The 71740-nt window shown below is 48.9% G+C and overlaps 4 protein-coding genes across 6 annotated transcripts in view; 1 reads left to right on the plus strand and 3 right to left on the minus strand.

Moving 5' to 3' along the window:
• Positions 1–681: 681 nt before the first annotated feature.
• PPIL2 (peptidylprolyl isomerase like 2) lies at positions 682–29696 on the minus strand. Its single transcript, XM_075568543.1, has 20 exons — positions 29525–29696; positions 28142–28191; positions 27391–27436; positions 25644–25706; positions 20455–20506; positions 17055–17106; positions 16216–16307; positions 13576–13665; positions 9002–9077; positions 7498–7658; positions 7187–7262; positions 6978–7087; positions 6178–6267; positions 5623–5656; positions 5145–5262; positions 4900–4956; positions 4125–4197; positions 3635–3697; positions 3162–3304; positions 682–1726 (listed from the first exon to the last, which is right to left on the minus strand). Exons 1-20 carry the CDS (start codon positions 29554–29556, stop codon positions 1636–1638), a joined length of 1569 nt encoding a protein of 522 aa, XP_075424658.1. The 5' UTR covers positions 29557–29696; the 3' UTR covers positions 682–1635.
• A 696-nt stretch (positions 29697–30392) lies between these two features.
• On the minus strand, positions 30393–55158 carry HIRA (histone cell cycle regulator). Of its 3 annotated transcripts, none has more exons than XM_075568539.1 (25): positions 54950–55158; positions 54096–54158; positions 53465–53575; positions 52697–52787; positions 51721–51815; positions 51483–51578; positions 50838–50998; positions 50331–50498; positions 49231–49344; positions 48672–48742; positions 47033–47138; positions 46247–46462; positions 44693–44778; positions 44347–44514; positions 43139–43297; positions 41973–42171; positions 40738–40842; positions 40168–40316; positions 37922–38083; positions 36801–36859; positions 36486–36591; positions 35291–35413; positions 34984–35147; positions 32281–32369; positions 30393–31246 (listed from the first exon to the last, which is right to left on the minus strand). In XM_075568539.1, the coding sequence occupies exons 1-25, from the start codon at positions 54984–54986 to the stop codon at positions 31130–31132; spliced, it is 3015 nt and encodes a 1004-aa protein (XP_075424654.1). In that variant the 5' UTR covers positions 54987–55158; the 3' UTR covers positions 30393–31129. The 3 variants fall into 3 exon arrangements, with proteins under 3 accessions (XP_075424654.1, XP_075424653.1, XP_075424652.1); XM_075568538.1 differs by having other exon boundaries at positions 40738–40836; positions 44347–44541; XM_075568537.1 differs by having other exon boundaries at positions 44347–44541.
• A 7096-nt stretch (positions 55159–62254) lies between these two features.
• MRPL40 (mitochondrial ribosomal protein L40) lies at positions 62255–67226 on the plus strand. Its single transcript, XM_075568549.1, has 4 exons — positions 62255–62408; positions 63510–63584; positions 64366–64521; positions 66674–67226. Exons 1-4 carry the CDS (start codon positions 62347–62349, stop codon positions 66981–66983), a joined length of 603 nt encoding a protein of 200 aa, XP_075424664.1. The 5' UTR covers positions 62255–62346; the 3' UTR covers positions 66984–67226.
• A 621-nt stretch (positions 67227–67847) lies between these two features.
• Positions 67848–71740, minus strand: part of C13H22orf39 (chromosome 13 C22orf39 homolog) — a 4918-nt gene continuing 1025 nt past the window's right edge. Inside the window, exons 2-3 of the mRNA XM_075568550.1 lie at positions 70452–70619; positions 67848–69404 (exon numbers count right to left, since the gene is read on the minus strand). Coding sequence (XP_075424665.1) covers positions 69276–69404; positions 70452–70619 — 297 coding nt within the window. The 3' untranslated portion in view covers positions 67848–69275. The remainder of the gene's footprint in view (positions 69405–70451; positions 70620–71740) is intronic.

Raw genomic sequence — 71740 nt, forward strand, 5'->3', positions numbered from 1 at the left:
TCAGCAGATCCCGTGACAAAGTGGATGTGGCCACGAAACGCGTAGACACCGCTGTGCCGAAGTTGGACTTTGGAGTCCTCAATGAGTCCCACTCCTCCGAGTAAGGATGAAACTGTTACAAGGAACGTCGCTCTCACCAGGGGGAAGACGCCGGGCGGAGCGGGACGTCGGAGACCCCCCCCGGATGCGAGATTACGTGCGACTATACCCGACAGGAGGACGGAGAGAAGACGAGGGCTGCGACAGACTGTTTACCGATAAGCTCATTTCTTTCATTCTTCTTGTATTTTACAAATAGTACATTTATACTCACCGTGCTTCAGCGTAAAAAAACATAAAATAGGCCAAGAAATGGAGATTGAAACGTCAGATTTTAGCAAGTTCCATATATAAATATGAACCGGATATTTTAACCAACCAGTTTAGTGCCGACAAGGACAGTTAAACGCTGTAAGGACATGTCGGCTCTTTGGATCCATATAGCGTATGTGTATATATATATATACGGTTAACTTATAAATAAATAGCAATGTGTGTATGTGGATCCCATAAGGAACGGCAGCTTCAGATCGCGTGTGCAGGAAAACTAGGGGCAAGAGGGAGGGTGATCTTATTTCAAACCCATGTCAATGGAACCCATTCTCAAACTCCAGGAGACAGATGAGGGCATAGAGCAGGACATGAGGTACACAGGTGTACTTTATTTATAAAAAAGTAAACAGAACTATATACACACACCTTAATTCAGCCTCTGCAATCGTGCGCAGAAACATCCAAGGCCTTAAAATCAGGATGCACTACAGTCTGACGAGCTGTAGCCGTCATTGTAAATGGTGGGTTAACCCCTTCCCTGCTCACAGCGTTGCAGGTTCCTCTGGTAGGAAAAAGAGGCTTTCAATCCTTCCAACCGGGATTTAAATACTTCACCGAGCTTGTGCTCCTATACATAAAAACATGGCATTGGGACTCATCGCTGGTGACCCAAATCATGCCACGTAAAGGGGCATAAATCCAGAGGAAAAAAGCGAATAACTTGTTCTCCTACAAACCCAGAGTAAAGGGACCGGAGGCTGAAAAAATCACCAAACCGCTCTCGGCGGCAACATGGGGGAACCGCTGCTATAGTAAATAGGTTTGCAGATATCCCGGTGTGTCTGGCGCCCCACGGTTCCATGGCGAAGCTTGGCTCCCCTAATCCCCAAAGAACCCCTAAATCCACCGTTTGGAAACAAGTTTTGTCATTAGGACCAGCCGCTTAAAGCTGAGTCCCTCACACATCCTGTGACCCGCCACCAGCTGCTGCTTTAGTAATACACCCATTTTATTTGGAAGCCTCTAGAGCGTTGTGTTCAGTTCCTTATAAAGTCCTGAGACCGCAGAGCCCCTGCAGACACGAGCCGAAGGGGCCTGAGCAGGAGGGGCCAACTCCAGTCCTCAAGGGCCACCAACAGGTCAGGTTATCAGGATATCCCTGCTTCAGCACAGGGGGCTCAATCAAAGACTGCAACACGTGCTGAAGCAGGGATATCCTGACCTAGACGGATATGTTTTCTGTCCATCGCGAGTCACTTGGTGAAGTCCAGTGATCTTTCCAGCAGGGGGCGTGTTACAGAGAAGGAGCAGATGGGTCAGTCCCTACCAGGAGCTGAAGTCTCTGAAGCCGCGGGTGACCCTTTCCTTCTTACTAGTGGACGGGCCACTGTCGTCGTCTTCTGTCGAACGTTTCCTACGGGACAGAGAAACCGAGCAAACTCAGCAATCCTGTGCCTGAGTCGGTCACCATTTCCCCAACTCAAATCCCATCATGAAATTGTGTTTTGTCGCAAGTTGTGACGAGAACTTTTAAAAGTGGTCATTTCCTCCCCCAAGCAGAATAATTCCTCAGTGTGACGCCCTTTAAATCAAATATGTGTAATATTCCTGTGGTTTTATTTTTTAAAGAAGGCCCAAAAGCCTGCAGTAGAGTATTCACATGGCAACTCCTGCTATTTAATCTCACTCACTTCCTCCCCTCCCCACCCAGCAGCACAGAGCAGATTTCCATGCAGACTTCAAAAGGGGATTATCAGTGAAGCCATCTTATCCCGAGACCCTACCATGAGGGTCTTTGGAGTTCAGTAATGTCACAGAGTGGGAGGGGGGATGGCCGGCATTGGGAATAAGATGATAAAAATTAAATTCAGCGAGCAGGGAGAAAAAGAAATAAAAATCCAGGTGAAAACATACTGTATTGTACTAAGTGGTGCCGAAATCTGTAAGGAAAGAGAGGATGGCTTTCTCTAGGGGTAAATAATAATAAAAAAAAAACCTTTTTTGCGTCACAAGCTTGCATTAAAAGTTACCACTACCTGCAACGCGCCTGCACTTCGCCGAGGCGCGGGCGTCTCAGAACGCTGCACTACGCCATGTAACGGTTAAACGCCGGCACAGTAAGTGTGCAATTCTACATGGTAATCGCACACGGGAATGGGGGGGGGGGGTGTCTGCATTCAAAATAAATGGATTCTTTAAAAAAAAAAGTGCAAGTCCCCTAAACACGATGCTATTTTACTCAATGTAACGGATTCGGGTCAAATTCTCTCTGACAAACAGGAATATAACGGCCCAAAGAGGTAACAACTCCTGTAGTGCTCAACAGACCTGTGTGGAATAGCCACTAAAGAGCAATGGGATACCGAACCCACGGACCCCGAATGCGTTATAAGAAATCGCCTTTCATGACTCCACGTGGCAGCCTATATACCAGGCGATTACCTACCCTCACCCCTCCACGTGGCAGCCTATATACCAGGCGATTATCTGCCGTCACCCCTCCACTTTATTAAATTGTATTATACTTTGTCCTTCTCGTATCACGTGGCAGCCTATAACCAGGGTTACTCCCACCACCCTCCCTCCCTCACGTGGCACCTATAACGAGGGTCTCTCCCACTCACGTGGCAACCTATAACCAGGGTCTCTCCCACTCACGTGGCAACCTATAACCAGGGCCTCTCCCACCGCCCTACTCACGTGGCAGCCTATAACCAGGGCCTCTCCCACTTCCCTCCCTCCAGCACACTCCCGTGGCAGCCTATAACCAGGGTCTCTCCCACCGCCCTACTCACGTGGCAGCCTATAACCAGGGTCTCCTCCCACCGCCCTCCCTCTGGCACACTCACGTGGCAGCCATGTTGATGTACTTTCCGATACCCGGTCGGTATGTTTTGGGCTCTTGGCTCTGCTCCTTTTTCGGCAGCACGGCTTTCGCCGCCTTCTGCTCCTCTTCCTCCGCTTTCCGAGCCTTCTCTCGCTCCGCGGCCACCTGGGGGGATGAGCGGACAAGAGCGATGTGAGGGGCGAGCCGGAACACATCCAGCACCGGGAGGGTTCTGCAGAGAACGTCGGGCTTCCAGCTCTAGAACCTCGTCCTGCAGCAAGCAGCATTATACTGCCAGAAAGTACGCTGTGAAGGGGCGGCCCGTGGGATAAAAGCACCGGCCTGTACACCAGAAACCCCCACCCAAGCTCTGCTCAGCCTAGGGCAGCTCGAATGGGAGATAGAGCGTAAGCTCTTTGGGGCAGATTCACTGGGGATGATGTATGAAACGGCGCCATTGCAGAGAAGACATGCCGCTGTGGGGGCAGAACTCACCAGCGCGTCCGCCTCCTCGTACGGATCCACAAACACGGTGCTGCTCTCTATCCGGATCTCCTCCTACAAGAGGGAAAGTGCGGCGGGTGAGAGCTGCAGGCGGCACAGGGCGGGTCACACCTGTGTGGGGATAGGGATATCGGGGGGGGGGGGGGGGGGGAGCTGCAGGCGGCACAGGGCGGGTCACACCTGTGTGGGGATAGGGATATCGGGGGGGGGGGGGGAGCTGCAGGCGGCACAGGGCAGGTCACACCTGTGTGGGGATAGGGATATCGGGGGGGGGGGGGGAGCTGCAGGCGGCACAGGGCGGGTCACACCTGTGTGGGGATAGGGATATCGGGGGGGGAGCTGCAGGCGGCACAGGGCGGGTCACACCTGTGTGGGGATAGGGATATCGGGGGGGGGGGGGGGGAGCTGCAGGCGGCACAGGGCGGGTCACACCTGTGTGGGGATAGGGATATCGGGGGGGGGGCTGGTTCTAATCCTGTACCTTAGGGCGGTCTGTCTTGTGGTCAGTGTCTACATTCTCCATGGCAGTCAGAGTCTCAAATCCCCCAACCACTCTGCAAGGGAGAGAGGGAGAGGGAATGAGAGGGGGGGGGAATGAGAGGGGGGGGGGAGAGGGAATGAGAGGGGGGAAGAGAGGGAATGAGAGGGGGGGAGAGAGGGGATTGTGAGGGGGACGGAGATACCCGGAGTGAGGGAGAGAGAGGGGATTGTGAGGGGGACAGAGATACCGGGAGAGGGGATTGTGAGGGGGACGGAGATACCCGGAGTGAGGGAGAGAGAGGGGATTGTGAGGGGGATGGAGATACCCGGAGTGAGGGAGAGAGAGGGGATTTTGAGGGGGACGGAGATACCCGGAGTGAGGGAGAGAGGGGATTGTGAGGGGGATGGAGATACCCGGAGTGAGGGAGAGAGAGGGGATTGTGAGGGGGACGGAGATACCCGGAGTGAGGGAGAGAGAAGGGATTGTGAGGGGGACAGAGATACCGGGAGAGGGGATTGTGAGGGGGACGGAGATACCCGGAGTGAGGGAGAGAGAGGGGATTGTGAGGGGGACAGAGATACCGGGAGAGGGGATTGTGAGGGGGACGGAGATACCTGGAGAGGGGATTGTGAGGGGGACGGAGATACCTGGAGAGGGGATTGTGAGGGGGACGGAGATAAATCGGGAGAAAACCCATAACAGAACAGAGGAGGAGAAAACCCGCTAAGTGCTGAAAGACAGCGACTCCCCTTTCACATCTCCCGCTGGCACTTACCTCCCAAACACTGTGTGTTTCTGGTCAAGATAGGTACAAGAGCGGAAGGTGATGAAGCTGTGGGAAGAACAGAGAACCCGATCACATTTAACCCTCGCTCTGCTGGAAGGGCAGGCGACATGCATCTGTATTAGAAGGGACTCTCTCTGGCAGAGGATGGGGTGAGCGAGAGCAGCCAGGCCTCCAGTGGTGCCGTGCGTGTCAGACATCCCCCATGGCTCTGCAGGTTCTGACCGATCACTTACAACTGGGATTTGTTGGTGTTGGGCCCGGTGTTGGCCATGCTGAGAACTCCGCGCCCCGTGTGCGACAAGTTGGGCTTAATCTCGTCTTTAAAGGGCTTCCCCCAGCACGACTCCCCCCCTGGGAGGAGGAAGAGGGGTTATTTAGCGACAGGGAGAGGGGTACGGCAAACAGAGCCAGCAGAGGATTTAACCACAACTTCATTTTATAGAGCAGGGGTCTCCAAACTCAGTCCTCAAGGGCCGCCAAACAGGCCAGCTTCTATGGATATCCCTGCTTCAGCACATGTGGTGCAGTCTTTGACTGAGCCACCTGTGCTGAAACAGGGATAGCCATAAAAGCCGTCTTGTTGGCGGCCCTTGAGGACTGAGTTTGGAGACCCCGTTATAGAGTATGAAACCGCCATGTATAACGCTGAATAAATTGTCCCGACGGTTAATGAATAAAGCAGCAGTCAGAGGGTTAAGGGGCGCGCCCTACCTGTCCCAGTGCCTGTGGGGTCTCCTCCCTGGATCTGTCAAGAAAACAGCAAGAGAATCACAGTCAATACCCTGAGCCTACAGCATCATAACCCACCTCTGCGGGAGCAGCCTGCAGCGCACCCAACACAGGCAGCGAGGAGCGCGTGCGGCCGACACACGTACTGATCGCCTTTGTGGAACGTCAACCCCACCCACTGGAATGTTAATGAGCCAAGAGGACACAAAGAAATTTGTATTCACAGCTGCATTGAATCTCAACCACCCCAGTGTACATCTGCATTGCCCCAAAGGCGGACAGCCTTTGGTGCAGCCAAAGGGGTTAACGCTTCTCTATTTCAAATCTGGAACTCACAAACCCTTTATCCCCTGCACCCAATTTTCCAACTCTATCAGCCCATGAAATGTCTGTGAACTGACGGTATAACCCTGTACTTTTAATGTAACCATGTATTTTCTATAACTCCGTGCCCAGGACGCACGTGAAAACGAGAGGTAACTCTCCCGGTATTACTTCCTGGTGACACTTTTATTAAAGCAATGCCCGGACGCTCACCACAAAGTTACGGATGGAGCGGTGGAAAATGGTGCCGTCGTAGTAATTCTTCTTGCAGAGCTTGACGAAATTCTCACAGGTCTTCGGCGTCTGCAAGGTAGGGTTAAATCGGGTCATTGTGCGTCAGCGCCGAGAAGCTTACACTCTATTGCCATGTTTCTATGCGCGTCTCATTTATTCCTACCCGGTCGCCTGGAGACCGTAACAAAGCATAACACGGAGGCGCCAAGGGGCTTGCAATCTAAACGGGGGTAGTGGCCAATGTCAAAAACACTTCCTACGGGGCGGTGCCGCATGGGGTCCAGGTGTGTGTGTGTATGGCCGCCGGGGGGGGGGGGGGTGCTGGAGAATACAGATCAGGGTCTCTGTTCCAATGCTGCATCTCTCCCCCCTCCCTGCAGGTCAGATAAAATGGGTCACAACTTCTTTAAATATTTAACACTTTCTGGCTTCTCTCCCCCCGCACGCCACCCCCTCAGATAGATGCTGGCAGGACACACCCTGTGCTCTGTTGCCACGGTAACGGCAGAAAACCCAGGGAGCGGATAAGGTGTTGCTATGGCAGCAACGCAGCCAGGGACAGCTGCAGGTAAAGCATCATCTCTCCTACACGGTCCCTCCACCCCTTCTATCACATGGGGGGGACGGGGGGGGAGAGAAAAGGGTGTTTAAAACCTTCAGGGGTTTAACGGTCTCCCCGTGTATTTTATTTATCTTTAACCCTGTGGCTGCCAAAGGGGACGGCGACGCGTAGAAACCCGAACACCGGAGATACGAGGGGCGGTCAGCGCGCTGCTCACCTTGTCACAGTACAGCTCCAGGTTGATATCTCCCTTGTTGGTGTGTAACCGGACGTATCCCTTCTTCTTCTTCACGTACTGATAACGCACAACGTCCTCTGCAATGGCCGCTGCGAGAGGAGGAAGAAGGTACTTAGTGAGCCGCCAGTGGAGGTCGGGATGCAGACCGAGCCTCGTTCCGCAAGGGTGACAACGATAACAGGTCTTACCGGCCTCGTGAGTGGTCTCAGGGGTCATGGCGGTGGAGGTGAAGGACGCGCTCACCGTCCCCGTGGAATAATGCGCCTGAGAAGAAACAAAAGCACAGCGCTCATGTCAGACCGGACGCGACCGCCACGCACACGCCAGAGACGGTGATGAGAGCGCCCGTCACCACTCGCGTTTTGCATTTCCAAAATAAAATCAAAAAGGTTACATACACGTCCATGAAAAAAAACTACACTGTTCTTGGGAGGCAGCGCAGAATCCCCGAGGGGCGGGATACGGAGAGAGCGTCGCGCACGCATCAGCGCACACTCACCGCATTCAGTTTATCCGTTGGCTTTTTCTCGGGCCCTCTCATGGTCGCTGCCAGCATCTCGTCGCCTTTAAACTCCTTGTACAGCTCGGTCAGCGTCTCCCGCGTCTCCATGTTGGCGTTTTTCAGGTGGTAAGATGGGTCCTTCCGTGCTCTCTCCTCATCTGAAGCGTTATAGTGGCGTGAGCACAACAAAAGGGTCACAGACTTTCACAGGTTTATTTTCTGATGCAGGTTGCGATAACTTTCAGTGGAACAACATTAGCGTTCTTCAAACGTGAAATTATAGTGTGTGGAGCTTTGCAAACCTCACAGGTCTCTTCTACAACTGTACTGTGTACGAAGAAACCTGTATATATTAAGCTTAACCCTTTGGCTGCCCCACGGTGTAGCCACCACGTCATGGGGTCCGGATCTCCTGAGGTAGTGGCTACTTCCGTGGCTTCCTGCTCCTGTGGCTCACCAACACCCTTTAGCCGGCAGAGGAGTAGAAGAGAACAACTCCATCTTCCATTTATCAGTGACGTCACGGTCACATGATCAGTGTACAGCGGGCCCTCCGCCAATCAAAAGGCGTAATGTTGGTCCGCTACAAAAGGTATCGCAACTTACACGGAGTATGCAGTGTATGGGATAGAAATATATCGGCTTATTGCCGGTGGATGCAGGATAACGCCGGTCGCTCTCTACGATCATTTACACGTTCACCATCTTTCGTTTCAGACGGGATTTCTTTGATCCATATTTTGACCACACCATAAAAAGCTGCAGCCACCGCCCAAAAGGGGTACCCCAACTTAACACCCCCCGCCCCCCCCTGGCGCTTCTCACTCACAAGGCCACGTTGTTTTATATGTAACAGCAGAAGAAAAGAAAAAAAAACAGAGAACTATCCTGGGAACTTGGAAAAAAAAGAGTGCACAAGCCTAAAAAGAAATTATTTAGGAACAAACAAGGCGAGGTGTCGCCCCACCAACGCGTTTCAGGCAAGAAGCACTTTCTCAAGTATCCCTGATACACAGCCAGGAGCGAAGGATCGTTGGAGCTGCGTCAGGATGCTGCAGTTCCGTGCGAGTCCTTTATTCATTCATTTACTGGGAATTTATTTACACGCTGCCTATTTTGGATTGAACGTTATGTTATACCTTTACATCTGTGCAAAGTGTTTTCTACCATCATACCCTACGTCTAGATCATATTCATTAAGGGTCCTGTTTTGGAACTTGTTTTCATATCTCTTGTGTCTTCGCAGCTCTCAGCACCACACAATTTGTTAAATTTTGCACATGGTTTTATATCCTGGTAAATCCGCGGATCACCCGCTAGCGGACGCCACAGGAAGGGGTCTCCTCCCCGCCACGGTGAGTCTGGACCCCTAGTTCTGTCAGCGATGGGGGGTTAATGGTGTTTATTGTAGGTGTGAGAGCGTGCAACTCTATCCTGGCTGCCACGCCAAGCGGGAGAGGGTTTTTTTCGGGACGCGAGAACGATGGAGGTGTGAACTCACCTGGATCGGTAACCTTCATGTTGTTTTTCACGTGGTAGAAATTGGAGACATCGAACTTGTCCAGGTGGGTGGGGTCCTGGGGGACAGAGAGGCAGGTTACCGGGTGGAGAAAAGGACAGGTTTTAACATCCCTTTACACAACACCGTTTCTGTGCCACGCTGACACCGCCCGGGGGATCGAAATAGAAATATAGCCGTGAAATAACAATAGCGATGTAAGATAGGAAAGAAACGAGGAATATGGGCAAATCCGGGTCGCAGAATATTTGTAAATCGATCAGTGAACAGAATGGCCGATAAATCAAACTCCACGAGTCCCAAGGATTCAGTAATATTTATACTAAACAAATTTATGGCGAGTACGAGACAAACATCCTCAACCGTGCAGCAAATAAAAATCCTGTGTGTGAGCACATTCATGTCTCAGCCAGGTCTGCCACCCTGCCCTTCCCCATTATCTCTGAGCTTCCACTGCAGCGAGGGATTCTGGGTAATGGCATGCAAATGAGCACAGTGTCACCTTTAGCTTCAAATCCATTTCAACATGGAGCCCTATAAGCTTATATGCATGCCATTTCCCAGAATCCCTGGCTGCAGGGGAATCACTGTATGCGGAGATAATGGGGAAGGGCAGGGTTGCAGACGTGTGAATGTGCTCACACTATTTAAAATAATGTATTATAGCAGAGGAGTGGCTCAGTGAGTAAAGCCACTGACTGGCACTGAGTTTGGAGCAGGGGAGCCTGGTTCAATTCCCGGTGTCGGCTCCTTGTGACCTTGGGTAAGTCACTTTATCGCCCTGTGCCTCAGGCACCAAAAACATAGATTGTAAGCTCCATGGGGCAGGGACTTGTGCCTGCAAAATGTCTCTGTAAAGCGCTGTGTAAAAACTAGCAGCTCTATACAAGAACATGCTATAATTTATTTATTATAGTGAACAAACTGCTACTTTTCTCCCAAACGGGTCTTCAGCTGACCCAGAACATCGCCACATTAAAATGAAATGTTTTGTAGCATTCTTATCAGGGCTGGCAGTGTGTTTTGGAATGCAAGTTACGCTTTCTTTATTACTGGTCTTGTCTCGGGAAGACGTCTGTGGAATATTCTCTGGAACCAGCACCTGGAGCTGCGATTATCACATCACTGGCAGAGCGATGACTGCCGACGTGATATCCGTGACCACGACCCAATAGTTACAGCTCGGAACCGAGAAGGGTCCTGCCCTGTACCAGACACGCACCTCTGTTGGGGAACGACATGCTGCTAGGAGCCCTGGGACGTGGAAATGGCCACCAGACACAGCAATGAGGATATAATAAGTAAGGGATGAGTGACGTTACTCCATATAGGTATATAATGGAGAGATCACTACTGATGCTTCTACATCGTACACAGGTTCCCCCTGACCATCCTCTGAAAACGTCACACAGCGTTTAAGCTGCAGATAAAACATTATTCAGGGGTGTGCAAAGTCGTGAGCTGCAGCCCCAGCGGATGTAAGGGTGCTACCCCCGGTACGAGTTCCCTGGCCCCACAGCCCTCTCCAGCCCCGGCTGCAGGCCTCTCCTCTGCAGCTGAGGATTTATGAGGGGCTGTAAAAAGAGCTGACATTTATGGCTTAAAGGAGGAGGGAGGGAGGGGGGGAGCTGCAGGCGCTGGGAGGGAGGGATGGGAGGAGAGGGGGAGGGCCCCTGTCTGTGTCGCATTGTTGGCAGGTACCCAGCAGGGATGTGACACTGGCTGCTCCTCTCCATGCCTACAGCTCGGTCACTGTGCAGATTAGGGACCCCGGAATTAATGGGACAGAGTAATTGCAGCTGCCGACCCTACTCCCAGGTAACACAATCCGTCCTGCTGCCGTTTACGTGGATTCGGTGGCAGCAGCCATGAGAACAATCAGACGCTCTGCGGGATTTGTGTTAGTTTAACCACCGTGCTTGCCAGAAGTCTCAGGCCGCGTCCATGGTGATCGCGACCGCGCGCAGGAGTACGCGTGCGGGGGTGATCAAATTGACCTGCCTCTATGAGGCCATCTTTAGAGCGTGCGACCAGAGGCACCTGCGCTCGCGATGCACGAGGAAACAAAAAATATATGTTTTCCCGTGCGACGGCCGGGTCCAATGAGGGCGAACCAGCTCCGTGATGTCACGGCCACGCCCCCCTCATCGTGTCCAACTACAGGGCACACATCGCTCCAGCGAAGCCCCTCGCACGGCCGCACGCACCCTCCACGGACGCGGCCTTAAGATTGAATATCTCCTAAAAGTTGGAGCAGTGGGAGGATGGAAGTGCAGAGCGATACAGTACTCTGCACCATCATACAATGTTCCTGTTCAGGTGCAGGAAGCGCGGTTTAAATGCACAGAGAAAATACACTGCTCGTTTAATGCAAACTACAATGATGGCAGGACATCCCTCCCAGAGGCGTGAGAAACAGAGAGCGGACGGCCTTTCAAGGCCCAGAATTATTAAGGATACACGCAGACTGAAAGTTATATGTTAACAATGAAATAATAACTTTATTTCATATAGCACCTTTCTCCCAATGGGACACACAGCGCGTCACAATGACAGCATAGCGCTCGGTACGCAGCACATAGGAATGTTACAGGCACGGTACCTGCCCGTAGAGCTTACAATCTATGTTGTTGGTGCCTGAGGCACAGGGAGATAAAGTGACTTGCCCAAGGTCACAAGGATCAGACACTGGGAATTGAACTTGTTTCCTGATTCAAACTCAGCGTCGCTGTTATCAGTGTCTCTACTCGCCGAGCCTTCTCTCTCGCCTTGTGTTATAAATCCTATCATAACATCAATATCCCGATGTGTTCTGTTCTATAACAAATAAATGTATTCCTTTCTCCCACTCCTCACTGAGGTCTGGGCGCATCGATGCTTACAGTGTGGAAAGATTGGAACCGCTTTAGCACTGAAGCGGTTACAGTCTCTGCTGCAAAGCAATGTGTATATGGGAATATAGGTAGCCAGCTTGTGGACACCAGATCTGCAGCACAGAACGGAGGCCACAATACAGAATATTTTCTAACAGTGACAAGTGGCGTGTTTTGCAGCAGGAGAGGTCGTATTCAGTCCGCAGGGGACAGCCACAGGCCCAATTCCAGCTGAGCCTCAACGGTCACTAACACAACTCGTTTAGGGTGTATACAATACATAACCAAGCATGTTGTCAAAACAAATTTAAGACTATAATCTCACGTATTTAAAAAAAACAGAATAGCGAGATGGGTGGTGACCCTCGTGGGATCGCAGAGGCACAAAGCTCCAACATCCCCAACAGATTGGCAATCTTCAGTTACCTTTATTACCAATATAAAGAGCTCAAATCAATAAAAAGTGCTGTGCAGACGGGAATGAATGAGCAGAAGAGACACTTATTCACCTAGTAATTGTAATCTAATTCTAATCTAATAATCAATATGTCCATGAGAGAATGAGACATGCAATAAAGCAGGGGTGGGCAATAAAGCAGGGGTGGGCAATAAAGCAGGGGTGGGCAATAAAGCAGGGGTGGGCAATAAAGCAGGGGTGGGCAATAAAGCAGGGGTGGGCAATAAAGCAGGGGTGGGCAATAAAGCAGGGGTGGGCAATAAAGCAGGGGTGGGCAATAAAGCAGGGGTGGGCAATAAAGCAGGGGTGGGCAATAAAGCAGGGGTGGGCAATAAAGCAGGGGTGGGCAATAAAGCAGGGGTGGGCAATAAAGCAGGGGTGGGCAATAAAGCAGGGGTGGGCAATAAAGCAGGGGTGGGCAATAAAGCAGGGGTGGGCAGCTCCAGTCCTCAAGGTACACCAACCGCTCAGGATATCCCTGCTTTAGCACAGGTATCCCAATCAGTGGCTCAGTCAAAGACTGAGCCACCTTTGCTGAAGCAGGGATATCTCTAAATACCTGGCCTGTTGGTGGCCTTTGAAGACTGGCGTTGCCCACCCCTGCCACACAGTGTTGTAATAGGTGACTAAATAGCAATCTATGATTACGTTAATGGCTACTAGGTTTGCAACCCTAAAAAAGGGATTGCCGGGCCTGTTGTGTATTACCAATACAATGAATGCAGCCCGTTAGATCTAGATGGAAATCACACTACACACCGTATACACAGAATAACTAGCACTCTAACCCAGCATATTATTGAGTGTAAAAATATAGGAACACACACACACACACACACACACACACACACACACAAATAAGGAAACCTAGCATGCATTAGCATCATTATTCATAGATTGCTATTTAATCACCTGTTCACTGAATTGCACGGGTGGCCAACTCCAGTCCTCAAGGGCCACCAACAAGCCAGGTATTAGGGATATCCCTGCTTCAGCACAGGTGGCTCAATCTGTGGCTCAGTCAAAGACTGAGCGACCTGTGCTGAAGAAAGGATATCCTGAAAACCTGACCTGTTGGCGGCCCTTGAGGACTGGAGTTGGCCGCCCTTGCTTCAGAAATCTCTTCTTACATTTTTTTATTTGTAAAATCAGATGCTCCGTTCATTAGATGTTAGAATAAGCAGCCCCCCTGCCCCCCCCCCCCCCCCCCTCACCCAAAGCCCTACCTGCAGAGTTATGAGGTCCTGGCGGGTGAAAGGTTCGTCCGTTAGAAGGTCCTTGTAGCTCTTTGGTTTTATATTCAACTGTTCAATAGCCTGGAAGGAAATACAATACACGCTATAACCGAAATACAAATCTTAAAACGCGATTTACCTCTTAAACGGAAATCGCCGAGGCCCGCGGATTCCAGGTATATGCAGACAGAGGATTCGAGATGTGGGCTTTAAACAAACTGCTGCTTCCCTGATCTTACAAAAACCTGCGCTGCCCGAGGGGGCTGACACTGCATGGCAACGAAAGGCCTTAGGCCTGGGACCCGCTGCGCCCGGTGGCGAGGGCGGCCACACGCGAGTTCCCCACCAGCAGGGGAATCCTCCCGAGCCGGTCCCCCCTGGCTGCACAGCTTACTACACGCTGTGGCGCGTCAGCCGCTATGGGATACAAGAGAATGGTGATCCCTAGCGTTGACGCGTCACGTGGTGTGGCTGTGAGCCAATGAGGAGGGGTGGCTTTGGGAGGAGGAGAGGCTTCGGGGATCGGGGAGGAGTGTGGGGGGAAAGCAGCGTGAGTGCGTGTCTGTGTGTGTGTATGTGTGTGCCTGAGTGCGTGAGTGCCTGCCTCTGTGTGTGTGTATGTGTATGTGTATGAGTGCCTGCGTGCGTGTGAGAGAGTGCCTGCGTGTGTATGTGTGTGAGTGCGTGAGTGCCTGCCTCTGTCTGTCTGTCTGTCTGTGTGTGTGTGCCAGCCCGAGGAGGGAGGGATGGGGGGGGGGGGGGGGAAGAGTAGCGGGTCCCTCCACTCAAGCCCCGCCCCCCCTCCCACTCAAACCTCCCACTCCCGCCCACTTCCCACTCCCTACAGACCGCATATCGCGGTCTGTGTCTGTCAGCGCCCCGCCTATCTGCAGTGCGGGAGCGCTGACGGAGGGAGCGGGGCCTTAGCCTTATGGTACAGTCGCAAGCGGCCATTCTCGGCTGTAGAACGGTCAGAACGGCTGCTGTACAGTTACACGGACAACACCAACAATGGTATTTGGGACCAAGGCTAAAAAAATGTAAAAGCTTCCAGTGACTGAGCTCCAGATCAGAACTAACACCACCCTAGCCCGTTACTAGTTTTAAATATTTGGGTTTATAGTGTGACTCCCATTTAACATTTGGGACGCACATTGATACCCCGACATCCAAATCCTATGCCAACTAGGTGTACTTTATAGGAACAAATCCTCCCTAAGTCTGCTGGTCAGAAAGCGTATCGCACAGCAGATGCTAATGCTAATTAGACTATGGAGACATAGTATATGGCTCGGCACCCCAAACCCACCTTAGCAAACTTGACACCCTCTACAATGCAATATGCCGTTTTGTTCTCCAATGCAACTACAACACACATCACTGCGAAATGCTCAAAGAACTAGATTGGGCATCACTAGAGTCTAGGCGCAAAGTTCACCTTTCCTGTCTTCAAATTCTTTATGGGCAAGCTACCCATCTACCTGAACAAGCTCCTCACCCCTACCACACGCAGCACTTATCACCTGAGATCAGACTCCAAAAGACTGTTCATGGTCCCAAGGCTCAACAAAGTATCCGGCCGCTCCTCCTCCTCTTACCGTGCACCCCAAAACTGGAACAACCTACCAGAGACTCTCACAGCCGCCACCAGTTTAAGTTCTTTCAAATCTAAGGCTGTCTCACATTTTAATCTGGTCTGTAACTGTTTCATACGCCTATAATATAAATTATCTGTAACCGTGCATGCAATGTCTTGTATATAATGTATACCCTGCTCACTTAAAGCTGCAGTTCAGTTTTTTTTTTTTTACATTTATTTTTTTTACTTGAATAGTTTCATGTGGGCAATCTCTAATTACCTAAAGAACAGTATAGCTGCATGTCAATTCGTTCTCCATGTATTGATAGGTCGAAATTTGGTGACATATTAAAAGCTGGGATTTGTTTATAATCTGCTTGACTGGCAGTGGAAGCTCATGAATATTCATGAGCACTCCTGCACTGACAAGTGCTAGAGGGAGGGCAGGGCTTACAAAGGGGTGTGCCAGGGCTTGTGACAGGACATGAAGGGGCAGTGCCTTAGCAAATGGCTGTTAAAATAGAATACAAGAAAATTGGTCTTTCAAAGTTGTTTTTTTAAAAACAGAAAATGCTAAAAGTATTTTTTCTTACTACAGAACTGATTTATTAAAAAAAAAACACACATGCAGGATATTGACTGAACTGCAGCTTTAATGTAACCATGTATTTGAAAACGAGAGGTAACTCTCAATGTATTACTTCCTGGTAACACATTAAAAAAAAATCTAGAATTATTATCCCCAAGTGGTTAAATATGGTGTGCCACATTATTGTGACGTTTTTGTGTATGGTATGGCCACGTTATTGTGACGTTTTTGTGTATGGTATGGCCACGTTATTGTGACGTTTTTGTGTATGGTATGGCCACGTTATTGTTTATGGTATGGCCACGTTATTATGCACTTTTATTTTTAACTAAACCGATTTTGTAAGTCTGAATATTTTTATTGCGCCAGCCAAGTACACAGCTTGTTACCGACGTTACAACACAAGGAATATAATAATGCAGCGTGTACGTGGCAGTCCGTGGGCTGGGACACGCGTTCTTACCTCGTGCGAGAAGACGTTCCCCGTGGTGCTGACAGCCACAATGTGCGAGTTGTTGGTGAATACAGAGAAGAGAACGGGGCAGTGATACTTCCCTGGGGAGGAAAGCAGGGGTCAGTACACACACACACACACGTTTTCAGGATATCCCTGCTTCAGCACAGGAGGCTTAATCAGCAGCGCAGTCTAAGACTGAGCTGCTCATTGAGCCCCCAGTGCTGAAGCAGGGACTGATTGAACCACCTGTGCTGAGGCAGGAATATTCTGAAAACCTGACCTGTTGACGGCCCTTGAGGACTGGAGTTGGCCATCGCTGGTATATACACAGTGCGCACACGCTCAGCACATCCCAAACACAATAATATTCAGTAATACAGATTGTCCTCGGTAAAAATGTCCCATAGAAACGTTTCATTTATATGTGAAATGGAAAATTGAAGCACTTGAGAAGAATATAGATTTCCCCCTTTCTATGCTCTTTAGAAACCATTAAATAATGCATAATTCAGCCGTATTCCAACTTCTGCCTTTAGAGGGGGAAAAAGGCCGCTCCCGAAACGGACGTGGAAACCGCTATGAATATGGAACGGGGCGTTTTAAAGGTGGAGGGAAACAGAACGCGGGCCATCAATGCATGGGAGAGCCACGGTTAACTCTTTCTGTGCCAAGCGAAACCGCAATGGTGGCACAGAAGCAGTTCCATCCTTACTCCGCCCTGCGTCGCAAGTCTGACACGGCAGGGGTTAACGGTGGGGCAGCAGCTCTGCGCCAGGGCCTGAGGCTGCCACCAGGAGGGGGGGGGGAGGGGGCTGTTTGGGAAGAGATCATCTCATCCAACTCACCCTCTTGGTTCTTGGCGATGGTCAGCTTGATAAGAGCCTTGGCCTCCAACTTCTGCCGAAAGATTAAAAAAAAAAAAACAAAGGGTTGGCACACAAAATTAGAAGCTGGGGGCAGAGACGCCCCACGTGGCCCACACACAGGCCGCAGTGGCCCACACACAGGCCGCTCTTTCTAATCAGGGGGTTCCCCGGAGCTGTTCCTAGGTCTCTAACCCCCAGTCCCTGAGATGTGAGCTTTTTGTGCCAGTGTCTGCCCCCGTCCCCCCCCCACATCCCCCAAACACACACAAAGGGAAACCTATACATGGCCGTGGGGGACGGTCATCTTCAGATGGCGTTGTAGCGACCATACGGCGCCCACCACAAGAATGCTCGATGGACAAAACTAGTACGGTGTCGGGAGCCAGAGGTCGGGGATCCCCCAGTTGAGGTGGTCATTTATTTATTTTTAAACACCCCTCTTAAAAATGACTAAATGGAGTCGCCCCGAGCGCAGCTTTGAATGAGCAATCCAAGCGGGTTTTACCTTGTGGTTTTCACATAGGATTGAAGCAGGGGGGTCTTCGGAGCAGAACCCCCTTCATTTCAGCTCCGGGGACCCCCGAGATACCGACACCCCCTTCGGAGGGCTGCATCAAGTTTAAAGCTCCTGTGTCATGCGCCGCACCGGATGACATCACGGCTTTTCTATCGGCCCGTCGGGCGCTGGAGCTTTGAACGTCGCCATTATGTGATCCCTGCCAGCCCAGCAGCTACCGGCACCCCCTCAGGAGGTCCGTATCTCTGGAAGCAGGGAGCCCCCCCCCCGAGCTAAAATTAATGAGGTTCAGCTCCGGAAACCCCCTGCTTCAATCCTATGTTAAAAATAAAAACAAATTGCCCGCATGAATTGGCTCATTGTATTAGCTTCTACCACCTCTGCTGGGACACTACTCCATGAATCTACTACCTCTGCTGGGATACTACTCCATGAATCTACTACCTCTGCTGGGACACTACTCCATGAATCTACTACCTCTGCTGGGACACTACTCCATGAATCTACCACCTCTGCTGGGACACTACTCCATGAATCTACCACCTCTGCTGGGACACTACTCCATGAATCTACTACCTCTGCTGGGATACTACTCCATGAATCTACCACCTCTGCTGGGACACTACTCCATGAATCTACCACCTCTGCTGGGACACTACTCCATGAATCTACTACCTCTGCTGGGATACTACTCCATGAATCTACCACCTCTGCTGGGACACTACTCCATGAATCTACTACCTCTGCTGGGATACTACTCCATGAATCTACCACCTCTGCTGGGACACTACTCCATGAATCTACTACCCCCAGAAGTACTTCCTCATATTCCAAAGAGCAAAGGGGGAGATCTGTTCAGCAAATCTACAGCAATCTGGTGTCGCAGAAGCCGTTTCCCCTCGACTGTCGCGGGACAACGAGTGCGTCTGAGCAACACAGAACCGAGGCTTCTGATTGGTTGGCCTTACACCCTGTAAAAAAAAGTCAGGTGGAGGTATCCTGTGCAGAAAGCTGCGTCGTGCTCATTTACTCCCTGATCCAGCAGAGGAGGGGTTAACGGAGTGCGGGAGTCACTGACCTACTTTATAAAGGAGCTGGCGCAGCGTGCGGGCTGCTGACACGCTATCCCCCCTGCAGCAGAGGTCTGCGATGGCCTTGTACACGGGTATGCAGAGAAGCAGCACTGCCCCCCCCCACTACAAACAGCAGGGGGCGCTCCCCAACGCGGAAAGGAAACTGCTCGAGCAGATATTCAACATAGAAACTAATTAGCCGGAGGGAGCACCCCTTGATGCGCTCTCTCCCTGATAAAAGTTCCCTTCCCTCGTTACAGGATACTGGACCCTACTCCTATGTCTGCCTCAGTCTAGTATTTCCATAAGCCTATACGACAATAAGGCAGAGGCCCTCGCTTCTGTCTCTCTGGTTGCAATCTGGTGCGGGACTGGATGTAGTGAGCGAACCCCAAATCCCACAGAGGGCATACAAAGAGGGGCAACCAGGATCTCCCCAGCACTCCGGAAAAGAACGGCTCAAAGTCACAGACACGTATTTGCAAAAGAAAGACGCACGACGTTTATTTTTCAAGGTCAGCGCGACTTTGACCCGGTTTGTTCTCCTGAGTGCGGGGGAGATGCGGTTTGCCCCGGTCAGCATTTCCATTAACCCCATGAATGCCAGAGGGGCCGTGCTCCATATGAGTGAAGGCGCCCGCTCCTCCCCTCATCGGCACTGAACCGATTCAAGGTGCAGTCGCCCCCTCCCCCACAAGAGGGGTTTGGAAAACCCCAGGGACTGACAGATCGTGCCAAGCGAGGTTTCGCACGTGCCACGGTGCTGGAGGGCGCCGCTCCCCCGCTAGAGAGTCTGGCACGGATGGGACATGCTTATACACGCTTATAGCATGCCAAATATCTGAAGCATGCACACACGCCTGGGAGGAACCAGAGCTCTACAAACCCGAGGCACGGGGACAGACTCAGATTCATTTTCCTATTTATTTTAAATCCCTTTGTGAATCACTGTAGAATTTGTATTTATTTTAACCTGGGCTTTTTTATTTGGGGGGCAGTGGATTCAAATAATATAATATAAAATTAGCATAGGTTGAACTTGATGGACCTATGTCTTTTTTTCAACCTCATCTACTATGTAACGGTGTAATAATTAGGATTGGCTCACTGTCCCAAAGACCCTGCAGAAAGAGTTAACACATTCAGTGCTGCACAGGCAGAGTACGTAGCTATGGTCGGGGCTCGCAGACATGGCGCTCCATGCAGAACAGTCTGGAGCCCGCTGCGCTGAATGGGAACTGATCGCCATCTAGTGTTGAGAACTATAACTGCATCGGCTGAGTATTGCACAAAAACAGGGTATTATTCTGTCTCTGGGCAAACATGCAATACATTACCCCGGGGGGAGGGCCAACCGCAGCCCTCAAGGGCCACCAACAGGTCAGGGCTTCAGGATATCCCTGCTTCAGCACAGGTGGCTCAAGCGTTGACCGGAATGGGTGTCAGCCATTGGCTGAGCAATTTGTGCTGAAGCAGGGATATCCTGAAAACCTGGCCTGTTGGTGGCCCTTGAGGACTGGAGTTGCCCCCCCCCCTGGGTTAACCCTTTCTTTGCCAGGGGAAAACGCCATGATGAATGAGCAATGTGTTGCAGGATCCTCTGGCAGCAAAAAGCTCTAAGAACACAAAATTAACCCTTTGCCGAAAGAGAACCCCGTATCAGAGGTTATAATGTAACCGTCGCGCCCCGTTATGTGCCATGTGCTGGCGGCTGGAAGATGCTGGCACACGGACTCCTCTCACTTCACCCAAATGAATACCGAACGCTGTAATAAAGTCCCCGGCGTACCTCTCCCGTGATCGGGTTGGTGCCATATTTCTTTATCCACGGGACGATGCTCCTGCAGTGAAGGGAAGAGAGGGCCTTGCATGAACAGACGGAACAGCTACTTGTGTGTCACTGGAAGGAACCCTTCACCCAAGCCCCCTCACGGCTGCGGACACATGCTGAGCAGAGAGGCACTCCAGTGGGAGGGTGACCACTGATATTCTACCAGTCACCACACACAGCTGGGTGGGAGGGTGAACCCTTTGTGTGTCCAAGCTGCCAGCAAAGCACTGTGCAGTGTATGAAATATATCACTGTACAAGCCGGTCTTTATAGCTCAGAGGCCTGGCGAGTAACGGGATACGGCACGTACTCTAGTTTGTACGTTCCCTGGGACAGTGACTTCCTATTGCCTCAACATATACAGTATGTACTCGTCATACAATGTTACAGGTCTCCCTCCTACATTGTGCTGCAGAATATGCTGGCGCCATTCAAATCCATGATAAGTGTAATATACCCATCAAAAGTACACATTAAAACATATTTATACTCGAGATATCAACTCGTGCAGATATATATATTAACATTATAATATGCACACACACACACACACACACACACACACACACACACACACACACACACACACACACACACACACACACACACACACACACACGGTGTATGGGGCGCTATTTCTTCTTGTGTCTCAAACCAATGCGTGATTGCCCTTGGGACAGAGGTTTGTTTTACTAGTCTTGTACTAACATACATAGAGACAGAGAGATAGAGATACAGAGAGAGACACACACAATGAGAGACACACACACACAAGGAGAGAGACACACACACACACAAGGAGAGAGACACACACACACACAAGGAGAGAGACACACACACACACAAGGAGAGAGACACACACACACAAGGAGAGAGACACACAAGGAGAGAGACACACACACACAAGGAGAGAGACACACACACACAAGGAGAGAGACACACACACACAAGGAGAGAGAGACACACACACAAGGAGAGAGAGACACACACACAAGGAGAGAGAGACACACAAGGAGAGAGAGACACACACAAGGAGAGAGAGACACACACAAGGAGAGAGAGACACACACAAGGAGAGAGACACACACACAAGGAGAGAGAGACACACACACAAGGAGAGAGAGACACACACAAGGAGAGAGAGACACACACAAGGAGAGAGAGACACACACAAGGAGAGAGAGACACACACAAGGAGAGAGAGACACACACAAGGAGAGAGAGACACACACAAGGAGAGAGAGACACACACAAGGAGAGAGAGACACACACAAGGAGAGAGAGACACACACACACAAGGAGAGACACACACACACACAAGGAGAGAGACACACACACACACACAAGGAGAGAGACACACACACAAGGAGACACACACACACACAAGGAGAGAGACACACACACACACACAAGGAGAGAGACACACACACAAGGAGAGAGACACACACACAAGGAGAGAGACACACACACAAGGAGAGAGACACACACACAAGGAGAGAGACACACACAAGGAGAGAGACACACACACACAAGGAGAGAGACACACAAGGAGAGAGACACACAAGGAGAGAGACACACAAGGAGAGAGACACACAAGGAGAGAGACACACAAGGAGAGAGACACACACACACAAGGAGAGAGACACACACACACAAGGAGAGAGAGACACACACACACACACGGAGAGAGAGACACACACACACACACACACACACAAGGAGAGAGACACACACACACGGAGAGAGAGAAACACACACACACACGGAGAGACACAGAGACACACACACACACGGAGAGAGACACACACACACACACACACACACACAAGGAGAGAGACACACACACACGGAGAGAGAGACACACACACACAAGGAGAGAGAGACACACACACACACACAAGGAGAGAGACACACACAGGGAGAGAGACACACACAAGGAGAGAGACACACACACAAGGAGAGAGACACACACACAAGGAGAGAGACACACACACAAGGAGAGAGAGACACACACAAGGAGAGAGAGACACACACAAGGAGAGAGAGACACACACAAGGAGAGAGAGACACACACAAGGAGAGAGAGACACACACAAGGAGAGAGAGACACCCACACACGGAGACACACACAATGAGACACACACACACACACAAGGAGAGAGACACACACAAGAAGAGACACACACACACACACACAAGGAGAGAGACACACACACACACACACACGGAGAGAGAGAGACACACATGGGGAGAGACACACACACACGGAGAGAGACACACACACACACACAAGGAGAGAGACACACACAAGGAGAGAGACACACACACACAAGGAGAGAGACACACACACACACAAGGAGAGAGACACACACACACGGAGAGAGACACACACAAGGAGAGAGACACACACAAGGAGAGAGACACACACAAGGAGAGAGACACACACAAGGAGAGAGACACACACAAGGAGAGAGACACACACAAGGAGAGAGACACACACACACACAAGGAGAGAGACACACAAGGAGAGAGAGACACACACACACACAGGGAGAGACACACACACACACGGAGAGAGAAACACACACACACACACACACACACACACACACACACACACAAGGAGAGACACAGAGACACACACACACACACACAAGGAGAGAGACACACACAAGGAGAGAGACACACACACACACGGAGAGAGAAACACACACACACAAGGAGAGACACAGAGACACACACACACACACACACAAGGAGAGAGACACACACAGGGAGAGAGACACACACAAGGAGAGAGACACACACACAAGGAGAGAGACACACACACAAGGAGAGAGACACACACACAAGGAGAGAGAGACACACACAAGGAGAGAGAGACACACACAAGGAGAGAGAGACACACACAAGGAGAGAGAGACACACACAAGGAGAGAGAGACACCCACACACGGAGACACACACAATGAGACACACACACACACACAAGGAGAGAGACACACACAAGAAGAGACACACACACACACACACAAGGAGAGAGACACACACACACACACACACGGAGAGAGAGAGACACACATGGGGAGAGACACACACACACGGAGAGAGACACACACACACACAAGGAGAGAGACACACACAAGGAGAGAGACACACACACACAAGGAGAGAGACACACACACACACAAGGAGAGAGACACACACACACGGAGAGAGACACACACAAGGAGAGAGACACACACAAGGAGAGAGACACACACAAGGAGAGAGACACACACAAGGAGAGAGACACACACAAGGAGAGAGACACACACACACACACAAGGAGAGAGACACACAAGGAGAGAGAGACACACACACACACAGGGAGAGACACACACACACACGGAGAGAGAAACACACACACACACACACACACACACACACACACAAGGAGAGACACAGAGACACACACACACACACACAAGGAGAGAGACACACACAAGGAGAGAGACACACACACACACGGAGAGAGAAACACACACACACAAGGAGAGACACAGAGACACACACACACACACACACACAAGGAGAGAGACACACACACACAAGGAGAGAGACACACACACACAAGGAGAGAGACTCACACACACAAGAAGAGAGACACACAAGGAGAGAGACACACACACAAGGAGAGAGACACACAAGGAGAGAGAGAGACACACACACACGGAGACACACACAATGAGACACACACAAGGAGAGAGACACACACACACAAGGAGACACAAGAAGAGACACACACACACACAAGGAGAGAGACACACACACAGGGAGAGACACACACACACACGGAGAGAGACACAAGGAGAGAGACACACACACACACAAGGAGAGAGACACACACACACACAAGGAGAGAGACACACACACACACAAGGAGAGAGACACACACACACACAAGGAGAGAGACACACACACACACAAGGAGAGAGACACACACACACACAAGGAGAGAGACACACACACACACAAGGAGAGAGACACACACACACACAAGGAGAGAGACACACACACACACAAGGAGAGAGACACACACACACACAAGGAGAGAGACACACACACACACAAGGAGAGAGAGAGACACACACACACAAGGAGAGAGAGAGACACACACACACAAGGAGAGAGAGAGACACACACACACAAGGAGAGAGAGAGACACACACACACAAGGAGAGAGACACACACACACACAAGGAGAGAGACACACACACACACAAGGAGAGAGACACACACACACACAAGGAGAGAGACACACACACACACAAGGAGAGAGAGACACACACACACAAGGAGAGAGACACACACACACACAAGGAGAGAGACACACACACACACAAGGAGAGAGACACACACACACACAAGGAGAGAGACACACACACAAGGAGAGAGACACACACACACACAAGGAGAGAGAGAGACACACACACACAAGGAGAGAGAGAGACACACACACAAGGAGAGAGAGAGAGACACACACACACACACAAGGAGAGAGAGAGACACACACACACAAGGAGAGAGAGAGACACACACACACAAGGAGAGAGAGAGACACACACACACAAGGAGAGAGAGAGACACACACACACAAGGAGAGAGACACACACACACACAAGGAGAGAGACACACACACAAGGAGAGAGACACACACACAAGGAGAGAGACACACACACAAGGAGAGAGACACACACAAGGAGAGAGACACACACACAAGGAGAGAGACACACACACAAGGAGAGAGACACACACAAGGAGAGAGACACACACACAAGGAGAGAGACACACACACAAGGAGAGAGACACACAAGGAGAGAGACACACACACAAGGAGAGACACACACACACACAAGGAGAGAGACACACACACACAAGGAGAGAGAGACACACACACAAGGAGAGAGAGACACACACAAGGAGAGAGACACACACACAAGGAGAGAGACACACACACACAAGGAGAGAGACACACACACACAAGGAGAGAGACACACACACACACAAGGAGAGAGACACACACACACGGAGAGAGACAGTCAGTATGTACAAGGGTAGCTATTACAAAGTGGTAGAAAGGAGACAGAGTGATACAATGATACTCACAGCAGGTCGAACACTATTCCATCCGGGGTGCAGACCGGATACTCAAAGGGCTGTAAGGACAAGCTGAAAGAATATTCACAGTGAGACATTAACCCATTGCATGCTGGCAGTACAGTCCCTCAAGCCTCAGTGTGCTAATGGCAACTTTACAAGGAGATCGTCTTGTACGGCTATGAAACCCCGTCACTACAGAGGATATACAGCTAGATTTATTAATATAGTGCGCACTCAGTGAGCTGAGCATTTATTAGATCACACAGCGTCGCTGTTTAAGTAGCCCAGTCATGATATCAAGCATTTTAATCAGTCTGGTACTTTAGTGGTTGACGTTGGTTACAAGTTGCCTTAAAAATACAAGAAATGCTTTTACGGCCTGTTTAAACCCTTAACCAGGCCTGGTTTATAGCACTGATAGAATGTAGAGAGAAGAACATCTGTGTTGCCAGAGATGAGATTGAAATATGGCCTTCCTGACACAAAAATAAAACGGACCCCTTTAAACACCCCTTGAAAAGCATTCCTGGAGGGGTTCTACACAGTGCCAAGGGGCGCGACTAACCCAACAGATCTGAAACATGGGATCCTGGACCTGACGCCCATTCTGAAGAATAACGAATAGATATTTGTAAATGTTGCAATGAAACAAATCAAACAATACCAAACCTTTCATGTTTAGGAGGGGGCAAGGTGCAGATATCCATTTGTCGCTCAAATTTAGGAGCAAACCAGTCAAAATTAGTATTCTTACATTCAGCAAACTGGCCTGAATCCATCGATATGACTCACGTGTGTCTAAGTATCATGAGGCGGTTTATATTTTCAGGCAACATTTACACATCACAAGACAACGTTTTCTTCTTTCAAGTCGTAAATGTTAACCCAGGAGCTGATTTACGACAGCGGTGAGTGAGTGAGTGAGTGAGTGAGTGTGTGTGTGTGTTTCCATGCAAGGTGGTCTGGATAGTAATGTTGGCATGTTTGAATAGAAAATTAGAATTCAACAGAAGTGTGTTTTGGGATCAGACACGTGAATTTTCATATTTTCTATAGGGAATTCTGCTATGTTTAGCCTTTTATTTTAAGAAACTTGCCTGCATCTATTACAACTATGTTCTTGCAATAATCTTTTTACTGTAAAACCTAAGCACTGTATTTTTACATATATAAAAACAAAAAACTGTAATAAGTGATGCTTTGGGCTCTGAATGACCTGTTTGCACGCTTTGTAGAGAGTAAAGTACATTTTCGGACACCTTTTTGCTTCAACAGGTGTGTGTGTGTGTGTGTGTTTCCTTTAATAAACAGGGACCATTAGACCCTGGCAGAAAATACATATTTTGTCTGCATTTATCTTTTGGTGGCAGCAGCAGATATAGATTGCAATTGAGTAAGGGGTTAATATTAACTCATTGAAAGAACCTTGCGCAGGAGAAAGGCAAGTTTGCTAGAGTAGCCGTGTGTACTACCCATGGTTGCATATCTAAGTCACGTGCTCACTTGTGTGCGACAGGTGTTATATGGGGACGGATGGAGGGAAATATTGTTAATTTGAGGGACCTTTGCCCAAGGTGAAAAGTGGGTCAGCTAGGCAGCTGTGTATTAACCCACAGACAATATACAGGCCACGTGCACACAGGTGTGCCGTATGTGACAAGCCCCTTTCCCCCCAGGTACATTTTGCAGCATTGAAATGATGTAAAGATACAGAAAGTGGCCTTTATTTGAATGCAGTAAGCGGGTAACACACCTGCAGTGATCAAACGGTAAGCGCCGGAAGTTAGACTTTGGAATATCTGTGTAAAAAAAGAGAGGGGGAGAAACCGAAAGAAAATCATTATACACAAATCGGAGAAATCTGTGGCGTTTTATTCACCAGCGCGTGTGCATTTCAGCGCTTGTGCAATGTGCGAGGGAAAGAACATTGCTTTTTTTTTTTTAAGCAGCGGTCACTCGCACAAACCTGTGAGTTCACCTCAATGTTAGTATCTTGCACCCCGAGCATGTCCTGCTCTTTGTATTTTTCTATTCATTATATTCATCCCGCATCTCATGTTACCATGGTAACCTGGGTTGGGCTCCGGAAAAGGCTCATTTTAACCTCCCGGACACTTAATATCTCAAATGCTTCTCCCTCCTGAACAGAGCATCAGACTTAAATAAAAACAGTGTTGGAAATGGCAAGAAAGGAGCCCTTAAAGTTTAAAAAAAATAAAAAGACAATCGGCACAAATTGCTACTTGAAGGACATTGTTATCTTGGTTGGAGGCCTCTGGAAAGACCCTCTGTGCTTTGTAACAGGTTTTGCTAGAAGGGAAGCTACTGAACTGAAGTATTTAGTTCAGATCCTTTTTATGCCACAACTTGTTTATCTGTTACCAACATTGCTGCCTTTTGTTAAATGCTGAATATACACAGTCTGCAATACCCAAGAACAGAACAGAAATACTAAAACCGCTCAGTACATGGACAGACAACGTGTGTCTCAGGGTCGGTCATACCTGGCTTCTTTCCTCCATAGAAGTGGGTGTATTCTGTACAAGTGATGTACCTGGCAGAGACAATAGAAGTTACAGTCCAGCCCACGGCCAGCACGGGTACACACACACACATGCCAACAGGGCTACGCACAGCCCAGCCCGATACCTACACGGGTTACGCACAGCCCAGCCCGATACCTACACGGGTACGCACAGCCCAGCCCGATACCAACACGGGTACGCACAGCCCAGCCCGATACCAACACGGGTACGCACAGCCCAGCCCGATACCAACACGGGTACGCACAGCCCAGCCCGATACCAACACGGGTACGCACAGCCCAGCCCGATACCAACACGGGTACGCACAGCCCAGCCCGATACCAACACGGGTACGCACAGCCCAGCCCGATACCAACACGGGTACGCACAGCCCAGCCCGATACCAACACGGGTACGCACAGCCCAGCCCGATACCAACACGGGTACGCACAGCCCAGCCCGATACCAACACGGGTACGCACAGCCCAGCCCGATACCAACACGGGTACGCACAGCCCAGCCCGATACCAACACGGGTACGCACAGCCCAGCCCGATACCAACACGGGTACGCACAGCCCAGACCGATACCAACACAGCTACGCACAGCCCAGCCCCATACCAACACGGGTACGCACAGCCCAGCCCCATACCAACACGGGCACACACCCCATCCCGATACCAACACAGCTACGCACAGCCCAGCCCGATACCAACACGGGGACGCACAGCCCAGCCCGATACCAACACGGGTACGCACAGCCCAGCCCGATACCAACACAGCTACGCACAGCCCAGCCCGATACCAACACGGGCACACACCCCATCCCGATACCAACACAGCTACGCACCCCATCCCGATACCAACACGGGTACGCACAGCCCATCCCGATACCAACACGGGTATGCACAGCCCATCCCGATACCAACACGGGTACACACATCCCATCCCGATACCAACACGAGTACACACATCTCATCCAGATACCAACACAGGTACACACATCTCAAAGCAAACTGAAAAATGACCAAACAATTCCATATGGTTCAAGTGTGAAACTCACACACAGGCCTGCACTCTCTCCCACACACACACACACACACACACACACACACAGGCCTGAACACACACACACACACACACACACACACACACAGGCCTGCACTCACACACTCACACACACACAGGCCTGCACTCTCACACACACACAGGCCTGCACTCTCACACACACACACGCCTGCACACACACACACACACACACACACACACACACACACACACACACACACACTCTCTCACACTCACACACACACACACACGCCTGCACACACACCGGCATCTCACATCCAGGCCTGCACTCACATCTTGTCCTTCTGGTGCTGTCTCTTCCCCATGTTGGCGGCTGTCCCGGGCGCTGCTCAGTGAGGCGATACCGGAGAGTTCTCAACACAAGGCCACCGGTGGCTCACAGATACTTCCGATCTGCCCCGGAAATGGCAGACTTTCCCGAACCCTCACCGGTCATCAGCATACCGGAAGCTTCCCGCTCACCATATTGGTACTCTCGTTCTCTGAAGGCAATGGGAGTTCCAACATGGCGTTTACACCCATGCCTTCGGGCGCTGTCTAGTGCTGAAATATCCGGGATAAATCCCCACATGACAGTAACGCTTCAAAAAAAATAAGTGGAGAATCGACACTTTCGTTCAGCATTGGCTCCATCTATGTTTGTGTAATATAACCACAAATGTCATCAGCTCTCATGACATGACAGCTTGTCAGAGAGCGTGTACGTGTCTCGGATGTACTTTTCATTAACAGAAAGGTGTTACAGACATGTTATTTACACCTTACAAAAATGGCAATCATTTTATTTTTTATTTTAAACTTATTTTTGTTACCTCAAATGCAACACTGATCCGGCTTGGGTCCTGAATACTTGTAACCCAAGTAATTGTGTATGGATTATAAACAGGAATCTTGCAGCACCCATTAAAGTGTGTGTGTGTATTTATTTCTCTCCGCTGTTGGGTTTGTGAATCAGACGTTCAGCATCTCAACTTTATATTCCAACTCCTTTGCTCACCAGAATTGTAAACTTTCACTTGCTCTAACAAACTGTTTGCTCCACAAACATTTCAAACATGTTGGATCAGAACATCACACGCTGGCGATATCTGCAGCTTTTTTTTTAGGCAGCTCCAGCACGGAAAACAGATGGAATACACACTACCAATGAAGTGTTCGTTTTATTCGGAAGTTAGAAAAGGAATGGAAAAAAAAAAAAAAAACTGTCTCTTACAAACATTTAAAAATTAAAAACTGAATGAGGAGGACAGATTCAGCTGTAGGATTATTTAGCAAACACCGGTCATGATTAGAGCTTCCTACATTCAGTGAACATGTAGATCCCGAATGTTGGCCCGTGGAAAGTCTGTATTACAAGTTAGCAAAGTCTAGTACAAAAATAGTCTGACGGGACAGCGTAGTCTTGCATTATTCTTCTTGTATTCAAAGGTGAAGTTTGGCTGCAGAACGACGCTCTTAAATACGACTCTAAGGTTTGATTCGATATAGTGCAAGGTCAAGTTCAGCATTGGGACAGAACGCCTAAATAATGACGGGGGATAATGCTTTTCAAGTGTATTAGTGATGTACTGTGCTTTTCTTTCATACGATGGCCAACATCTTCTCATTCAATTTTTAACGCTTCAACACAAATCCTCAGTCTTCCAGTAACCACGAAAGACAGAGACGGCTTCTATAGGGTGCTAAACAACAGGATATTGGCTCTGAAGGGGAGGCTGTAGGAAGCCCTCTGGTTCCTTCATTGACCCCTTATGTCCATGCTCCAGCACCATTGTGAAAGCTGCCTGGCGGGTTCTTCTCCACAAACCATCAGGTGTTCACGCAGAGGAGAAAAACAACAACCAAAAGGAGGATTGGGAAAGGTAAACCAAAGCAGTGCTATTTGTCCCGTAAACTGTCCAGTTGTTCCTGGTACTCGGTGAAAAGGCGCTGGAAACGCAGGTTCTGCCCAATCAGAGGGAGAAGCTCCTTCAGCAGTTCTCTCTTCCGCAGACCCTGAGCAGGACAGAATAAAAAGGTGAGGGCAAAGGCAGGTAACTTGGAAACACCTCCCCTAATGTAATCATCCCAGAGGCGTGTGGATAGGATGTTCATCGACTTACAACGTACTCAGACCGGGATGTTGGGTCACTTGCAGGCATGTTGCAACGGAAATCCAGAAAGTGTAGATTCTGGATTTATACTTTGGGGGACTGTGACCTCCTCCTTTTAAGAGTCTCATTCACCCCTCCCCCCACGGGGAACCCACTAATTAGTGGCAGTAAGGGTATTTAAAGGGTGAGTTTCTTTTGCAAAATATGAATGCGAAGCAAGGGAAGTTCAGCTCGTGAGACTAAATCATTATTTATTATTAGTGTGGGGATGGCCGTTGGGGGGACGGCCTTGACGAGGCTGGAGGCTTATCAAGTTTTGGCCAAGAAACGTAACTAAAGATCCCTACTTTTGAATAAAGAAATACGATAGGGTTTGTAATGATGTATTGCAGGCTTTATGCAGCATTTAAAAAGAGAATTAAGAGATAAGAAATAGTTTTGTATTGCAAGCTTTTCAGCAGCGTTAAGTGTAAAAAGGTTGGGGGTGCCTTGGCATTTAGTTTTTAAATTGTGTTGTAGTATAAAGCAGTACTGTGCATGAGTGCACACTATCCAATTTTTCTCAGGGGTGGGCAACTCCATCCTCAAGGGCCACCAATAGGTTAGGTTTTCAGGATATCCCTGCTTCAGCACAGGTGGCTCAATCAGTGGCTCAGTCTTCAACTGCTCCACTTGTGCTGAAAGGATATCCTGAAAACCTGACCTGTTGGTGGCCCTTGAGGACTGGAGTTGCCCGCCCTTGTTCTAGACAAAGAACATTAAAAACTTCTGGCAAAAATGACAACCCATCACTTCCGGCGATGCTTTCAGCCAACACGAACAGCCCACAGATAAACGGTCACTGCTGGTTGATCACTGGATGTTAGTGGCTGGTGGGATAAGCAGCCAGAGGACAATCTGTGGTTACATTGTGTGTAAGGAGGAAACGTCTCTTACCAAGATTTTCGATTCCCATTGGCTTCCGGCCGAGTGATGAATTGGGCCCAACAAATCCTGACACACATCCCGCAGCCGCTGCTCGAACCCTGAGTGGGATCAGGCACAGAGAGGACGTGTTACTAGGCTCACCTCTCCTGACCGGCAACGATCAGGCAGGCGTAACCCTCCTCCACCCCCCCCTGAGTGCCAGGAGCTAGCAACGCGTGGCTCTGCAGTGCATCGCAAGCCCCATGGGCACACAAGGGGTTAAAGTAGCGATCCTTTTTGTAAGAGGGTTTCTAGTTTAGGGGCTTCAGTGGGTCATGCGTCATTCATTCATTGCGATTCTGCAGCTGGCCAGCTTCCTGAATGAGCCAATGAGTACAAACAGACCTCATGAACCTTCTCTGCAGCTACTTAAACAGTCAGTCCTCCGAGGACTCAAGCGAACTAATGGCAGAGACATGTTTAAGGGGTCACACCTGGCGGATTCGTATCTTTAAATTTTTACCAAACTGACATACATACATGTTTTTTTTAAATCAAATCAGTTTGTTAGCAAGGTAAGTGGAGACTCGGGCGGGTATCATTCCCTCTGCCTGCTCCCTAATATTTATCAGTGTTCGACAGGAAGTTGCACAGGCAAACCTTCTCCCCTGTCCCCTCCCCTCATCTTTATTGGCTCTCTGCTAAGAACATGGGGGAGGATAAGGACAGGGGGGTGGGAGGATAAGGACAGGGGGGTGGGAGGATAAGGACAGGGGGGTGGGAGGATAAAGACAGGGGGGTGGGAGGATAAAGACAGGGGGGTGGGAGGATAAAGACAGGGGGGTGGGAGGATAAAGACAGGGGGGTGGGAGGATAAAGACAGGGGGGTGGGAGGATAAAGACAGGGGGGTGGGAGGATAAAGACAGGGGGGTGGGAAGATAAAGACAGGGGGGTGGGAAGATAAAGACAGGGGGGTGGGAAGATAAAGACAGGGGGGTGGGAAGATAAAGACAGGGGTGTGGGAAGATAAGGACAAGGGGTGGGAAGATAAGGACAAGGGGTGGGAAGATAAGGACAAGGGGGGGAGATAAGGACAAGGGGGGGAGATAAGGACAAGGGGGGGAGATAAGGACAAGGGGGGGAGATAAGGACAAGGGGGGGAAGATAAGGACAAGGGGGGGGAGATAAGGACAAGGGGGGGGGAGATAAGGACAAGGGGGGGGGAGATAAGGACAAGGGGGGGAAGATAAGGACAAGGGGGGGAAGATAAGGACAAGGGGGGGAAGATAAGGACAAGGGGGGGAAGATAAGGACAAGGGGGGGAAGATAAGGACAAGGGGGGAAGATAAGGACAAGGGGGGAAGATAAGGACAAGGGGGGGAAGATAAGGACATGGGGGGGAAGATAAGGACATGGGGGGGAAGATAAGGACATGGGGGGAAGATAAGGACATGGGGGGAAGATAAGGACATGGGGGGAAGATAAGGACATGGGGGGGAAGATAAGGACATGGGGGAGAAGATAAGGACATGGGGGAGAAGATAAGGACATGGGGGGGAAGATAAGGACATGGGGGGGAGATAAGGACAAGGGGGGAAGATAAGGACAAGGGGGGGAAGATAAGGACAAGGGGGGGAAGATAAGGACAAGGGGGGGAAGATAAAGACAGGGGGTGGGAAGATAAAGACAGGGGGGTGGGAAGATAAAGACAGGGAGGTGGGAAGATAAAGACATGGGGGGGAAGATAAGGACAAGGGGGGGAAGATAAGGACAAGGGGGGGAAGATAAGGACAAGGGGGGGAAGATAAGGACAAGAGGGGGAAGATAAGGATAAGGGGGGGGAAGATAAGGACAAGGGGGGGAGATAAGGACAAGGGGGGGAAGATAAGGATAAGGGGGGGGAAGATAAGGACAAGGGGGGGAAGATAAGGACAAGGGGGGGAAGATAAGGACAAGGGGGGAAGATAAGGACAAGGGGGGAAGATAAGGACAAGGGGGGAAGATAAGGACAAGGGGGGGAGATAAGGACAGGGGGGGAAGATAAGGACAAGGGGGGAAGATAAGGACAAGGGGGGGAAGATAAGGACATGGGGGGGAAGATAAGGACAAGGGGGGGACGATAAGGACATGGGGGGGAAGATAAGGACATGGGGGGAAGATAAGGACAAGGGGGGGAAGATAAGGACAAAGGGGGGAAGATAAGGACAAGGGGGGGAAGATAAGGACAAGGGGGGGAAGATAAGGACAAGGGGGGGAAGATAAGGACAAGGGGGGGGAGATAAGGACAAGGGGGGAAGATAAGGACAAGGGGGTGGGAGGATAAGGACAGGGGGGGTGGGAGGATAAAGACAGGGGGTTGGGAAGATAAAGACAGGGGGGGAAGATAAGGACAAGGGGGGGAGTTAAGGACAAGGGGGGGGGGGAGATAAGGACAAGGGGGGGGGAGATAAGGACAAGGGGGGGGAAGATAAGGACAAGTGGGGAAGATAAGGACAAGGGGGAAGATAAGGACAAGCAGGGGAAGATAAGGACAAGGGGGGAGATAAGGACATGGGGGGAAGATAAGGACATGGGGGGGAAGATAAGGACAAGGGGGGGAAGATAAGGACAAGGGGGGAAGATAAGGACAAGGGGGGGAAGATAAGGACAAGGGGGGGAAGATAAGGACAAGGGGGGGAAGATAAGGACAAGGGGGAGATAAAGGGTACAAGAAACATGGCAGGAAGCCTCACCTTCGTTTACAAGGTACCGTGCATAGATGAGGAGCCAGTGACGGTATTCCTGGCTGGACTGCAGCATGAGCGCGGCCGCCACCTGGTTCTCCAGGTGAGCAGTGGTGGTCTCCTGCTGCACCAGGTGTGGCATGGAGAAGAGGCGAGCGGCCTGTCTGCCTGCACTGCGGGGGGCAAACAGACCCAGGTCATCAAGAGGCGCCACGGGCAGAAACAAGGAGCGCATTGCAGCGGTTTGCATGCAGTCAACACAGAGGTGGAAGTCTGAGCCTCTAATTGGGCCACCTGTGCCGAATCTGGGACTTACTTGGACGATCGCCCCTGGATTATGGCTAGTGGTCCGGAGCACATCATGGCGTCCTGCGAGGGCAAGCAGTTCCGGTAATCTGCACACTGTGCCAAGGAGTCCTGCCGGTCAGACACCAGGTTCCTGGAATGAGGTGGGGACAGGGTTGTTACAGCATCGTGGGGGAAGTGGGTGTTATATTCAGAATTATAATGAAGCAGTGACATAATAAACTAATTCCCACCATCCAATATGGCAGGGGTGCGCAAACTGAGGGTGGCACCCCTGCCATATTTCCCCCCCATTTTCTGGGGTGGCACGGCGCTTACAGGAGGCCACGCGCTCATTCCCACAATATTTGCCGGGCGAGCATGCGAGGCCTCTGTACGTCTCTTACCTTCTGGCGATGCGTTGCCATAACAACGCGGAGTCAAATGACGCTACCGATGCTGGGAGAAGGTAAGGAAGGGAGGGGGGTGGGGGGGAGAGGAGGCAGGGGGGGGCAAAATGGGATAGGCCAGGGGAGCGCAAACTTTTGCTGCTGCGCCCCACTGTCTTGCTTGTGCCCCCCCGCCCCCCACCTTGCATCCGCATCAAATTACGCTGCGGGGTCACGTGACATCAGGTCACCCGCGGTGTCATTTGACGCATGTGATGTCACATGGCCCCACGGCATCATTTGACACTGCGTTGCCATGGCGATGCATCACCGTCGGCTGAATCACGGTAAGTGGAGTGTTGCAGGGGCCTCACGCGATCCCCAAGCATTACATGAAATGCATTGGGGAAGAGCGCGGGGCCTCTGCAACCGACCGCGCCCCCCAGAAAAATCTCACGCCCCCCAGTTTGCGCACCCCTGGGATAGGCCACGGGTGGGCAACGCCAGTCCTCAAGGGCCACCAACAGGTCAGGTTTTCAGGTTATCCCTGCTTCAACATAGGTGGCTCAATCGAGGACTGCGCCAGTGATTGAGCCAACTATGCTGAAGCAGGGATATCCTGAAAATCTGACCTGTTGGTGGCCCTTTAGGATTGGAGTTGCCCAGCCCTGTACTAGAGGCAGAGTAAAATACAGTGACCTAACCAGGGTCATCAGAGGAACACTATTACAAAACCGCCGGCTCCCACTTCAGAGGCCAGCACCTTAACCCTTTTGCTGCGGCAAGGAGCATGCAACGGAGTGCAGAAGTGAAGGGTTTATACAGCCTCCTACTCACCACGTGGAGAGGGAGGGATTGAAACAGTATGCCTTCCCATTGGACAGGCTCAGCACCGGGATACCCCTCTGCGTCAGCAACGTTTGTGAAACCGTCATATCATTCCCTGTGAAGTGGAACAAACCAGTTTATTTCACGGGGGGGGGGGGGGGGGTGTCCAGCTCCGGAGGAAACACATGTACCTTTACAAACACACGTGATTATTAATAATGGCAACAAGGATCGTGCACAACTGGGGGGTGGAGGGGGAGGTGAATATTTCCGTTACAAAACACATTATTGCGTGACCATGTCCGACGTACACACAGCACATACCTGATAAAATGGTTTGTAAAGATTCATTCTTTATTACAGCCGTCTGTTTGTGGGTATCCCTGCAAGGAAGACAGAGCGCAATGCAAATACTGCTCACACCCTTTGCCGCCCTTTGTTCACCAAACACCATCGTCAGGGAATATACATCCCATGTGCATGTATATACAGTGGGTCCTCGCTATCTGACACCGCACAATGCCGTCCGCCAGGCGCAATATCCGACGGTCACCGCCGCCGATTACCATGAACCCGCTATCCGACGGCGGATTGCGGGACGCATTCCGTCGGATCAGCGAGGACCCGCTGTGTTGGGAATCGAGACGGAGACAGACCCTGCGATATACACAACGGTGTCTAAAAGCAGCAGGCGCGCTTGGAAATACTACGCCGGTGCCTCTAGCACTGAAGTGGTTAAAAGAATTACGCAAAAAAAAAAAAAAAAAATATCACAGAGAATGAAACGCACGTTTATTTTTATGCGAAGGGGCCTTTTGTATATCCGCCAAAGCAGCAGACTGGGACGTTTTCGTGCAAAACTCCCTATTGCAGGGAGGGGGGGGGGGGGGGGTTAACTCTAGTCCTCAAGACCCCCAACAGGTCAGGTTGTCAGGATATCCCTGCTTCAGCACAGGTGGCTCAGTCAAAAACTGAGCCTCTGATTGAGCCACCTATGCTGAAGCAGGGACTGAAACCTGACCTATTGGGGGGGGTGGAGTCTTGAGGACTGGATTGGAGAACCCCATACCTATTGATTTCAAAGGGGAATTTTGCCTGAAAGTGGCCCCCCGATCGGCCAACACAGAATAAGGTTATTAATGAATAGTTGGATTTAACTCCGTCACTGCCACACGGGAATAACAGCAATGAAAAACAGCAACATACAAATAACAATTGGCAAATATTGCACGATTCCCTCCCCCCCCCCCTTTATTTGTCCCAAACCCCTAATCTGGGAGGATGTTCCATGTATCCACTACCCCTAATCCGTGACGTTCCTCAGATTCCGACCCCTCCAAATCTTGCTTTGGTACGGAGAAGAGCTGGTTACCATCCCCCGCACACGGTGCACTTGTTACCCGCGTGTCGGATGGTTTTGTCGGTAAAAATCGGCGTGAACTCACCAGACAGAGAGTGCGGCGGCAGCTGTGAGCGCCATGACGTAAGATCCCGTACACTGCAGCGTGGAGATGGGAGAGGGCAGGATGATGGGTGGAAAAACTCGCCGCCCGCTGCCCGAAAACATGGACAGCATCCGCTTCTCGCAGGCCACGCACACCACCTCACTGCGGCAAGAAGAGATACACGCGTCACGAGACGGAATTCGCCCTTTCTGCGAGATCAGAGGTTTTATCTTCTCTCCCGCCCCCCCAGGCGTAGCCCCCCTCCCAAATGTCCCGTCTAAGCAACTACTTCAAGGTCAAGCACAGGAGGCTCAAGGACACGGCTGAGCAGAGCAGATGTCATCTCTAATCAGAGAGCGATGACACAAGAGATACAAAAGTAAGGGCTGTTCTATACTGCGTGCGCGCGCTACACCGTGTTGGCGGAGGTTAGTCAGCCATTCTATAATGGTGCCGCGCGCGCACACGGCAGGGAGCGTGGAACCGGCCGACGGGGGGGAAGATGAGGAAAATAAAGAATTTGCGGCGCTACCGCCACTGAAATGTGTGTGTGTGTGCGTGTGCGTGTGCGTGTGTGTGTCAAGATGAATAAATAAAAATTATTTTTATTGTGCAACGGTTTTTTTTATTTGAAAAATATTATGTAATACATTATTAACTCATACACACACACACACACACACACACAGACCACGTGCCTATCGCTCACCGTATACACAAAAAGCGCACGGCTGCGCACACTATAGAACAGCCCTTACACTACTGTACTTATTTTTATAATTAAACTAAAAAGGGAATTGTATGAAACAAGCCCCGTGTGCGGGACGTATCGCAACTGAAACGGAATCAATACGCACTTCAAACTAACGGCCCGCAGTTTGTACAATGTAATAGTGATTAGGTTTTTATTATAAACGTCATTTTGTGAGACAGGCCGCGGGAATAAAGAGCGGACATACAAACGGTTTGGGTGAGCTTGGGGGGGGGGGGGGTCGACATTTGGAAATTCAATAATCTGCCCGTTATTCTAGTGATGGGGTGGGGCCAACTCCAGCCCTCAAGGGCCACCAACAGGACAGGTTTTCAGGACATTTTCAGTCGTTGACTGAGCCACCGGTGCTGAAGATGGGATATCCTGGAAACCTGACCTGTTGGTGGCCCGTGAGGACTGGCCACCCGTCCTAGAAAGTCCCTTGCACAGAGCTTACCGTGAGGGGCAGAAAGGGCACGAAAGATACACATTGATATATCGTTTTTTTTATGACCAAAGACAAGGTCCCGCTCCACCCTCGTCTTCACCAGAATTAATGCGGCAATCCCACCACCAACACCCCCCCCCTAAAATATGAGGGCATCACACAAGCTTTTTCATGGGGTGCGGAACTACTTTAAACATCATTTTGTTGATGCATTTCACCGGTTTATGTCACTGCATCCGCCGTTGTCGTGACAACCCGTTATCCTAATCCACGTGACCGGCAGCTGCCCCTTCAACCCTCCTAGGGAGGCACAATCTCAACAACGGAGATCGCCAGGATTTCAAGAGGGTGGGATTGGGGGGAAAAAAACCTGCAGCTCAAGGACTTCGCTGCTGTTAGAGTAAAGCAGGTGTTTATTGTGCTCATGTGCATGCCATTACCCAGAATCCCTTGCTGCAGTGGAAGCACTGTATGCTGGGAGACAATGGGGAAGGGCAGGGTTACAGACCTGTCTGAGACGTGGGAATGTGCGCACCCGGGGGATTATTTGCTGCACACTGGGGGGATATGTGTCATTTATTTACCCGCCACAACGTTTTTACTGTCTGGTTATACCCACGTACCAGCTTTACGTGGTATAGCCACCAACCAACCTCGTGCTGAGGTTGAAATAGCTGTCTGTGTGGAGGGTTACTGGCTCTGCACTTTTTTAGCCCAGGCTGTGCTGAAAAGCTGTATAACGCAGCAGGTGTACGCTTATAGGCATCCATGTTAAAAAGGATGATCAGTAAAGAGTGACAGACTGTGCTCATTTGCATGTCATTACCCAGAATCCCTGGCTGCAGAGGAAGCGCTGTTTGCCAAGAGATAATGGGGAAAGCAGGGCTGCAGACCTGTCTGAGACGTGCAAATGCACCAAAAGTAGGATTTTTATTTACCATTTCTTTTTTAGACTGATTATTAGGTCAGGATAGCTGCTTTACCCCCTCCCCCGGGATCAGGCACATTAGCACCACACTATTATTAGCACTTTGGGACAAAACTAACTTGCTGCCGGCGGCCGCCAGAATCCGGCTGGTAAGCAACGACTCCCACTCCTTCCCTTCCCGGTGACACTTGAGCCGGCTGAGCTTGGATCCCCCGACGGCCGTCACGCCGTTCTCCACCTCGATGTACATGGAGGGATCCATGCTTATCTGGAAGGGTGAGGAGCAGGAGATGATAAAGGGAAGCGTGAGGCGACGAGGTGAGCGGACGCAGAAACCACGGGGGCAATGAGGGACATGGATCGGCTGGCTCTGTGTGACCAGACATAGGAGAGCAGAGAAGATGTTGGGGGGCAGGCAGGAAATGGAGGCGGAAGTGACGCCATCACACAGCTCATGGAAGAGATCTGGGCCTGGAGGTCCATGGTATCAGAGCCGCCCTTCTCTACTCCCCCAACCCCCGCCCCTCGGGAAGGAGATAGGATAAATTCACAAGTCTAAAGGAACAGCGAGGGTGTACGTCCCCAAATACAGGAAGTACGAAGAGCCGAGGTTGAAAGCCGTTACCGTGCAGAACCCGAGAGAACGACCCGCTTTACCTTCCCGGGAGATGCCCCCCCAGCTCACCCACCTGCACAGTGAAGGATTTCTGGAACGCTGGGGTTGGCAGTTTGTAGGTTAACGCCGGCGTGGCCACGCACGCGATTTCCTTCTCCGACGTTGATGCAACCTGAGACTGAGCGCACAGCGAAAATTAAGACAGCGAGGTCTGTGCTCATCATCACTATATATATCACATCTCTGAGCGCCAGCGCCGGTAATAACAGTCTGCATCAAACATATTGTATCTCTCAATGTCAGCACTTGGGACACACTGGGAACGCACGGGATAACGCAATGGAAAATGAGCTTTATGGATTGATCTGACATGATCTAGTTCAGAGGTAACCGACCCCAGTCCTCAAGGGCCACCAACAGGTCAGGTTTTCAGGATATCCCAGCTTCAGCACAGGTGGCTCAATCAGTGGCTCAGTCTTCAGCAACCTGTGCTGAAGCAGGGATATCGCGAAAACCTGACCTGTTGGTGGCCCTTGAGGACTGGATTTGGCCGCCCCTGATCTAGTTGCTAAACTCTTCAGGAAATTAATGGTCTACGCTAAAGGTTTACTGTCCTGTTACCGTCTCTGTATATGTGGGCTTTTCATAGTGATATCAATGATCCAAAGTCTCAGGCTACGGCCCCGATGGTAACGGCTGCACGCACGCCGGAGCTTCTGGCGGCGCGCGCACCCGTTTCAGCCGCGACCTGTGGTCTGCGTCTGCGCTTGCAGTGGACAGCAGGAGATCCGACAGGGGGCGCGGCCATGATGTCACGCGGCTGGTTCGCCCTCATTGGCTGAACCCCCGCCATGACGTGGCCAATGCTCGGCCGCCGCGCCCAAAATCTTGTCTTTTGGCCAAGGCGGTCGCGCATTGCGCCGTGTGCGTGCCCACACACGCCGACTGGGGCCTGTCCCATAGAGGGCAGTGCTCGTGTGTAGCAAGCACGCCGTAGCGTGCGCTGCAGCAGCCACTGGGGACCTGGCCTTATGCACCCAGCAGTTTATTTATTAAAGTTTTAATAAAACTAGACAATGAAATTAAATAATGAATGTTACTGTACAATTGCATTTACATTACAAATAATGACAGCATTCACAAATGACATTGTAAAGGACTCATTTTTTTCCTTCAGGCCACATTTTTCATCAACAATACAATGGAGTCTTGGGAATGAAAAATCCGATTGTGAGCTCTTCAGGGCAGGAACTGTAAATTCCCTGCACGCCGTCAGTGCTGCACGGAAACAATTAAAATGGCGGTCACCTGCACGGTGAGGGAGACGGACATGAGGCGGGAGTCTTTCCGAGGCCGGCCCTTCCTCCTCTTCTCTCCGCCGTCCGCGTCGGTCTCCCCCTTGCGTTTGCACAGCGTTTTGGTGGCGGTCGGGGTCTTATCCTCGCTGTCGCTGCTGCTCTCCGCGTCTCTGGGTTTCGGGTCCTTGGTGGCGTTCTGCTCTTTCGATCTGTGCGGGACACAGGGATGAGAGTCACACACTTCTCCTGGACACGGAGAACCGGCGGTACAACGCTGCATGGCGACCGAGAACCCACTAATGTTACCTAGAAGTCAGAAACCTTCGCTACAGCCGTCAAAATGATCAGCTGACCGCCCCAAGGGGATTTCAAGTCCACCAACAGATACTGGATTCATAATTAAATGAAAGTACTAAGGCAGGGGCGGCCAACTCCAGTCCTCAAGGGCCAACAACAGGTCAGGCGTTCAGGATATCCCTGCTTCAGCACAGGTGGCTCAATCAGTGGCTAAGTGGAAGACAGCTCCACCTGTTTTGGAGCAGTCATTAGCGCAATCATTCATAGATTGCTATTTAGTCGCCCGTTACATCACTGTGGTGGCCAACTCCAGTTCTTAAGGGCCACCAACAGTCTTCCAATGAGCCACCTGTGCTGAAGCAGGGATATACTGAAAATCTGACCGGTTGATGGCCCTTGGAGTTAGCCGCCCCTGTACTAAGGAATGTGACACCCTATCTAGCAGTGTGAATATCGGTCTCACAGTCCACGATATGCTTAATAGCTTTGCAAATGTAGAACAATTCAAGCAGCTTGCTGTATGGATTAGTGACAGGATCCCACATTAATTAAACATGCAGCAGCGCTTCCAAAGCTGCATTGATTACAACAGTCATTAAGCATTTTATATAAGCGCCCGACGGTGGCCATATTTAAGACGACCGTTAATACTTTCATGTTTTTATTACAAGAAAAGTTGAAAGAAATTAAAGGAATGTGATTTAAAAAAAAAAAAAAAAAGGCAATTTCTAACAGAAAATATATATTTTTTAAAGTGTGACGGGGGCGTCATTCGGACGCGGACATCGCTGGCTGCAGAGGAATCATGTTTGTGGTCAGTACATTACGGCGCAAGAGCAAGATCACAGAATGGGACAAAACGGTGCGACTTCCGGTCACCTGTCCACAGCCGTCTGGTTCAGGTGGGCGACCGCAGCCGTCCCGGAGGTGGCTTTCGATCTCTCTGTGAATCGGGAATCAAGTGCTTTCATGGGCTCGATCTTAGACGGGGTGGTGAGGCCGGCGGGGGCCACGGGGTTGGTACAGGAAGCGCTCCCGCTATAGAAATAAAAAGTAATAACACTGTGTAAAATGAGCTTCCGGTATGTTCCGTGACTATGACACACACACACACACACACAAAATTTGGCCAAGGTACTGATGATCACTGCAGAAAATGCACACACAGGTCTTCTCAATAAAAACAATGTGAAAGTTCATTACTTCATATTGACGTTTCGGTGCACAAGCGTCGATACCAAGCAATACATTTTCAATTTGGTTACGTTGATAAGACCAGAGTGCCAAATATATATGTAATATATGTATATATACACACACACACACACACACACACACACACACACACACCTTGTCCTCTGTCGCTCTACTACTAAAACTCTCCCGTCTCGACTACTTTAACCTTCTGCTGCCTCTCACCTGTCTCCCCTACAATCTATCTTAAACGCTGCTGCCAGAATCACTTTACTCTTTCCTAGATCTGTCCCAGTGTCTCCCCTGCTGAAATCCCTCCTCTAGCTTCCTATTAAATCCCATATTACTTACAAAGTTGTTCTCGTCACAAAGCTTTACACTCTTCTGCCCCTCTTTACGTATCAGCCCTAATTTCTCGCTATGCACCATCCCGACTCGTGCGTTCTGCTCAAGGATGTCTTCTCTCTATCCCCTTTGTGTCTAAAGCCCTCTCCCGCCTTAAACCTCTCTCACTGACTGCCCCACACCTCTGGAATACCCTTCCCCTCAATACCCGACTAGCACCCTCTCTCTCCACCTTTAGGACCTTCCTTAACGAAGCATATGGGTAGCTCTGTGGCTGATACTATACATCTCAGATACACTGACCTTGGCCCCTTGGGCACTCACTTACCAGAACACCCTCCTACTGTCTCTGTAAATTCTCCCTACTTGCCACTTAGATTGTAAGCTCTTCAGGCAGGGGCTCCTTTTCCTAATGTTTTATGTCTGCAGCGCTTATTCTCATTGTGTTATATTATGTCCCGTGTATTGTAAAGAGCTATGTGCCTGGATTGGCGCGGTATAAATAAAGATATACATACATACACTCCTGTGCCTTTTCCCCTTGGTACCTCTCTTTGTTGGCGGCCTCTTCCGCTGGCTTTGTGCTGTTTCCCGCAGGCTCCAGGCTGCTTTTGGCGGCTCCCAGGGAGCTGGTGGTGTTGGAATCCAGGGATATGAGTTGCTGGTTGCTGTGCGAGGACAGCATGGAGCCCGCCAGAGACCCCGAGATTGGAATACTGTTGAAGAACGCCGTGGAAAAGTCCCTGCAGTGGGACATTGACCAAATACAGAACATGAGAATCCGGCCCTGCGGCCGCCGGTATACACGGCTCTTCGGCCTTCTTCTCGGGCAGCTCAGACACCGCATCCCTACCGACTTTTACAATAAGCCTCATCTTAATGAGCTGCACGTACCCAGTGTCCAGCTGGGCGATGCACAGCGGAGTTATCCTGCGGCGGCCGTCTGCTGTCCGCGTCTCCACCTGCTTCTTTAAGAGGTTCTGCAGAACACGCGCAGGGTTAACGCTCCGGGGCGAGGGACACGCGCGGGGTTAACGCTCCGGGGGGTGGGACATGTGCAGAGTTAACGCTCCGGGGGGAGGGACACGTGCAGAGTTAACGCTCCGGGGGTGGAACACGTGAAGAGTTAACGCTCCGGGGCGAGGGACACGTGCGGGGTTAACGCTCCGGGGGGAGGGACACGTGCAGAGTTAACGCTCCGGGGGTGGGACACGTGAAGAGTTAACGCTCCGGGGGGTGGAACACGTGCGGGGTTAACACTCCGGGGGCTGGAACATGTGTGGGGTTAACGCTCCGGGGGTGGGACACGTGCAGAGTTAACGCTCCGGGGGTGGGACACATGCAGAGTTAACGCTTCAGGGGTGGGACACGTGCAGAGTTAACGCTCCGGGGGGTGGAACACGTGCAGGGTTAACGCTCCGGGGGGTGGGACACGCGCGGGGTTAACGCTCCGGGGGGTGGGGCAGTCGGCACATGCTGGGTCGCCAGCGCCTCTCGCGGTGAAAAGGTTTAACCACAACCTGGGTTTATACGGAGCACCAACCTGAGCTGCAATCTCTGGTGCTCCCGGGTTTTAAACATGTGTAGGGTTACCATTTCCTTTAACCTCTTTGCTGCCAGGGGGGCAATGTGTTGCCAGAGCCTCTGGCAGTGAAGGCGTTAACAGGCACCCCAATGCGGTCTGCAGAGATTACCCCATCTGCTCTTACTTTGCAGATACCCGCTTCCATTTAGTGTTGGCATTGTAATAAGGGGCTTCTATTGTCCAGGTGCGCTCAACTCCAGTCCTCAAGACGCCCCCCCAACAACAGGTCAGGCTTCCAGGATATCCCTGCTTCAGCACAGGTGGCTCAAACAGTCCCTGTTTCAGCACAGGTGGCTCAATCAGTGGCTCAGTCGAAGCAGGGATATCCAGAAAACCTGACCTGTTGGTGTTTGGACTGGAGGTTAGCACCTCTGGATTAACAAGATAATTTGATGGTAAATTGACATGTACCAACCCCTCGTCATGTACTTGAAGACAATCCCTCCCCACCCCCCATTATTGTTGTTGTTGTTGGGGGACAGCAGCTTTCCTGCAAACACTGCAGCAGGTAACAGGAAAGCTGTATAAAAAGGACGACGCTAAAAGCGACACACACGATGCGCTCATTTGCTGGTCATTACCCAGAATACTGGTATGAAGAAAATTCAGGGGGCGTCATGTGACTACGGGGTGAATAATCCGGTTTGGGGACCTGACATGCAGATACCCTCCAGGCATTTAGATCTACGCAAAATCTTTGAGCCACAAAAGGGTTAAATTAACCTATGTGGTGCCAAAGGAAGATGCTGTCACCATAGGAGTGAAATCGCCATTAAATGTACAAGGCACCGAGCAGAACGGGGGTTGCCCTGTTATTCCCGTGTAGCTGTGGGCTCACGGTTCAGACTGCGTGCTGTTCCTACCTTCCTGATGTCCTCGAGGCTCTCCCCGTTCACCATGCTGGCCACTTTGGGAGCTGGGACCTCCCTGTGAGCGGCCGCCCCCTGCTCCGCTTCCTGCTGCGGCGGCTGCCTCTGCTGGAACTTCAGCATCTCCGGGTTCTCGATGATGGTGTTGGGCAGCTGGGGCTCCGTCGTGATCGCCAGGCTCTTCCCGTATGTGCTTTGGTGGATGTTATTCTGCAAGTAGCCAGAGCAGATGCGTTGATGTACACGGCGCGGTCTCTCTGAGCCCCCATCTTTAACCCTCCTTGTGATGGAAGGACGTGACATTTTACAGGGCAAAGCTTTACTGGCACGGAATGTTATTGAAGTGCTTAAAATCAGGGGTTCTCAACTCCAGTCCTCAAGCCACTACCTCCCCAACAGGTCAGGTTTTCAGGATATCCCTGCTTCAGCACAGGTGGCTCAGTCAAAGACTGCGCCACTGATTGAGCCACCTGCACTGAAACAGGGACTGATTAAGCCACCTGCGCTGACACATGGATATCCTTAAAACCTGACCTGTTCGGGGGGGGGGGGGTCATGGAGGACTGAAGTGGTGCACCCCTAGGGTTAACCCCATTAAAGCTGAAGAGATTAACATCCTTAAAGGGCTAGCACTTTGCAACGCATGCAGGCTGCCCCACGCACTAAATGCGTTCAAGTGCAGCTGACACCCTTCCCCCTTTCACCCTAGGACCCCGTATTCTAGAGAAGGCCAGGAAAAGGGGGGACGGTATGTAGGAGCAGGGGAGGTTCTCCCAGTACCTTCTCTTCCTCGCTCAGCGGATCACCCAGCTCGTTCTGGGAGAAATCCAAAAATGCCACCGACCCGTCCATGGAACACACCAGGATGCCCAGCCCGTTCAGGGTCCTGCCAAGTAACCAGAGCACAGGCGGTTAACCCCTCAGGGGAGAATGGGGGAGGGGGGGGGGCACACCACAGGGACTGAGGGGCTGCGGCAGCAGAGCATGGCAGCATAAAAGCTGTGATCATCTCACCAGAGGCTGCTGTGGATTAAACTCTAGGGGAGGGGAAGCAGGAACTGGCAGACTACGGCACTATATCATGTCTTCAGCATTGTCACACTTATATACTGTTACACACACAACTGGGGATATATATACATATATAAAATAAAAAATTAATAGATGATACCGTTCTGTGGCTAACAAAATGCTTTTACTTGTGCGAGCTTTCAAGATACACTGATCTCTTCTTCCGGCGGTGTTACAATGAATGAAGCCAAAAAAGGAGTTTTTACTTTAAAACAGTGCATACTGGAATGTGATCTGTGATTGAAGTCTATCCCTCCCCCCTGTGCAGTATGCGTTTTATGACTTGCGGTGTTAAATGGTCCCTGAATGTAAGAGTGCGTGTGTATATGTAAATATACATTTGTAAAGCGCCCGCAGAGTATACATACACACACAGGGCTGGGTTATATATATAGACACACACACACACACTGGGGTTACACTTGTATGTCCATACACACATGTAGTGGTCACACACACACACACACACACACACACACACTGTGGTTACACTTCTATACACCTACACAAACTATACTGGGGTTACACTTGTATGTACATAGACACGTAGTGGACACACACACACACACACACACACACACACACACACACACACACACACACACACACACACACAAACACTTAAATGAATGTATGTATATACACACACACACACACACACACACACACACGACACCTAGAAAAGAAATAATAATTTATATACATACTATAAAAAAATCCAGTTTAAAACTGGACAAGAAGCCAGCCGTGATTGTATCCCAGTTAGTACAACGGCCCAAGTCTTAATCCCTGTATGGAGTTTCTAGTTCACATCCAAACAAAAAAGTGCCCTATACATAAATATCATGTATTTCTTCTTGCACACCTCAATATAATGTGCAACTGGAAACAATGCAGCAGCCACGAACAAGTTTGTGATATATATAATATAAAGACACACACACAGCCACGAACAAGTTTGTGATATATATAATATAAAGACACACACAGCCACTAACAAGTTTGTGATATATATAATATAAAGACACACACACAGCCACTAACAAGTTTGTGATATATATAATATAAAGACACACACACAGCCACTAACAAGTTTGTGATATATATAATATAAAGACACACACACAGGCGCTAACAAGTTTGTGATATATATAATATAAAGACACACACACAGCCACTAACAAGTTTGTGATATATATAATATAAAGACACACACACAGGCGCTTTGTTTCTAAGCTCTAAAAATGTCCATTTCCGATCATTTTCTCCTCCCCCAAAACATGCTCAAAGATACCGAGATCAGGGGAAAGGAGGAGGTGGGATCTCCTGAGAGAAAAAGGCTTCTTACCACGAGATGTCCATGATGGATTTGTCGAAGAGGTCGTGGACGACGACCAGAGGTCTCTTCAGACTGGTGAGCTACGCGGGAGACAACAGGACGTGCTTAGGAAACAAACACTGTAACAAAGAACAGCGCTGCAATCTGCAGGGACGCCGGAAACGGCCTGCGCGCTGGAAGAGGAGTGCACGCAGGGAGCAGCCTCCCGGCAGAGGCCGTGGGGACCAGATACGGTAAGGGAACTGAACCGCCTCTGAAAAAAAATGCTTGGAATACGAGCAAAGGATAAAGAAGGTTGTTTGTGTAGGGGGAACAACTCCGGTTCCCAAGGGTCACCAACGGGTGAGGTTTTCAGGATATTCCTGCTCCAACGCAGGTAGCTCAGTCGAAGATACTGAGCCACCTGTGCTGAAGCAGGGATATCCCTAATACCTGGCCTGTTGGTGGCCGTTGAGGAAGGAGTTGGTCGCCCCTGCAGTAAGTAAAGGGGAACAGTGCCATTTTTGTTTTTGCCCACAAACATGCCAAGTGTCCCTGTAACCAAAGGGCGGTACACAGGCTGCCTCACCCACACGGACAGTGAGCGATCCTTGCTGCCCACAGCACAGCAGCAGTAAGGGCCACTGGACTTGCTGGAGCTTCCATTTTTCTGCTTCTTTTTGAAGATTTTGGGGTTAAATTTCTGAAACGAGAACACAAAAAAAAAAAAACACAATTATTTTCGGAGAAATAATAATATATAAAATGGTTAGTGATTTTTTTTTTTTGATGTTATACGTTACATTTTATCATGACGCGGTTACTTGACACTTTACTACTCCGGGGTGCAGTGAGAACGTGGCTTAGAATCGGAGGGGTTATCGCACATGAAACCTTTTCACTGCCCAGGTTAACGACACGTTATAAATTGCAAAGCCCAAGAAAAAAAAATAGGACGCCGTCTGTTTTGTGCCGGAGACCGGTTACAGCTGGAAATCCTCTGTCTAAGTCTTTTCTCCAGGGCGAAAAAAGTAAAAAAAAAAAAATTGTAACAGCTCAACCCCGTTATAACGCGATCCGTAACAACGCGAATCCGCTTATAACGCGATGCGAGCGCGGCTCCCAATTTTTGTATTTATGAATACTTTACAACACGGTTATTGGTGTCTTAAATACTTTATTGTACAATTGATACAATTGTACATTATTTCTCACGCAATCCGCTTATAGCGCGATGTGATTCTTTGGACACCAAGCACAGCGTTATAAGGGGGTTGAGCTGTAATTATTTTTTACACGTTGCGTTCGAAACGTGTGAAAAATATCAATTTTTTTAAAAATTGTTTTTAAAAGTGTATTTTTTTTAGCCAGAGAAAAGAGCTTGGACAGAGGATTTTCAGCTGTAACTGGGCTCCAGCACAAAACAGACAGTGTCCTATTTTTTTTATCCTGATCATATATTTTATTTCTAAATCTTCCAGTGGTTTTGGAAAAAAGGTAAAAACATTGTGTGAGAATCTGTTGGAACTGCGGGCGTGTCACACTGCGCGCAGGGGCCGCCACGCCCGTCACGCTGTGCGCAGGGGTCGCCACGCCCATCATGCTACGCGCAGGGGCCGCCACGCCGCGCGCAGGGGCCGCCATGCCTGTCACCGTCACGCTGTGTGCAGTGGCCATCACATATCTTACCACCACGGTGACGGCTTTCCGGTGTCCCACAAAGTCCATGTTGGTTTTCCAGCCGTCGCGCTCGATGATCTGCGCCGTAGGACCAGAGTTGTTCATGGCGTGAGCCGACACCAGATAGTGCCCGTCTGGAGACCAGCTGAGACGCAGCACGTGAGTGGTTCCTCCGCACTGCGGGGAGAGAGGAGGCCGGGATTATCGCTGTTCTCTGCCTGTCTGCTGGGTGTCAGCACGACATAAAACAGAACAATAATATCTTCTATTTACATACAAAGTCTTCCCACTGCTGCAGCCACTTCTTGGGTGGAATCCTGGCTCCTTTTGTGATAGTCAGCCCTGCTCTGCCCAGATGGGAGACATGGACTGAACACAACACCTCAACTATTACACTTACTCCTAGCATGAACCCTTTAAGTTCTGGACCCTCTACGTTTCTTGCGGCAAATGTCTACCTCTCACTGCCCACACATCCTCTGCAGATCCCTCCCTGTGACGTGGGCAGGCGGGTACCTCGTTGAAGGGCTTGGTGATGCTGGTTTCCTGCTGCCAGTCCAGGGTCCTCCACACCTTGAGGCTGCGGTCATCCGCCTGAGAGGCGATGTACTTCCCCACGGGGTCCCACGTCAGTCCCTTCACCAGGCCCGAGTGGCCACGCAAAGTGGCAATGATCTCTGAGCCAGGGAAAGAAGCCACATATTACCCACACAGAGGGGCAAAGAGGGCTTCTCATATGAGTCACGTCCCCGGAGAACCTTCATTTTCACTCAATAAGGCACTCGGGGATTGCGACAATATCAGGAGGTAGTGGGCCCTCAGTGATGATACCACAGTGCAGCAGAAATTCAGGTTTGTGTGTAATCCCTTAGACGTGGATACTCAACAACGAGTAACAAAACTCTACGGAACATCTCCATGACTCAAATGATGCATTATTCCAGAATACTTCTTTCTGGAGGGAGCATCCCAGAATCTGAAATGCATGTTCCACCAGAAGAAGATCCTCTTTCCAGAACATAGGAGAAAAGTGAAATAAGGCTTTACAAACCGAGGGAAATTGGCATGAAAACCCATCACAGGTTATATTTGAGCGGCAGTTTTTAAACAGCAAATAATCCCAAATGAACTGAACTTCCCCATGCACCTTCCCCTTCCTACCTGGGAATTTCAGCACGTTCCAGATCACCACGGTGTTATCCACGCTGCAGGAAGCCAGCCAGGCGTCATGTGGGGACCACGCCACGTCCATCACATCTGAGGGAAAGGGACAAGGACGCACAATGCCGCGTGAGGGTACGAAAGATAAAAAGGCTGTAACCGCCAGGTTTATAATTTGAGGGGGCCTGTGAGCTCCGGCGGGTCACCTTGCACACCTCTGCTCTCAGCTGGTACTCACCTCCCGTGTGACTCCGGAGAATGGAGACACAGCGCCACTGTTCCACATTAGCCAGTTTGCTGCTGGAGCCAAATACAGTGCTGGGTCCGATGTACCTGAGGGATGAGCGCAGAGAGGAGCGGCCTCATATACACCTCTGATGCACACAGCACGTCCATAACCCTCCTCCCCCCAGTATAAAGATACTAATTACAGCAACACCCGAGACCTCAGCCAGAAATCCACCAGTTGATTCTCCTTTATAAGGGAACCCTAGGTCACCAATGTCTTGTGTTCATGTACATTTAACGGATCACGTTACAGACATTACCCAATCAGAATGCCCTATCCTGCAAGGATCAACGACCTGATCGCTTTACCTCTGCCTGCATGGAACCTTCTGACCTGGAGAGCTCCGATTGGCTCACACAGCTGCCATGGTTACACTAAATCTGCCTTACTATCCTATAAAATGCACGGCAGATCTAATTTCTAATCCAAGACTAACTCGTGGTAATAATACAACAACTCAAACAGTCATAATAAAATTATAAAAAGTATTAGTAATTAAACATCTCTGCTACATTGAATCCCATAATCACTCATATAGTCTTTCTTATGACACTTTATTATCCCCTAAGACAGGGGTGGTCCTCAAGGGCCACCAACAGGTCAGATTTTCAGGATATCCCTGCTTCAGCACAGGTGGCTCAATCGAAGACTGAGCCACGGATTGAGCCACCTGTGCTGAAGCTGGGATATCCTGAAAACCTGACCTGTAGGTGGCCCTTGAGAACTGGCGTTGCTCACCCTTGCCCTAAGAGGTAGATATCCCTATATTATCCTGCTTGGATGGTACGCTCTTGGAACAGCATTGAGTTTATTGCCCTATCATGTGTAATGCATCATTAACCCCTTCACTAACACACTACAATCTCCTCCAGCATCAGAGGTTACAAGCCCAGCTGCAGTGCACGAACAGGCATCCTCAGCTCACCCTGATCGTTTCCACACCATGATGAGCTTGTCGTCCCCTCCGGAGGCCAGATACACTCCATTGTTGGACCATCGCACGCAGTTCACACAGGCTGAAACAGAGTGCACACAAAGATGAATCCCATCCCACCCTGACAACACACTCACAGTGCTGTGCGCTGTCCTTGTTCGGTGTATATTCATTGCAGATCGCCAAGCCTTATAAATGGACTTACACAATGAATTGTGTGTACTACCTACCTCTGTGGTCCATTAAAAAAAATAATACCACCTGCACAAAGTGTAATACTATTATACTCTCCCTTTACTTCTCCCCTTCCGTGAGACTCTGGATTTTAGATGGGGGGGAACTTTGCATGAAACTGACCATTTTAATAATCGACTATGTCTTCGTATATTGTATATCTCATAGGCCAGGGGTTTTCAGGCTGTCCCTGCTTCAGCACAGGTGGCTCAATCAGTGGCACAGTCATAATGATTGAGCCACCTGTGCTGAAGCAGGGACATCTTGAAAACCTGACTTGTTGGTGGCCCTTGAGGACTGGAGTTGGCCACACCTGTCATAGGCAATTGTGTTCATTGGTTGGTTTCTAGGATTTGATCATTTTTAAAGGCTCGCCTTGTATTGTGCTCTGTGCCTAAAGATTGCTCCCATAGCCCGATCCGAGGGACATGTGCCATTATCTTGCACACCCTAATTTGCTCAAGATAGAGGTTCAGAAAGTGTGACCCCTCCCCCGGGGAATATATGAGCTATGTTGTCTGGTACCCAAGTGGTTGTCCATCTGGCAGAGCATCTTGGGGATACACTCATTCTTCTCATCTTCCTCCTTGAGGACCGGTGGCATGTTCCAGATAACGACTTTCCCGGAATCTTGCCCTGGGAGCAGAAAGACGCCAGTGAAAAGCCTCGGTGCAAGAGGGCAACATATATTCGGGATTTGCTATCAGATTAAAAAGCTTTCATTCAAACTGCAACTAAACTAATTCCACAGAGTATACATCATTAAAAGATGGATGGAAAAACTTTAAGCGGTGCAATGGCTGCGTTGATTCCCCAATCGCATTAAAAATAAGTACATAAAAGGCGCTACAAATGTTTTTCAAATTAAAACTAGTGACACAGAAGTGTGAGATTAGGATTAATAAAAAAAATAAAGGCAGCTTCTACAAAAAAATATATATTATTTTTTTTAATTCAGTGGAACGGAGCATCTCACTAGCGACTGTTTCTACCATGAACGCAAAAGAAGGGAGTATGAATGGCTCTTATTTTGTTGATTTTATCTTCACAGTTTTGATAATGGGTGACATTCCATATAGATATATCTGATACTTAATGATTACATTTCCTTTGAAGCAGAGAATGTGTGTCTATACACAGCAAGCTGAAAACGCACCTTGCCCTCCGGTAACAAACTTTGTCCCATCGGGATGGATATCCACTGAAAAGATTGGCTTGCCTGGCATTAAGAATGAAACAAGAGGGGCATAAAACAGTGTTTATGGTAAAGTATGACATGGTATCTTTACAGCATGTTCCCCCAGAGGGGGCAGATCCTTAAATAACTCTTATATCCAGGATTTAAAAAAAGGGACAGGTCTGTGTATTAAGGTGACACATATATGCACTTGGCTGTTACATAAGTGACGCTCATTAAAAAAAGGGCCTTGTGATAGGGTTCACCTGTGACTGATAAGACAAGTGACGGGGCTCGCATGTCACCCGATACGCACAGGTGTGACAAATCTTTACTGTCACCTGCACAATTCCCATTGAACTGACAATTCTCCCGTGAACGACTCACTTGCCACTTCAGTGACAAGCGTCGCCTCCAGTGTGACAGAGATAACAGCACTCCCCTGTGAGAGGGAAACGAGTCCCCAGGGGAGCCGAGAATGCGGAGATGACAAATGTAACGCGGGCGACCATTTTATTTCCCTTTAGAATCTTTTCATTTTCTTTGTTCCATCAGCACTTAGGGAGGTGGCCCCCTCATCTGGTCCCAGGGGCCACCATGTATCCATGTGGCCCCCCAGGAATTTTAACCACCTGAACTGTAGCTCTTGGGAGCTCTCCCCCAGGGGCCTTCAGAAAGACTCAGACCCCATGTGGCCCCTCACAGCTCATGTGGCCCCCAGGGGCCAATTCTTGCTTATGTGGCTCCCAGAGGCTCCTCGGTCTCCAGTGGCCCCTAAGTGCCTCTTGCCAGCTCCTGTGGCCCTCGGAGGCCTCTCACAGCTCCTCCCTCACCATTGTGGTTGACCCAGGTGGGTTTCAGGAGCTTCATTGTCCCGCTGTACCCAGGGGGGAGGGTGTCAGCTCCGGCCGCCCATGGGGCCCCGGGGGGGAGCTCCCCTGCTCTCTGTGCCGGCTTCTCCGCGCCCTCTCAGCGCCGCTCCATCCCGCCCCGGCACCCGCTGCAAAACCGGAAGTCCGCGGGGTGCGCCGCTCAAAACGCTCCGGCCGGAAACAGGGGCGCCGCACCTCGCATTCCTACCTGACAGGAGAGACAGAGGGGGGGGTTAGTGCCCCCTCATTATTACCAAATAACAATGGGCTGAGCCTGGGAGTTGCAGCAAATCCCTTCCCCCAGACAGGAAGCTGCTGGTAATAATGTATTGTAGATGTATCCTGTCAGAAGGCAGGTTCCCCCCAGCACTATCCCCAAACATGTCTGTGATATATCTCCCAGTGAGCCTCACCTCAGTGTATACATACCTCAAATAAGTAACATATCCTCTGCCTTGTGATGAAACAATGTCTCAAACTGCGTTCTTTGTAACGATTAGTAATAACTATTATATACCCGGCATGGAGTATAACCGTGTATAACTATTATATACCCCGGCATGTAGTATAACCGTGTATAACTATTATATACCCCGGCATGGAGTATAACCGTGTATAACTATTATATACCCGGCATGGAGTATAACCGTGTATAACTATTATATACCCCGGCATGGAGTATAACCGTGTATAACTATTATATACCCCGGCATGGAGTATAACCGTGTATAACTATTATATACCCGGCATGGAGTATAACCGTGTATAACTATTATATACCCCGGCATGGAGTATAACCGTGTATAACTATTATATACCCCGGCATGGAGTATAACCGTGTATAACTATTATATACCCCGGCATGGAGTATAACCGTGTATAACTATTATACAGGCATACCCCGCTTTAAGTACACTCACTTTAAGTACACTCGCGAGTAAGTACATATCGCCCAATAGGCAAACGGCAGCTCACGCATGCGCCTGTCATCACGCCCTGAACAGCAATACCGGCTCCCTTCCTGTACCAAAGCTGTGTGCAAGCAGGGAGACTATAGAGCCTGTTACAAATGCATTATTTACATCAGTTATGCACGTATATAACGATTGCAGTACAGTACATGCATCGATAAGTGGGAAAAAGGTAGTGCTTCACTTTAAGTACATTTTCGCTTTACATACATGCTCCGGTCCCATTGCGTACGTTAATGCGGGGTATGCCTGTATACCCCGGCATGGAGTATAACCGGGCATATTATAAAATATTTTACCAGGAAGTAATACATTGAGAGTTACCTCTCGTTTTCAAGTATGTCCTGGGCATAGAGTTGACAAATAATACATGGTTACAAATACAGTTACATCAGTGAACAGGGTATACATTATATACAAGACATTGCATGCACAGTTAGAGATAATATATATTATAGGCGTATGTAACAGTTACAGACCAGATTCAAATGTGAGACAGCTTTATTTTTTAAAGAACTTAAACTGGTGGTGGATGTGAGAGTCTCAGGTAGACTGTTCGAGTTTTGGGGAGCACAGTAAGAGGAGGAGCGGCCGGATACTTTGTTGAGCCTTGGGACCATGAGTAGTCTTTGGGAGTCATTTCTCAGATGATAAGTGCTGCATGTGGTAGGGGTGAGGAGCTTGTTCAGATAGCTGGGTAGCTTGCCCAGAAAGTGTTTGAAGGCAAGACAGGAAAGGTGAACTTTGCGTCTAGACTCAAGTGATGATCAATCTAGTTCTTTGAGCATTTCGCAGTGATGTGTGTTGTAATTGCATTGGAGAACAAAACGGCATATTGAATTTTAGAGGGTATCAAGTTTGCTAAGGTGCGTTTGGGGTGCCGAGCCCTATACTATGTCTCCATAGTCAATAATTGGCATTAGCATCTGCTGTGCGATACGCTTTCTGACTAGCAGACTTAGGGAGGATTTGTTCCTGTAAAGTACACCTAGTTTGGCATAGAATTTGGATGTCAGGGTATCAATGTGCATCCCAAATGTTAAATGGGAGTCAAAGCATATGCCCAAGTATTTAAAACTAGTAACAGGAGTTAGTGTGGTGTTAGCATTGGTTCTGATCTGGAGCTCAGTCACTGGAAGCTTTAAAAATGTTAGTCTTGGTCCCAAATACCATTGTTACAGTCTTGTCAGTGTTTAAAAACAGTTTGTTTTGGGAAATCCAGTTTTCGAGTCTCAACAAGTCAGACTGAAGTATGTGTTGAAGGTCGGAGAGGCTATGGCTGTATGCATATAGGATTGTGTCATCTGCATACATGTGTATTGAGGCTTCCTTACAAGCTGTGGGAAGATCATTGCTGAACACTGAGAAGAGTAGGGGCCCCAGAACAGAGCCTTGTGGGACACCACAGGTGATATCCAGGGGGTTGGAGTTAGAGCCTGAGATGGACACATGTTGGGATCTACCTGATATTTATTTATTTATTTATAAAATATTTTACCAGGAAGTAATACATTGAGAGTTACCTCTCGTTTTCAAGTATGTCATGGGCAAAGAGTAAAACAAATAATACATGGTTACAAGTACAGTTACATAAATGAGCAGGGTATACATTATATACAAGACATTGCGTGCACAGTTAAAGAAAATATATATTATGAGCGTATGAGACAGTTACAGACCAGGTTAAAATGTGAGACAGCCTTAGATTTGAAAGAACTTAAACTGGTGGTGGATGTGAGGGTCTCTGGTAGGTTGTTCCAGTTTTGGGGTGCACGGTAGGAGAAGGAGGAACGTCCGGATACTTTGTTGAGCCTTGGGACCATGAACAGTCTTTTGGAGTCTGATCTCAGGTGATAAGTGCTTCAAGTGGTAGGGGTGAGGAGCTTGTTCAGGTAGCTGGGTAGCTTGCCCATGAAGAATTTAAAGGCAAGACAGGAAAGGTGAACTTTGCGCCTAGACTCTAGTGTTGACCAATCTAGTTCTTTGAGCATTTCGCAGTGATGTGTGTTGTAGTTGCATTGGAGAACAAAACGACAAATTGAATTGTAGAGGGTGTCAAGTTTGCTAAGGTGGGTTTGAGGTGCCGAGCCATATACTATGTCTCCATAGTCAATAATTGGCATTAGCATCTGCTGTGCGATACGCTTTCTGACCAGGAGACTTAGGGAGGATTTGTTCCTGTAAAGTACCCCTAGTTTGGCATAGGTCTTGGTTGTCAGTGTATCAATGTGCATCCCGAATGTTAAGTGGGAGTCAAACCATAAGCCCAGGTATTTAAAACTAGTGACAGGGGTTAGGGTGGTGTTAGCGTTGGTTCTAATCAGGAGCTCAGTCACTGGGAGCTTTACAAATTTAGTCTTGGTCCCAAATACCATTGTTACAGTCTTGTCAGTGTTTAAAAACAGTTTGTTTTGGGAAATCCAATTTTCGAGTCTCAAAAAGTCAGACTGAAGTATGTGTTGAAGGTCGGAGAGGCTATGGCTGTGTGCATATAGGATAGTGTCATCTGCATACATGTGTATTGAGGCTTCCTTACAAGCTGTGGGAAGATCATTAATGAACACTGAGAAGAGTAGGGGCCCCAGAACAGAGCCTTGCGGGACATCACAGGTGATATCCAGGGGGTTGGAGTTAGAGCCTGAGATGGACTCATGTTGGGATCTTCCTGATAGGTAGGACTGAAACCAGTTTAAAGCATGCTTCCCTATTCCAGAGCTCTGGAGTTTGTTAAGCAGGATAGCATGATGAACTGTGTCAAAAGCCTTTGCAAAATCTAGGAATACTGCACCAGTGAGTTGTCCTCGTTCCATTCCACACTGGATTTCATTGCAAACTTTACGGTGGAGTGTTTGGGACGAAACCCAGATTGGAATTGGCTAGGGAAATTTGTCTTGGTATAGAAATCGCTTAATTGGGAGTGGACACATTTTTCCATGACTTTGGATAGAATTGGGAGAAGTGAGATTGGCCTGTAGTTTGAGACAGTGTTTTTGTCCCCACTTTTGAAGATTGGGACAACTCTGGCAGTTTTCCAGGTCTTAGGGATATGGCCTGCAGACAGGATAGAGTTGACTATGGACGCAATTGGTTTGGCAATGGCTGGGGCACCAAGTCGTAGGAACCTAGATTGTAGTAAGTCGGGTCCGCATTGGCTGCTTAGTTTTAGTTTGAGGAGCGCTTGTATAATCGCCTCTTCAGATACTGGGCCAAATTGAAAATTGTGGGCAGTGTTGGGAGGGGGTGGGACTATAGGGGTACTCCCAGGATGAGATTCAGGTTTGTGGTTTGGGCTGCGTTTCGCTAATAAGTTAGTGGCACACCCCACAAAGTAATCATTGAATGCATTTGCAATGTCAGTGGGGTTTGTCAGAGTAATATCCCCCTTAGTGATATTACTTGGTTGTTGATGGTTAGGAGGCTGGAATATATTGTTGATAACCTTCCAGAAGTTAGCTGGGTTTGATGTATTTTGGTGGAGATTGTCAGAGTAATATTGTGCTTTTGCATGCCTTGTTTGCCTTGTGCACATGTTCCGCATGCATCTGTAGTGATTGAGATCCTTGGTAGTGCCAGTTACTTTGTAGCTTTTCCACAAGGCATCCCTGAACTGGTAGAGTGCTATAAGGTCAGGTGTAACCCATGGAAGGTGGGCCCCCCGTACCCTTATTTTGCGTAGTGGAGCATGGGTATCGCAGAGTTTTAAGAACTCAGATTGGAAATAGTCGAGCGCAGAATCAGGGTCGGGAATTAAATCGATTCTGTGCCATGAGCAGTTGGTAAGATCATCCAGAAACTGTTGTTGGTTAAAGTTTTTAAATGTTCTAGTGAGGAGAACTTTAGGGCTTGAATGGGGCGGTTTAATTTTCCTTACACAGTACACTATTGCATGGTCACTGAAAATATCAGGAAGGATGCCAGAGGATTGGATTCTGCTGGGGTTTGAGGAGAGAATCCAGTCTAGCAAGGAATGGTTATGCGACTTCAGGTTTGTCCGTGTGGGTTGGGAAATGAGTTGCGATAGGTTAAGTGACTTGAGTTGTATCTGGATTTTGTGGTTTTTAGGGTTAAGCCAATTGAAGTTGAAATCCCCAAGAACTAGCAGCTCACTCTTCTCATTCAGAGAGGAAATGGAGTCAAGAAACTGGGTGATATCAGTCAGGGATTGTAGAGGGGCTTTAGGGGGGCGGTAGATGCCAGCAAGCAAGATGGGCTTAGAAAAGGGGAGGCAGATTTTGCCAACTAGAATTTCAAAAGAGGGTGGGCTTGTTGGGCAATTTAACAGTGTAAATTGTAAGGTGTCTGCAATATAAAATAACACCCCTCCTCCTCTCTTTGACCTATCTCTCCTAAAAATGGAGTATCCCTGAATGGCGATATTTGCATCAGGGGTTTTAGGGGATAGCCATGTTTCTGTAAGAATGATGGCTTTGGGTTTATGCATAAGGCACCATGCCCTTAGTTCGTCCAGTTTTGGCAGCAGGCTCCGGATATTTATATGGGCGACAGATAGGCCTTTTTTTTTAGGTAGGACTGAAACCAGTTTAAAGCATGCTTCCCTATTCCAGAGCACTGGAGTTTGTTAAGCAGAATAGCATGATCAACAATATCAAAAGCCTTTGCAAAATCTAGGAATACTGCACCAGTGAGTTGTCCCCGTTCCATTCCACGCTATGTACATTAACGGCGCTATATAAATAAAGACATACAATACAATACACTGGATCTCATTGCAAACTTTTGGCTGTAAGGTCAGTTGTAACCCATGGAGTATAACCGTGTATAACTATTATATACCCCGGCATGGAATATAACCGTGTATAGCTATTATATACCCCGGCATGGAGTATAACCGTGTATAACTATTATATACCCGGCATGGAGTAAAACCATGTATAACTATTATATACCCGGCATGGAGTATAACCGTGTATAACTATTATATACCCGGCATGGAGTATAACCGTGTATAACTATTATATACCCGGCATGGAGTATAACCGTGTATAACTATTATATACCCCGACATGGAGTATAACCGTGTATAACTATTATATACCCCGGCATGGAGTATAACCGTGTATAACTATTATATACCCCGACATGGAGTATAACCGTGTATAACTATTATATACCCCGGCATGGAGTATAACCATGTATAACTATTATATACCCCGGCATGGAGTATAACCGTGTATAACTATTATATACCCCGGCATGGAGTAAAACCGTGTCCGCAATGTGGCAGGGCCGTTCTCCCGTCATTTGTTGGAGCGAAATGATTGGCCGGTAACACGGGGCACTTTGCCGGCCCTTCCAAAAGTCAGGGTCATCCCCTGTACCCGTCAGTTTTAGAAGGACGCTATTTATCAAAACGTAGGCAACACCGGTGAGAAAAATACCGTCCCCGGGAAAAAAAATACTACACCAGGAAAATTAATACTACATCGCTGAAAAAAATACCACACTGGTGAAACAAAATACAGCACCTGGGAAATAAATACCACACCGGTGAAAAAAATACCGCCCCAGAGAAATACTCCACCAGGGAAATAAATACTGCACCACGGAAATAAATACTACACCGGTGAAAGAAAATACAGCACCCGGGAAATGAATACCACATCGGTGAAACAAAATACCGCCCCAGAGAAATAAATACCACACCGGTGAAAAAAATACCATACCAGTGACAAAAATACCACCCCAGAGAAATAAATACTACACCGGTGAAACAAAATACAGCACACGGGAAATAAATACCACACCGGTGAAACAAAATACCACCCCATAGAAATAAATGCTACACCAGAGAAATAAATACCACACTGATGACAAACATACAGCACCAGAGGAATAAATACTACGGCGGTAAAAAAAAAAAGTACTTCTCCGGTTACATAAATACCGCAGCAGGGAAATAAATGCTGCTCCTGTGGAATTAATACTGCTACACTGAAAATAATACTACACCAGGGAAATAAATAGTATTGTTTAATCAACACAATTATTTTTCTTTGGTCAATGTGGTGTTATTTTTGCCCCAGTTTTGCAGCTAATAGGGTTGGATACAGAACCTGCCCCTGATCCAATCCCAAATCTCACTCAGTGAATGCATATTTACACTGAAATGAGACTGTGCAAACTGCTGCCGGCTCTGCAGAGGTTAAACCTTCACACCCCCTATATACATACACACACTATATACAATCCCGTATACTTTAAGGCTGTGGCTCAATAGGCTTGTGTTGCCCTACCTAGGATATGAATTGGGGGGTGGAACCTGATGATTGGGCATGATTTCTGCACGGGCTGCTGATGAGGGAGCACCAGGAGGTGCACAGGACAGTGTGAGCTGAGGTTACGGGAGCACAGCTGCCAGTCACTGGCATGTGTGCAGCGGCATATGGCACCCTGCTGCAGGCGTGCAGGCAGGGCAGCAGGCAGGGCTGGTAAGTGGGGGTTTCACTTGGATAGATGTACTGTATGTGTGTATATATATATATATATAATATAAAAGCATATATGTATAGCGCTCCTAGTTTTACGTAGCGCTTTACAGAGACATTTTGCAGGCGCAGTCCATGCCCTGTGGAGCTTACAATCTATGTTTTTGGTGCTTGAGGTCTCTCTTTCTCTCCTTTTTTTTTTTTTTTTTTAATATATATATAATAGGCACTTACAGTTTATTATTTAGAAACTCGAGTTTGTGATTATTACATTTATTTGGTTGATATATACACATTTGACTCTGGAATATCATGATACATTATTTTATGTGCCTATTATTTGGTTGATTATATAGATACATATACACACACTTGACTCTGGAATATCCGCTTATAACATCCGCACCTCCCAGCTGTCATACCTCCATGCAGAATTATATATTTCCTATTTGCATTCACACCTGAGTTGCTCTGTGCTGTCATTACTTGTTTTTATTAGTGCTACATAGGAATTAAGAAACCGGTATGATCATGTATATTGAAATGCTGTTTCTTCCCAAATGGTAGCTGACATCTTTAGGTGGTTACACTTTACACCGAACTCCTCCTGCCCTTCACACTGACCCATTATAAATTTAAAAGGGGCAGGGGTTTCACTTGCAGGGTTTTGGGCAGTCAGGATTTTTCACTGTCATAATATATATATATATATATATATATATATATATATATATATATATATATATATATATATATATATATATATATATATATATATATATATATAAAAAAAAAATTACGCTCCACTTGCAGGAAACCTGTGTGAGACTTTCTGCATCAGCAGAAGGGCCACAGTAGAAGGTGGTAAACAAGGCAGTGCATAGCAAGAATACAAAATTAAAGGGTTAGAGTGCAAAAATAAAGTTAATTTATTCAGCAAATATAGAAAAATGAACACCGGCAGGTAGATCTCCGATGCATTTCGTGCTTTCAGCAGGCGCAGCGCTTTGTCAGAGGTTCCACTATCCCTATTAACTTCCAGGCGCAAGCAGCAGATTCTAATGGTGATAATGAGTCTCATTGGTGCATGTGGGTTTCTTCCAGCCCCCCGTGGATCTGGAGACGAGAGAGTCACTGGCAGACGTCCCTGCTGTCCCCGCGCACAGCTGTCCCCATGAGGTAAGAGGGGTTCTCCTACATCAGGGGCGGCCAACTCTGGTCCTCAAGGGCCACCAACAGGTCAGGTTTTTGGGGTATACCTGCGTCAGCACAGGTGGTTTGATCAGAGGCTCATTCTTTGACTGAGCCTCAGATTGAACCACCTGTGCTGAAGCAGGGATAATCCTAAAAACCTGTTCTGTTGGTGGCCCTTGAGGACTGGAGTGTTGGCCGCCCCTGTCCTACACGCATGCAGCTGACTGATCAGCTGGAGATCTTCCTGGTCACAGACCTCGCGGTGAAATCATTTGTCATTTTCTGTGTTGGATAGATATTGACGTAAAAACATTTTCTCCTGGTCAAGTAAAAAAATGGCTGCCATAGTGATTTTCACCAAACGGCTGAATAACTCGGCTCTGAAGGCAACGCTGCTTCCCCCACCCCAATTCTGTACAATTTCCTAAGTAGCGCTGAACAAGATCAGCGTGTATTGTCCTAGTGTCCTTCGCATTTTAGCCTTTTGGTCTGAGATTTGCAAATCTAATATGTTTATCTTAACCCCCCTCGCATCCAAGCGGTTACATTATGACACAACACTTACAAATGGCGGGAATGTTGTTCTATTGCTGGGTGCTTTTAGTTGATGGCAGCAGTACAGAGGGAAGTGATAATTTTGATGGAGCAGTTCCTGTAATTCTTCCTGTCCTGCAGGAGAGGGAGGGGGTGTGTGTTCTGGCAGGTAGTGATTCCTAGCCTGTGTATATGCCTGAGAGCTTCTGCCCACCCGTCTCTCTCCCTCCAGGGCAGAGCCCAGGAAAAAGAAGAAAGTAGACCCCAAGCGTGAGCAGGCGATGAAGGAGCGCCTGAGGAAGAAACTCAAGAAGATGGAGCGCGTCGCCCCTCAACTCATCCCCATCGAGGACTTCATGACCCCGACAAAGTTCCTGGATGAAACCAGGTATGTGGGGGAGGGGGCGAGAGTTGTATGCACGGGATGGGGATCTCCACCTCTGCAGTACCACGTGGCTTTGCAAGACCCTCCGGTACAGAAAGAGAGTTCAATCGGATTGGGACACTTGGTCGCGGCCATTTCGTCGCAATCAAATGACCGCCGGGGTTCGGCCACAGGCAGAACCTCCGCCGGCCACTTCAAGGTAAGTTTATTCTGGTTAGGGGATTAATTTTAAGGGTTTTAGCGGTTAGGGCAGGGGGTTAACGTTGGGGTAAGAGCTTAGGGTAGGGGCGTTGTGGGGTAGGGGCGTTGTGGGGTAGGGGCGTTGTGGGGTAGGGGCGTTGTGGGGTAGGGGCGTTGTGGGGTAGGGGCGTTGTGGGGTAGGGGCGTTGTGGGGTAAGGGCGTTGTGGGGTAAGGGCTTTGTGGGGTAAGGGCTTAGTGAAGATTTTCTCATTAGATGGGTGCAAATAAATGTCCCACGTTTCAATATATATCAAATAGTCCACGGTCCATTTAATCAGAGACAATAGAAAACTTCTTTCACAGCATCAGTTCAGTTGGCTGCATCATTCAGGCATATAGAATTTTTACTTATAGAGTGGAGAATTGTTAGCTTAGTTCTTAGCTTGGATGGAAAATGATTCTAAATCTATACAGTCAAATATACTCTATAGATTTTCTTGTAACAGTCTTAACATAGTAATCGCCTGTTTTTCTCGGTGTCAGCCCAAAATGCTCTTGGTTAATCAACAACATTAGAATAGTGTCTTCTTTAAGCAATATTTACTTTGATCTAGAAGACCCTCTTTCTTCTGTCACTAAGTAACTACAGTTAATCCTATGTTCTTTATCTTTTAAGACCCATCTCTATTGTATTGTCTTTTATTTAACTAACTTTTTGAATCCAAACTGTTGCAATTTAGCAGACATTAAACATACACCTGGTTGTCTTCAGCTAATCTTTGCAGAGGCAGCTAATAATTTTCCAATATTATTTCTAACTTAATACTAAATTACTTATTTTAGCCAGTTACATGCTGAATATATATGAATATAGCATAATTAATACTTAGGCTTCAAATCATCCTAACGGGTTGAGGTTATTAGGGTAGTGGGTAGCGCCAGTATTGGGGGTTAACATTAGGGGTTTTAGGGTAAGGTTGGTCACTTACCGAAATGGACAGCGGTTGAGTATCCCGATGGCGGGGTGAGTCGCGGCTAAGCGTCAGACTCGGTGGTAAATTTGCATCTTTCCTCAGCTTGGATTTAAAATACTGATTTTGATGGCGACGTCTCAAGTTGTTTTGGCGCTTTCTGCAGTGATTCTTGCCTTCCGCTGCCTTTACTCTTACAGTTCTATCCATCAAAGTCTCCCGGTCACAAAACAATTTAAAAAAAAAAAAAACCTGAAATCTGTAGTTTTTTTTTTTTTTTTTTTTTTCCCTATGATATTTTGAAACCAGAAGACTTTGGAAAAGGTTGGACATCTTTTTTAGGAAGGAAAGGTATACAGGGATATACCAAATAAGTAAACATGGGAAGGATGTTGATCCAGGGAATAATCCGATTGCCAATTTTTGGAGTCAGGAAGGAATTAATTTTCCCTCTTTGAGATATCATTGGATGACATGTCACTGGAGTTTTTTGTTTGCCTTCTTCTGGATCAATATACTGTAAGTACGGATATAGGATAAAGTATCTGTTGTCTTAATTTAGCATAGGTTGAACTTGGACGCATGTCTTTTTGCAACCTCATCAACTGTGTAACTATGAAACTTTTTATTTTAAAAATGATTTTTCATTAACAACCTGCAATGACCAGGTCCTGTTGGGCAGAGAAGGGGTTAAAGGTGTCGGTTTTCATTTGCACCCCAAGTAAATGACATTCTCTTCCGGATCTCCAAAGAAACCCCAAAAAGTGACAGATTTCTCTAATGCCAGAGGGAAAATCAGTCTCTTCGGCAATGTTTAAAAAAAGGGTTGTGAGGTTGTTAACCCAGTTTTACCCATAACCCCTTCACTGCCAGTGTGGCCTGCAACATGTAGGCTGCTCCACAGTGCATTGCAGGCCCCTCCTGGCGGAGACTGGGTTAAGGGGAGCAGGACAGGGTCCCGGCAGTGCTGTGCAGATTAACCCCTTCCGTCTCTCTCTGCCAGAGTCCGTCCGGTCCCGCAGCTTTCGTTAGAAGAACAGGAGCGGCGAGCGCTGATGATGAAGAGCTGGGCGCTGAGCAAGCAGCGGGAGCACGAGGCAGAGGCAGCCGCCATGGCGTCTCTCGTGGACGCTCAGCGGGAAGCGCTGTGCGAGCTGCGCCTGGAGTCCGAGGAGCTGTACAACGCGGCCGTGCGCTGCGACCCGGGGCTGCTTCCGCTGGAGAGTCAGGGGCCGTGTCATACCCCCCCTGTCCCGCAGTACAGCGCCCCCGAGGGGAGGTACAACGACATCACCAAAGTGTACACGCAGTGAGATCGTCGGGGGAGAGGGAATAGAAAGCACAGGACTGGGAAATCGCTGTGTGCACGATCGGGACGTCGTTACCCGGCTGGACAAAGTCTGCTGCAGCACCAACCCCCAAATAAAGGCAGGGGTGGGAAGGACAGGCTCCAATACTGCGTCCTGATAAACAGGACTGGTCATTCAGTTTCAGGGTGGAGGGGTCAATGCTGTCACTTTCCATACAAATAAAGAGATAAATGGTGCTGTTGTGAATTCAGCAGCGTTACATTTTGGATGCTGGCACCCCCAGGTAATAATGCGGGCTGTAAGAGGCTTAGCCAGGAACGCAGCTTAAACCTTAGCGCAAATCGTGCCTTAGAGCCGCGGTGCTCAAGTTCAGTCCCTGCTCCAGCACAGTGCTGAAGTTGGAATACCCTGACCTATTGGGGGGGGTGTTTGAAACCCTGGAGTTCAGCTGCCCTATGTCACGTAGCAGCACATTACTGCCATACCGGGTATAGAAGGAAATGTACCAACAGGTGCAGTTGGGTTGTGAAGTGCTGGAAATGGTTTAAATTCTGATTTTAAGGACAAATTAACACGCCCCCCCATCATTATAGAGGCTGTTACTACATATAAAATAAAAAGGTAATGTTTACATCTCACTAACGCATAGCGTGTAACTTACAGAAATCACACTAGATCCCTTTCACAACTGCACTCAAGTGTGTGTGTGTGTGTGTGTGTGTGTGTGTGTGTGTGTGTGTGTATATATATATATATATATATATATATCTCTTTTCAGACTTAAGTCATAGATTATCAATATTATTGATGTAGCAACTTGATAAGTAATAATGCTAAATATGCAATATTCCAGGAATTACCAACTGATGAGTACTAAAACAATAACATTTTATTAATTAATGATGCTATTAAACAACGACGCATGTGAGAATAATATATACACTGAATCATAAAAAGCCATATGCACTGAATCATAAAAAGGATAGGTGACACAATAATGGACAATATTGGATAACCTGAACTCGGGTAAGTATAATACCAATAAGTGTCACTGGATATTATCCCTGGTAGGTGATCAGGGACATATCCACGCAGAAGCAGAATTCATAAGGCTGTTAGAGTATGTATCAGATGAACAGCTACATCATTTGCAACGTTTCCCCCAGCCTAGGATAGAGGTGTGATAGCATACCCAAAATTAATTAGCAAAGATCAGATCATTGATACAAAGGTAGATACTATTGTAGCTGTCTCAATTGTGAACACATCCAAGTATATTGTAAGTGGTTACATAGACTGACTATAGCTACAATGTCATAGTACTGTATTAGTATAGTGAAGTTTCTAGCTTCGCCATAGGGTCAAACAGGATTGGTATATATTAACCTGATAAAGTACCCAAGTACAGATAATACCTTTAAATACTACAGCTAGATATCCAATAGATATAGCATAAGCCCATTAGTAACATAAAATACATGAGAAGCAGCTGTCACTTCTGCCATAAATCTTCACTATACGTGTCTGTTGTTGCACACTCAAGACCGCTTCCGTGTGTGCGTCGCCTCCTGCACCGACACCACCGTCACTCAAGACCCGACAACCGTTTCGTGTGCTACTGCACACTTCTTTAGGGGAGGAGGGGCTAAGGTACGTAACGACATCAGCTAAAATACTCTCAGGTGTGGATATTTCTACACCAATCCTCATCAGGACCGAGGAGGGGTGCGTCCGCGCTGCATTGCGCACAGCTAATTGGCAGATGGGTTAGAATATATGAATATTTAAATTCAAAGGCATGTAGCAGCACATTACTGCCATAAAGGGTATAATAGGAGATGTACCAACAGGTGCAGTTGGGTTGTGAAGTGCTGGAAATGTTTTAAATTCTGATTTTAAAGGACAAATTAGCGTGCTCCCCCACGATTAGAGGCTGTTACTACATATAAAATAAAAAGGTAATGTTTACATCTCTCCTGGGGCCCAGTAACAAGTAACCCTGTGCTGATCCTACAGGCACCAATAACTGCCCTAAATGTACTCCCTCAAAGGCAGAGAACATCTCTATTCATATTGTGCTGGGATATTAATGGCCATTTATTCAGAATTGTTCTTTTTATTGTGTGTTAATGCACTGAACATTTTCCTTCAGCACCAAATATGGCACCTGCCACTGAAGGCGTTAAAACACTGTCTCCATAACATAAAACTGTGGCAGCTGTGCACGGCGTGGCACTCCGTGGATTTGTTCCGTGACTGGGTGTAGACATGTCCTGACACCCCCTCCTCCCCATCTTATTGCTGGGGTTTCTGAGTGTCCAGGGGCAGGTACCAGTCTGTTGGGGGTCTCTTCCTCAGCGTCCATACGGGGGGGTGCTTCTGTTTCTCCACTTGCCTGGCCGTCTCACTCTGCCTCAGAGCCGTCTGCAGAGGAGGAGAAGAAGAGAGTCATCGCAGAAACACCACGGTGAGGGTCTCCGTTACACTGGCGGACTTATTCGGGCGCCCGCCGCACAGTCCTGGCTTATACATACCGCCAGTATCACAGCAATGCCCCCTAGCTGATTCGCCACAGTTGATCCCCACTATTTGCCAGGGGTCCCCCCCAAAGCTGGACAGTGCTATTTTCAGGTTCAAGGCCTGACCCCGAGATACCGGTGGGTGTTACTTCCTGGACTTTAAAAATGGGATTTAAATAGCAATAGGAAGCCCCAACAGACGACGATTGCAGCTTCAAGATTTGGCAGCCATTTTGTTTCCCCTGGGGAGGCAGATGTAAACCCAGCAGCTTCTGTGGTAAGGATCTCAGGTTGTGTGTACAGGAGGGGTGGCCAACTACAGTCCTCAAGAGCTACCAGCAGGTCAGGTTTTCAAGAGATCCCTGCTTCAGCACAGGTGGCTCAATCAGTCCTTGATGCTGCACAGATCACTCAGTCTTCGTCTGAGCCACTGATTGAGCCACCTGTGCTGAAGCAGGGATATCCGGAAAACCTGACCTGTTGGTAGCTCTTGTGGACTGGAGTTGCCCGCCACTGGTGTACAGCAAGTGGACCCAGGATAGTAACCGGTCGTGACATGATTATAGTGGAAGGAAGATAAAAGGGACTTGCCAAGGTCACGGGACTTGCCAAGGTCACGGGACTTGCCAAGGTCACGGGACTTGCCAAGGTCACGGGACTTGCCAAGGTCACGGGACTTGCCAAGGTCACGGGACTTGCCAAGGTCACGGGACTTGCCAAGGTCACGGGACCTGCCAAGGTCACGGGACCTGCCAAGGTCACGGGACCTGCCAAGGTCACGGGACTTGCCAAGGTCACGGGACCTGCCAAGGTCACGGAAAGCTGACCCCGGCTTCACCCACTTCAAAAAAGGCAGTGACCTTGCCACTGAAATACGCCTTCGTTCGCACGTACAGATCCCAGAACCGGGTAATGGGAACACATAACGGGATCTCTTCCCGGCTGTACTAACCTTGGCCTCCAGGCTCCGGCTTTTCTCCCAATCCCGGCACGCGGAGAAGTCGTTCGTCCACTGCTGGCAGGCCGGGGCTTCACCGTGGGTGTAATAACTATGGAAGAGGTTACGCAGGCTCTTGCAGAGTTTCCACTCGTCCCTGTAATCTTCGCAGGATCGAGGCGGCTGACGGGAGGGGAGGGGGGGCGGGACACAACAGCTTATTATTAACCCCTTCACTGCAACATGTTCTGAGCTACAGGGGCCACACCCTTCAGAGTCAGAGGGGCCAGGCACGCAAACTGTCACTGAAGGGGTTAATAGCACCCACCCGCCCTAAAGAATGCAGAAGTGCGCGCACACACACAGGATTACAAAGCAGCACTAATATTATGCATTTACTTAGATTGCAAGCTCTTGGGGGAAGACACTGCTGTTTCCTCAGGTTTGCTTTTATGTCTGTAGCGCTTATTCCCATGATACTTCCTGTTATTATGCCACGTGTATTACTGCGGTGATGTGCCATGTACATGAATCACGGAATACACAGAGCTTTGCCGTCTGACACTGGTCGATCACTCTTCTCCTTCATATTCTAATCTCTCTTGGCATCTGCAACAAAGATCTGTCCTGGTTCTCATCTCACATTCTCAGTCTCTGTCACATGTCTATCTTCTGTGGATCTGTTTGCCGGTTTTACCTCCGGGCTCTGTTCTGGTGGGCTCCCCCTCTCCCAGCATCATCTCTATGCAGATGATACACAGATAATCTACCCACCACTACAATCCAGTCACATGTCTTGAATTACCACTGGCTATATCCTCATGGATGATGCTCAGCCACCTTAAACTTAATATTATAAACCTGAGCTCCTTTTATTTCCCCTGAAATCTGGTTTAATATCCCCTTTATTCCCCATCACCATAAATGGTTCTACCATCTATCCTGTTGCCTAGGAGTGATATGTGGCTCTTCTCTTTCCTTCTCCATTCACATTAACAGCATGGCTAAAATTTGTAGCTGCTTCTTCCTCCGTAATATCACTAAGATCTGCTCTTCTGTCCATCTACTGCTAAAACCCAAAATGCAGGCCCTTATCCTCTCCCGTCTGGGTTACTGTAACATGCTGCTAACAGGCCTCCCTCCCTCACTACTTTCTCCTTTGCAAATCTCTCAAAAATTCTGCAGTTCCAATCATTTTAATTTCTCGCAGAACAGGCTCATCTCCTTAAATCCCTCTTCAAGCTTCCCATCAAATTTCAGATCACCTGCAATACCCTCCTCCTTACCTTTAAAGTTTTCCACTC

This window comes from Ascaphus truei, chromosome 13, assembly GCF_040206685.1.
Source record: "Ascaphus truei isolate aAscTru1 chromosome 13, aAscTru1.hap1, whole genome shotgun sequence".
NCBI classification, from domain to species: domain Eukaryota; kingdom Metazoa; phylum Chordata; class Amphibia; order Anura; family Ascaphidae; genus Ascaphus; species Ascaphus truei.

Bases quoted from the DNA above. Each gene is read 5' to 3' on its own strand.
- PPIL2 (XM_075568543.1), bottom strand. From the start codon at position 29,556: ATGGGGAAGAGACAGCACCAGAAGGACAAGAT. The intron at 7,263-7,497 runs GTGAGTGTGCGC...GTTTCTTCTCAG, and splicing joins CAACGGATAAACTGAATGCG to GCGCATTATTCCACGGGGAC. The intron at 4,957-5,144 runs GTAAGTGATCGG...TTCTTCCCACAG, and splicing joins AACACCAACAAATCCCAGTT to CTTCATCACCTTCCGCTCTT.
- HIRA (XM_075568537.1), bottom strand. From the start codon at position 54,986: ATGAAGCTCCTGAAACCCACCTGGGTCAACCACAATG. The intron at 35,414-36,485 runs GTGAGTAGGAGG...ACCTCATTCCAG, and splicing joins AATCCCTCCCTCTCCACGTG to GAACCTGGTGTCTGACCGGC. The intron at 31,247-32,280 runs GTAAGAGACGTT...TGTCCTGCTCAG, and splicing joins AATGGGAATCGAAAATCTTG to GGTCTGCGGAAGAGAGAACT.
- MRPL40 (XM_075568549.1), top strand. From the start codon at position 62,347: ATGTGTGCAGCGGCATATGGCACCCTGCTGCAGGCGTGCAGGCAGGGC. The intron at 62,409-63,509 runs GTAAGTGGGGGT...GGTTTCTTCCAG, and splicing joins CAGGGCAGCAGGCAGGGCTG to CCCCCCGTGGATCTGGAGAC. The intron at 64,522-66,673 runs GTATGTGGGGGA...TCTCTCTGCCAG, and splicing joins AAGTTCCTGGATGAAACCAG to AGTCCGTCCGGTCCCGCAGC.